This window comes from Pempheris klunzingeri, chromosome 18, assembly GCF_042242105.1.
Source record: "Pempheris klunzingeri isolate RE-2024b chromosome 18, fPemKlu1.hap1, whole genome shotgun sequence".
NCBI classification, from domain to species: domain Eukaryota; kingdom Metazoa; phylum Chordata; class Actinopteri; order Acropomatiformes; family Pempheridae; genus Pempheris; species Pempheris klunzingeri.
This window is the reverse complement of record NC_092029.1, coordinates 22,390,649-22,462,543: the sequence shown is the minus strand read 5'-3', so window position 1 is coordinate 22,462,543 and position 71,895 is coordinate 22,390,649. Positions and strand designations below refer to the sequence as shown.

The window sequence follows — 71,895 nt, the reverse complement described above, 5'->3', positions numbered from 1 at the left end:
GTGTTTTGTGGCTTACAAGAGACTGATGGAGTAAACAGTGGATTTGATTGACCAGCGCAGTGGTGTGGTAGTAGTGAATAACTGTCATGTTTAACATGAGGGGGCTGTTTGCTGTGTGTGTGCTGCTTAATCTCTCCTCAGATGGCCGGTTGAGGGTAAAAAGCTCAAGATGGTGCAGTGTCAGCCACTGGGTTTGTAATTAGCAGTACAGCTGACAGGATGCTGTCACGGGGCTATGCAACTAAAACTGTCATCAGCACGGAGATGCAGGCGAAGACCAGAGCCTGTTTACCTGAGTCATTCCAGTCACTTACTGTTGTTGTCAAGGTGCTACTAACCCAGCATTTCTCACACATGGCGGTGCTTCCTCTGTGTTCGTACACTGGCAGTAACAGCAATAGCATGTCTGTGTGTGGTTTGCCCTGACAGTTTATGTCTCAGCGATCACATATTCAGGTGTGGGTGTCTGCATGGTGGAATTATATTAGAGTTTTTATGGGCCCATTCGGATTCTGAACAACAGTTCAGCTTCCTATCAGTTGCCCAGAGGCTGGTCTCAAAGTCCCTGCCTGGCCGGCTGGGACTTGAATAACACAGCTCTTTCAGACAGACGGCTCTGGGTAAACCTAGCAGGGACAGACCTGTCAGCAGTTCTGCACTAGTGTGGAGGTTTTCTAGACATTGAGCGTCCCCGGGCACTAATGCTGACCTTGCCTGGCCCACCTCATTGTGTCCGCTGGTGGACACTGCAGTAGGATTTTACCACTCCAAAGTGTCAGCTAATGTGGGTGGTCTGGACCCTCAAAATGAAGTTTTTGAAATTGTAAAGCAAGGATGTGTACAATGTGATCAGGTGTTTAACACAAACAAACCTGGGGACAAACAAAATGGACAAAGAAGCAGGCTGATACTTTAAATTCTTTTTAAATTCAGAGTTTAGTTTAGAATGATGATTTTGGTCCACTTCCTTTTCTTAATGGATCCAAAGCAGTTTGCCTGAAAAATGATGTGGTACTTATGACTTGTGTTGTGAATGTACAGGAATCTGAAGAGCCAATTAGTCTTCACCATGGACAGCCAGCAGGGCACTTGGCTGACAAACAGAGTTTCAACCTGTGTTTGGTTTTTACACTGACAGGGTGACCTTACCCTGCTGCACCATTCATCTGCTAAGTTAGTTTCACATAGCAGCAAATAAAATGAAATGAGAGTCTCAGATTGAGCTGGCATTCCTCTGCTCTCTATATTTCAGGGGTTCCCTCAGGGGTCTTGGTGTAGTCTGTGTAGAACAGTTTATTATGCTGTCCCAGGGTTCAACACATCTCCAGTTAATTAGTGTCCACACCAGAGCAGCCCACTCTGCTCTGGTCAGCGTGTCGTGACTGTAGAGACTGGATGTACTCATCAGTATTCAAGTATTCTAGTTGGGGACTGATTTTAATTAGGTGACACTTTGCTTTATTCTGATGAACTCTTGTTGCATTTACTGGACAATAATTGTGTGTGCGTGTGTGCGTGAGATAGCTGGATGACAGATGCATAGCTGCCACAGCAGTGTGAGTGCCAAAGAGCCCACTGACATGCTGAGGTGTGACTGTAGTTGTCGGTGAGGGAGGCAGTGCCTCAGTGCACGGTATGGGAACAGACGGGGCCCAGTGCAGTGACAATGCCTGTCATTGTACCAAAGCCTCGCTCTTCCCTATACTTAGCAACAGGAAATTAAGTTTGCTCTGCACTGACAGTTGTCTGGTAAATAATTCCATGTGATGCCAGATGTATGTGGCTTTTTTAAACGTTGATATTAAAACCTCTAAAATGGAAACACCCAGCTTACACCGTTTGGATAAAAGTGGAAAAATCTTTTACAAGGATTTTGCTCAGTGCAATACATTCTAGTTTAGTTTATAGATTGGAAAGGCCTGTTCTTGAGTATTATCATCTTTAATTTGTTCTGTCCTCTCACATCTCCTGGCATGTCCTTCTCTCCAGTGTCTTCTGTCCTTCATTTTCTCTGCCTGTCTCTGTGTTCCTCCCTCCTCACTCCTGTTCTCTTGTCCTCCCATGTTGTCAGGTCAATGAAGATGCCTACTGTCAAGTATCAGAGAGGGGACATGGTGATGGGCCGCTGGCCTGGCAGCAGCCTGTATTATGTGGTCAAGGTGCTGGGCTTTGACGCCAAAAGTCAGCTTTACACCGTCATCTACAAGGATGGCACTGAGCTGGAGCTCAAGGAGCAGGACATCAAGGTAGCAGAGCCACAGAGTCTTTTCACTGTCTTGGTGTTTTCCATGTGGGTGGAATATAGACGGTGTGTTGGGACTATTCAGTGCTAAAACTATTTAATAGTTTGATGGATGCCATTGTACCACACAAGCACTGCAGGTAGCCTTTCAGCTACCTGCAGTGCTTGTGGGACCCTGTTTTCCACAAGATGAGGAAGATGGCTTTTCAGTTTTACCTGTTAAAACCATGTACAGTTGGTAATAATGTTTGCAATCTATTTTTTCCAACTTCTCTTTCCCCTCAGAGTGCTGCTGGTTTCCAGACCCGTTCTCGCTCTCGTTCCCGCTCCCGATCACCAGGGCGCCGTCGTAGCCGGTCACGCTCCCCAGCAAGGACCACACGGCGCTCGTCCTCCCGCACAGCGGCGGCCATCGCTGCCGCAGCTATAACTGAGACTGCACCGTGCTCTCGCAGGGACACAAAGCTGAAGGATACGCTAGAGGTCAGCATTAGTCCCCTGGTAAAAGCCACGGCTGCTGCCTCAGTGGCGTGGTGCTGCTGGAGAGCCTACATGGCTCAGTTGTTGGATCACTATCAGTTTACTTTCCCTGTCTTTTGTTCAACGGCTGTCTCATACTATAGAGCAGCGTGGCATAGCTGTCAAACATTTTACATCAAATTAAAATCGTGTCATCCGTTGAAGAAATGATGTGGAGTGGAAAACTGTACAGTAGCAGGACAGCAGAGTCTTTAATGAAAAGGAAGCAACACTAAGCAGAGCATCCACTCCACACAGTTGACACAGGAGCAGTCAGACTGGAGGTGTACTAACCTAGCTTCTCTCAAACAATGTAGTTATTACTGTCACTGGAAAATAACCATATTCATTCCTGTAATGATTAAGTGTTGGATTACCTCGATAGACAGAAGGAACATTGATTGGACACGGGGGTGGATAAGATAAGATAACAGGAGAAGTCAGGGAGAGACAGATGAGGGCAGAGGAAAGAGCCAAAGACAGTACTGTGAGTGCAACAGGGCACAGACACAAACTGTCCAGCAAGATTGTGGCTATCATCAAATGTCCTCATCCATCAGCACCCTGTCACTGTGGGGGAACGTGGCAGCTTGTCACTCAGCATTTTGACCATACCACTGCCCCGGTCCCTCTGCTGATTCCTCACGTTGCTCTTTTTCCTTTTTTGTGTCTCTCCATCTATCTCCCTCCATTGTTTGGGCAGCAGCAGACAAAGGCAGCTGAGAACAATAGCAACAATAAGCATGAAAAGAAAGAGGAAAAACAAAAAGAGGAGAATAACACAGCTAACAAAGTAAATGAGGTGAGTTTTGTTCATCTGTGTGGAAAACTTTGGACAATGTCCATATTTATGCAAATGAAAATTGTGCACTAAATTAGGAGTCAGTGGTCACATTATCCAGCGTGATACCACCGGCATCACACACACTCAAGATAACAAGTGCACAAACTAAACTGTTGCACTAGAGAGCGGTGACATCACTGCTGGTGTTTCTACTGCTGGACACACGTCTTTACAGTGGTACAAAAAAACAGCTGAGGTTCCAGGCGCTACTCGCTCTCTAACAGTGAATGGGCTCTGAGGTAAGGTAGAGCTGTTGGAATGTCATGACCCATGCACATCGGGGGGCTGAGTGTGTGTGTGTTTACCAGCTGAGGGAGGCTCCCTTCACAAGACCATGCTTCATTTAGCCAGTCACATGGCGTACCAACATGTGCCTTGTCTTTACTTTCTCTGCCCTTAAAGCAGCTTTGTGGCTCCTGTGTAGACCGGTAGACATCCTCCTAGACCAGGGGTGGCCAACCAGTCAGAGACTAAGAGCCACAATTTTCACTGTGTTACTGCAAAGAGCCACATCAAACACACGGGCACACACGCGCACCCGTTTCTCCTCCTATCACTGTCTCTTCTCTCTTTTGCTCTCTGCCTGTCTCCCTCTCTATATTTCACTCTCACATGCATGCAGAATGAAAATAAAAGAATAAAAAAATCACAATACTTGACACACGCATAATCACAGACATAACCTCCCAGAGACACACACTCCCTCACACCCCATCACCCCATCACCTCATCACCCCCTTACACACATACCCACATTCTCACACACCCACACAGATGCAGGCACACTCTCACAGAGACACATGCCTCCGCTCAGTCAGATTTATTGATTAATTATAAATTAAATATTAATACAACACCTCAAACTATTTTGACAGAAATTGACTTGAACCTCTGCTGGTAGACCAGGGGACAGTCAATGTGAACATTGTGTGCACCTCTCACACACGCAAACTCTAAGTTCTATCAAGTCTGCACATAAAAAAAAAAAAAAAACTTCAAAAATTCTTTCTACCACGTCGTTCAGGTATTTTTTATTATTTATTTATTTTTAAATAAACTCCCCCTCGTTATATGGCTTTTTGGCTCGTGCAATGTTCCACGCCACTTGATACAAAGCAAGTGTCACAGTCTCTGTTTGCTTGGTAAATTTCACAAACAACTGTCTGCTTTTCTGCCTGACTTTTCAAGCTTTTTAACTTGAGGTGAAATGGCGCTGCAGATTTGAAGCCTTGAAATGCGCCAGTGATGACTGGCATAAAAGGCAAAAGGGTTTGCCATTGCGTACCACAAAAAAATACAAACTCTCCCACTCTGTTTAAAAACGCCCTGTGTTCATCTTCGTACTTGCACTTGGCCACGCATTTTGGTAGCAAGCTGTTGCTATGAAACAATAGCCCCCCCCATCCTCTGAGGTGATTGGTTCATTGGTTCAATTTCCTGATTGGCTCTCAGCTCACGTCAATATTAGACGTGCTGTCGTGCTCTCACTCTGCGTGCAAGCAGGCAGCGTCACACACGCACTCACACATACTGTCCACATGGACACACACATAAAATTACATGAAAAATTCTATGAATTAAACGAGTCAAAGAGCCGCACGAGACACGGGTTGGCCAGGCCTGTCCTAAAGGATGGACAGATAAAGACCCCCTCAATAGGATGTGCTGTTTGAATCCCCTCTCATTTGCTGCCTTGTGTCTCAGTCAGAGCAGGACTGCAGACCTGAGGCTCGCTCGCACCTCTAAAGTCCTACAGAGGTATTCCCTTTGGTAGAAGCTGTCTGAGAATGAGCAGCCATAGTGTGGGATTGTTGTTTTTAGTTAACAGAGAAAGTAAAGCCTTGTATTTGGTTCATTAGATTGACATTTACAGCTTGGTTGAGTGAAGAGGAGGGGCTGATGGGACATGTCGGACACCCCAATGTTGGCTGGAGAGCTTAAAGAGTGGGAATCTTTGGGGCTTTTACCCTTACATTTGATATTTATCATTTGCTCATGATTTGATTAAGAATTCTTTCAGTACAGTAAAGCTTTTTTCCTTGATCTTTATGTTTTGTTTTTTCCTCACTTTATTGAGGACTCTTTTGTCCTCGGGCCGTCGTCAGGTTAGATCCCTATAGACAAATGTCAAACCCTCCCGCCAACAGGTTTTCTCTGTTTGAAGCACTAACGGCTTCAATCTGTCAATGAAGTGACTACAAGTGATGGTCAGTGAGAGGAATTCTTTGTTTTCTTTCCAAGTCGAGCGTATTTGATCTGCATCTGCCACAAAGCTGTAGAATGAGCCTAAATAAGCCCAAATGTGTCTCCAGGTGTCTGAGTCGAAGGCAGAGGGAGAGCCTGAGAAGAACCAAGGCCGTTACAATCTGCGCCGCAGGAAGGACGATGGAGATGCCAAACCAGCTGAGGCCAAACCAGAGCAGCTGGAGGAGAAGGAGGCCAAGCTGGCTGCAGGCCTTGCTGCCCCCCCCTCCACCCCACTTGACTTTGGAGGGAAGATGGGTAGGTGACTGGATGGTTCAGTGTCCTGTCATTACACAGCTAGTGGCCCAGGGCCCATCAAAGACTTCCTTACAAGGTGACGAGTGTTAAGTTGGTTGGTTAAGGACACTACACGTATTCAGAAACACTGGTAAAGGATATTTTAGTGTTGAGTACTGGACGGTGGATTGATCACTGAGGTTTCTACTGCCCCTACCCTGTATATTCATCACTGGACCTGTGGTTTTTGTGTGCATCTCGAGCCATTCTGTGCTTCACTAACTACGCACAGCTCTTGGGGTTACTAAAGAATGGACCAGTGCCATTCTAGATGTGATGAAGCACGTTACTGTGATCTACTTTCCTTTTGGCCGCCTTGTCTCAGCGTCACACATGGCCTATGTGCTGGGGAGCGTAACAGCTGTCGGTGTGATAACCTGAACATCATTTCCTTGTGTGTGTGTGTTGACATGATTGGCGGTGGTGTTCAGCTACACGCTGTGGTGAACTGAGGCTGATCCAGCTCAAAACACTGGTTTCCCTGCCGTGTCTGTTCCTTCCTCCAGGAGCGTACTTCTGGCTGCTCTTCCTCCCAGCCTGGGTTCTCTTTGTCATACTCCAAGTCAACCTGGAGGACCCCAGTCTGGCCAACTTCCCCCCCCCGCTGCCCCCTCTTGAAGCCTTCTGGGATGCCCAGGCCCTGGGCTTTGTCGTCCTCTGGATCCTGTTCCACGCCCTGCTCTACATCCTGCCTGTTGGGAAGGTGAGTGAGAGGAGCTAAGGAGTGTCCTCACAACTGTATGTATGAGCTGAAATGAAGTCAGTGTGGATGCACACACACATGCAGTGAGTCCCTGTGGAACTTCATCAGACATTATCCCAGTGAATGAGGACAAATGTGTATGTAAGGAGTAACACTTGAGATGAAAATGGAAGTTGTTCTTCCTCCTGCTGGATCATCTCTTGATATTTTCCACTGACTGAGATTACAGTCTGCTCACCTGAGGATACACCACATAAACATATTACTTTTTAAAATACATAGACGTTTACACTATGAGTCTTACTTGGTGTCAGAATTGAAACCTGTCGGAGAAGCAAGCTTGTGAACAGATGGTGCCCCCCCTTCCCTCCTTCACTTAGAGCGGTCAGCTGTTAATCCCATTTTCTTGTGTTTCTCTCTGCAGCTGAGCGAGGGCATGCCGCTGAGGTCTGGGGAGAGGCTGAAGTACAGAACCAATGGTGAGACTCCAGTCCACTACAGGGCCTGGATCAGTGGAACTTTTCACTGCCATCCTCCTCCTGTGGCTGCTGCCTCACTACTCACTCCCACTGCTCTCATCCATGTGGCCACTGAGGGACATGATTTTGCTCTCATTTGTGACATGCTAGACTTGCTGATCTCCCTCCGTCTTCTTTTCTTTGTAGTTCCTCTGTTCCACCTTTCATTTGTCCATCAGTAACCAAGTCTTTGTGTGCCTCCAGGTTTCTTTGCCATCCTACTGAGTTGTGTAGCGGTAGCAGCAGCGGTGCACCAGGGTGTTGACCTCACTTATATCCACAGCCACTTCCTGCAGCTGGCTGCCGCTTCCCTCCTCATCTCCGTCCTGCTCAGTGTCTACCTGTATGTCCGCTCCTACTACGCAGCCCCGGAGCAGCTGGCACTGGGGGGGAACTCTGGTGAGAGGACAGTTCTCAGTTTACCCGCCCCCTAGTCACATTCACTGCGTTTTATTCATTGATCTCTTGTCTCTTCCTCTGTTTCTCCAGGCAATGTGCTTTATGACTTTTTCAAAGGACGGGAGCTGAATCCACGCATCAAAAACTTTGATCTGAAATTCTTCTGTGAGATGCGTCCTGGTCTGATTGGCTGGGTGAGTTGTCACGGCACGCCAAACTAAACCTACATTTAGTGAGAGCACTGATGTAAGAAGATGGTGATTATTGGTGCTCGTAGCTTACCAGATACCTGACTGACGTCAAAATGACTGTTTAAAAGTGTTTGTGGACATCAGCTGACTGAGGAACAAGCTTATTCTCACACACTGCACTCTGGTGGCCACACGTGGAAGTGATGTCTAACTCAGAGTCAGTAACCTTGTGTTTGCTTGTTGTTGTGAGGTTACTGCAGACCTTCAGTGTAGATCTTAGAGCATTAAAGAAGTGCAGCTCCCTGAGTGTGGGGATTCACATGAGCAGTGAAGGTGTTGTCAGTGTGAGGACTTGAATAAACCCTAAACCCACACAGGCTGCAGGGATGCAGTGATCTGTTTCTTCCAGACCAGTTGTCTGGGTGATCAGGAAACTGATGCTGGATTGTGTCTGTGTCATTGTTCAGTGTTTGATCAACTTTGCCATGGCGCTGGCTGAGATGAAGCAGCAGGGTCTGGATGCTCCATCCTACTCCATGATCCTTGTGAACCTCTTCCAGCTTCTCTACGTGGTGGACGGCCTTTGGAACGAGGTGTGTTCTCTAAAGTATTGCCCAAAGGGGATTTGATAAAATCCTTTAATGAATAAAGAAAGTGATACATACCTGGTCAGGCAAACGGCCTCCAAACCCTTCTGTCAGAGCAGTGACTGAGTGTGTGTGTGTGTGTGTGTGTGTGTGTGTAGGAAGCAATCCTGACCACCATGGACTTGATGCACGATGGTTTTGGCTTCATGTTGGCGTTTGGTGATCTGGTGTGGGTCCCCTTCACCTACACCCTGCAGGCCTATTACCTGGTGGGCCACCCCAACCCCCTGAGCCTCCCCGCCCTCGCAGCCATCGTCACACTCAAACGTGAGTAGAAGCAGAGGAAGGATGTGTTGATCTCATAACTGTTTGTCTGTAGGTTGTGTTACTTATGGCTGCTCAGTGAAAAATGTCTGACTGATAAAAAAGTAGTGAAGTTAACGTCTCAGTGGTCATTTTCTTTTCCCAAGTCGGGCTGATGTCAGAGTTTGTTCTCGTTCTGTCTTTCAGTGGTCGGCTTCTACATCTTCAGGAAATCCAACTCTGAGAAGAACACCTTCAGGAGGAACCCGTCAGACCCCACACTGTCCCGTAAGCATTTCTTTAGAAGGTGGTGAGGTGGAGCCAGAGTTGCTGATAATATCAGCGCTCCGGTTATGTCTGCACCACACACCTGATGTGGTTCTCTAGGAGAGCAGGAAACGCCTCTAAAATGACCCCCGATGTTCAGTTTTCTCCTGTGGCTGATAGACGGGACAAGTTGTCAGTGGATCAGACTGGGTTTGAATATCACATACATTTTTTTCCCTCTCTTTCTTTGTCTGTTTCTGTGCTCCGGTGTCCCTGGGGTGTCCCTGGGGTGTCCCTGGGGTGTCTGTGTTCTCCCCAGATCTGAAGACCATTCCCACAGCGACAGGAAAGAGTCTCCTGGTGTCTGGCTGGTGGGGCGTGGTCCGCCACCCTAACTACCTGGGAGACCTTATCATGGCTCTGGCCTGGTCTTTACCCTGCGGTGAGTCGCCTCACAGCATCAGCACATCACAAACAGCTTTTTGTGCAGTGACACTGGTCGAGAAATTATCTGAGCAGAGTGAAGCCCACGAGCAGAGCTGAGAATTCACTGTTTCTTCTTCCTGTCCCGCTCACATGTGCAGGCTTCAGCCACCTCCTGCCCTGGTACTACATGATCTACTTCATCATCCTGCTCGTGCACCGAGACTCCCGCGACATGAGCGAGTGCAGGAGGAAGTATGGCTCGGCGTGGGACGAGTACTGCCGAACTGTTCGCTACCGGATCGTTCCCCGCGTCTATTGAGCAACCCAAAGCTGGACACTCCAAGCTGAGGCCTTTTTCACCCACTATTACGGCTGTGAAGGCTCACACAAACCCAGATATGAAAGGATCGATTGACTCATTTCTCTATTTAGAATCTTTTGTTTAAACCAGGAATCTTTTGACTGTGGACTGAAGGCGCTACAGTACATCCAAGTTTTAATGGAAGAAAAAAAGACACTCATTGGGATCATGGACTGTTTGAAGAATTGCCTTTTTTAATAGAAAATCCTAAAAGATATAAAAGTTTACAAACTGGGGGAGACGCCTCTGCTAGGATTGTCTTGTTAGGATGTATATTTTTGTACATACACATTTGTTTTTATACTTGAGAATAACGCAGCGCTTGCAGATTTGAAGCTAGTTTTACTCTCTGCTGCCATGTTCAACATGATCCAAATCAGCTTGGCTTTGCTGAATACTTTAGTAAGTCTGCCTTCCTGCTCTAATCCTAGTGCTCGTGTACGTGGTGAAGGACGGCCATCTTTTTAGCGGTACAGAGGAACCACAACTCATGCTCTTTCTCAGGACCCTGGATGTTGTCAGAAAGTTCAATTAGAAAAGTTTGTCTTAAAATTTGTTGTGCATCATTTTATAGAAATATTATGACTTGAGAGTGTAAATTGATTTTGGTGGTTTTGAGGAAAATGCACTAAGGCATTTTTTTGCTCTTCCATTATGGATTCCAAAGTGTATTTGATTGGCTTTGCTACCTCAGGTTCACTCACTGTGCAGTCCTTCCTCTGTGTGTGATTTATGAGTGTGTGACGTCAGTGGTAACGCTCGAGTGTGTCGTGGCCGAGTGGCACCCACCCCACGAGACGCCTTTAGAAAGGAACCCCGCCTGCTTTTATTTTGGTGGTGCTACTGAAAGAGAGCTGTGTGTGTGTGCGTGCGTGGGTGCGTGTGTGTGTGTGTGTGTGTGTGTGTGTGTGTGCGCGTGCTGTCCTGGAGCAAATTCTTCATCCATCAGCCGGGCGTTTGTCTGCCTCCCCTCCCCTGGTGTGAAGGTATTGGTATTGGTGGAGCTCTAACCTGCCAGGTCGTAGGACAGACAGGCCCATGAGGTTTATACTGTGACAGCAGCGTTAGCTTCTGTAACCTGTGCGCTGGCAAACCAAACAGTATTTGTACACAGCTGTAGGTGAGGACATCCATAGCACTCCATGAAGTAGACTAGGTAGCATTTTAATGCTGTGCTGACTGAAAACCCTGTAAATTCTGTTTGGAATTCTGTTATTTGGAATAAGAAGTAGTGGCATTTCTCAGTAGATATTTAATGTTGCTTTTTATCTGTTGTTAAGTTAACTACCTAATTTTGATCACTGTAGTGATGTTTGCAGATAGATCTGCCATGTTTTCACCTCAAATGTATTCAGACAAATGTCCTCAGGTTTACCTGCTCAGAGAGGAAACATCATGGTGGCGCCTGCTTTCTTCACACCTGTGTACTTCCCTCTCTGGTCCGACAGCCTGCTGGGGGGCGGGGGTCCATCAGAGGCCCGGAAGAAGCTCGTCTGTACAAATGTTGCAGCATAAAATAAAGACTTCCAGTATTTCCTCCTCCTGCTGTCTGTGGACTTTCATTGGTGGCTTGTTGACTGCTCAGTACAAACAGTGTTCGCGCGCGCGTGTGTGTGTTATTAGGGGATCAATCAATCATTCAATCTTCATTTATATAGCGCCAATTCACAACAGCATTATCTCCAGACTCTTTCCATAAAGAGCAGGTCTAGACCAAACTCTTTAATTAGAGAGAGACCCAACGATTCAGGAATTCAACATTAAGGATTCAAGAATCCCCACATGAGCAGCATCAGATATTATATTAGGACACAGTGGAGGAAGAACTCCCCTTTAACGGGAAGAAACCTGGAACAGAACCGGGCTCAATGTGGGCGGCTTCTGTAGGGGTCTGTGTTGGGTGGAGGTTGGACAGAGAGAGAGAGAGAGAACACAAACAGCAACCAACATACTAACAGTGACTATAGCACTAACAATAGGAGTGTGACTAAAAGATTAGCAGTATGATATTATTGAAAAACATGACGAGTGGCTGACGATCTGCAGCAGTGATTCATGAAGCAGAGAACCACATCAGCAGGACCAGGACCAGGACCAGGACCAGGATCCACAGGAACCTGAGAGATGAGAAAGCACAGAAAGGCTCCAGGGAAGATACCAAGTTAGTAACAGACATTAGGCTGACATGAGACATAACGATGGAGAGGAAGAGGAGGAGAGAGAATAGAGAGGAGCTCAGTGCACTATAGGAGTCCCCCGGCAGTCTGAACCTATAGCAGCATAATTAGGGGCTGGTCCAAGGCCTGAGCCAGCCCTGAACTATATGCCTTGTCAAAAAGGAAGGTTTTTAGTCTACTCTTAAATGTAGAGAGGGTGTCTGCCCCCCGAACCCAAACTGGAAGGAGATTCCACAGGAGAGGAGCCTGATAGCTGAAGGCTCTGCCTCCTGCACTACTTTTGGAGACTTTAGGAACCACCAGTAGACCTGCAGTCTGGGAGCACAGTGCTCTAGTGGGGTAGTACGGTACTATAAGCTCTTTAAGATATGATGGAGCCTGAACATTAAGAACCTTGTAGGTGAGGAGAAGGATTTTAAACTCTATTCTAGATTTAACTGGAAGCCAGTGAAGAGAAGCCAGTACAGGAGAAATATGATCTCTTCTCTTAGTTCTCATCAGAACAGGAGCAGCAGCGTTCTGGACCAGCTGGAGAGTCTTTAACAACTTATTGGGGGAGCCTGATAATAAAGAGTTACAATAGTCCAACCTAGAAGTGACAAATGCATGGACCAATTTTTCTGCATCATCAGTGGATATGATGGGCCTGATTTTGGCAATATTACGTAGATGGAAAAAGGCAGTTCTAGAAATGTGTTTAATGTTTGAGTTAAAGGACAAATCCTGATCAAATAAGACTCCCAGATTCCTCACAGTGGAGCTGGAGGCCAGAGTGATGCCATCCAGAGCAGTTATGCTGTTAGAAAAGGTGTCTCTGAGGTGTCTGGGGCCAATCAAAATAACTTCAGTTTTATCTGAGTTTAGCAGCAGAAAATTGCTGCTCATCCAGGACTTTATGTCCTTAAGGCAGATTTGAAGTTTAGCCAACTGATTGGGTTCATCTGGCTGTATTGATAAATATAATTGTGTATCATCTGTATAAGAGTGGAAATTAATGGAGTGCTTCCTGATAATATTACCCAGAGGAAGCATAGAGTATTGGTCCAAGCACTGAACCTTGTGGAACTCCATGTCTAACTTCAGTGTGGACAGAGGACTCATTGTTAACGTACAAACTGAAATCGATCTAATAAATAGGACTTAAACCAGCTTAACCCTTGTGTCGGAAAATAATGACGTTTCACCCTTCATGCAAAAAATGTTCTGTTCCAAAAAGTGCTATATATTATACATTAACATTTTTTTTCACTTTCAATGCATTAAATCTTTTGACCAACTTCAGCCCTGGTCATAACTATTAAGTTTTCATGTATTTATTAAATATTTTTAACCCTTTAATGCCATTTTGGGAATATAAAACCAAATTTTTCAAATGAGAAAAACACAAAATATGAAATATTTTCCATATACTAATTGCAAACTGGAATTTTTTTTTGGGGGGGGCAATTATATCCTTGGATGTGTCAATAACTGACAACAACATTGATTTGAATGCATTATTATTTTTTGAGCAGTGTGAGTTTATGTACAAAATATGCCACCTTTTATCCTTTGTGAAAAAAATGTTCTGTTCAAAAAGTGCTATAAAAATATTATACATTAATATTTTTTTTCACTTTCAATGCATTAAATCTTTTGAACAACCTCAGTCCTGATCATAACTATTAAGTTTTCATGTATTTATTAATTCATTTTAACCCTTTAATGGCATTTTGGGAATATATTGACAAATGATGAGAGAGATCACTCAGTGGAGCAGGACCTGCAGATCACTGTCATGTATACTTTGCATCCATACTGGGCACTGCCTGTGCACATTTTGCTGAGGGCCTGGCTTCTGCTGCTGGCTCTTCCCTTTCCTCTGACCTGAACCACTAGTGTGGACCAGCAGCAGCCTCCGCCTGGGTCTTCCAGGAAGACCCATTTGGATGAATTTCAGGTGAAGCCCGATGTGTCCTCAGTGCCTGTGTCTGTGCCGGACATCTCCTCCTCGTTCTCAGACGACTGAAGGACAGCAGTCAGAGCCTCCTCTAACACAAAAGTGTCTTGCCTCAGTGACAATGACCAGCCAAGCAAGCTACGTGCAGTACTAGGTTTGCAGACACAGCACCTGTATAAACATGCTGCACTGTAAACCAAAACAAAAAAAGACTGCTTTGGTCAAAAAAAAAAGCTAGAGTGCTCCTCTTAGATTCTTTGACCTTTTGACTTTGATTGCTTTTTACAAGTGCTTTAGTGTGTATGGGGGCTTCGAACAGGTGTGTGTGTGTGGGCGGGGGGGTGAGTGGGTGCATGTGGTCTGTGGGCATAAGAAAGATAGCGATAGGGATGTGCAAAATGTGATGAGCAAAAAAGACTTTCTAACTCCCTGTACACAATCACACACATACACACACACTCATCAAATAATTTCTCAATACACACATTCATACCACACTTTTACATCATTGCCAACACACTCAGACCATTTTAGTTGCAATCATGTATTCTGTTGGGGAGCAATAGTGAGAAATGCAACAGAAATAGGATTCACTGAAACAGCATATAATGGAGCCCTCAGCCATAGAGTGGTAAATGATGTCATGTGATGGATAATAAAAAAAACTACAATTTTCAAGCCAAAAGCTTAGATTGAAAAGGTAATCATATGTTAAACATTATTTTATGGTCTAATTAGAGTAGGATCAAAAAGTGATGTTTTAATGGGAGTCAATGGTGCAAAAATGTTTTAAGGGAGAAAGGTGGAACTTTCTTCTCTCCACAGTGTATTATAGTTCTGTTATTACATTCAAAGTTGAAATCTTAAAACTTGATAAAAGACTGATATCCTTGCAAAATTATGTCTCATTACCATTAACATTGGCAAAATTATTGAGTATTTTTAATTGAAAAATGCAAAAAATGTAGAAAATGTACAAGGGTTAATGCAGTTCCTTTTATGCAAATGAACTGTTTCAGTCTGTAACAGGATGTGATGGTCAATGGTGTCAAAAGCAGCACTCAGGTCTAACAAGACCAGTACAGAGAGAAGTCCTCTGTCTGATGCCATAAGGAGGTCGTTTGTAACCTTCACCAGTGCTGTCTCTGTGCTGTGGTTCGCTCTAAAACCTGACTGAAAATCCTCAAATAGGCTATTAGAGTTTAGAAAATTACACAGCTGATTAGCTACAACTTTCTCCAGGATCTTGGAGAGAAAGGGAAGGTTGGATATAGGTCTATAGTTAGCTAACACACCTGAATCAAGAGTAGGCTTTTTCAGGAGAGGTTTAATTACTGCTACTTTAAAGGACTGCGGTACATAGCCTGTTAGTAGAGACTGATTTAGACTGACGTGTTAATTAGGGGCAGGACCTCTTTAAGTAGTCCAGTAGGAATGAGGTCTAGGAGACAAGTTGATGGTCTAGATGAGGAGATTATTGAGGTCAATTCAGCAAGATCAATTGGAGAAAAACAGTCCAAGTACACATCAGGTCTAACTGCTGTTTCTATGGTTCCTAGGTTTGAGGTTGGACCAGACCCTGTTAAGGGCAGGAGGTGCTGAATTTTGTCTCTAATAGTTAGAATTTTATCATTAAAAAAGCTCATGAAGTCGTTACTGCTGAGCTCTAAGGGAACACAAGGATCAATAGAGTTCTGGCTCCTGTCAGCCTAGCTATTGTGCTAAAAAGGAATCTAGGGCTGCTTTTATTTTCCTCTATTAATGAAGAGTAGTAGGCAGCTCTGGCATTACAGAGGGCCTTTCTATAGGTTTTAAGACTATCTTGCCAGATTAAACGTGAGTCTTCCAATTTGGTGGCCCGCCATGTCCTTTCTAGTTTTCGTGAATGCTGCTTAAGTTCGCGTGTCTGGGAGTTATACCAGGGAGCTTGTCTCTTTTCTTTAATTCTCTTCTTTATTCTTCATACAGGCGTTTCTATTCTAATGTCCACCCTGCTTCTATCACTGAGGCCATAAAGTGACCATACCTCACCTCTGTACAGCTGTTCAGCAGCTGGGCCCCTCAGGGAGGACGATCTGCTGCAGTGTGTATCGCTCTCTCTGACCTCCAAATGAAGGACACGTGGACACGGCGGCGTTCGATTTATTAGAACTGCGAGCCTCACAACAATAACAGACAGCTGGTCACACAGGGGTCATGTGACCTCTGTGACCTCCCACAGCAGACTAAACAGCATCTGAAGTGTAGCAGAGGACACGGGCAGGATGCAGGCACTTCTTTATCAGAGCGGAGGAGGGGAGCTGCTCTGTGAGGACACATCGAGGCATCAGGAAGCTCACCGGCGTCACACCCAGCTCTGAGACCAGGCCTCTGACTTCTCACACACACACACAAACCTCAAACTGTGAATAGTGTGACGTGGTGACCAGGGCTCTGTCAGGGCGCTCGTTGGGGTGACGTTTCCTGCTCCTTGATGTTTTGGAACAACGGCTCTCATTCCTGATGATTCAAAGTGAGACTGGAAGAGGAACAAAGCTGACGGCAGCATCGACTATCTGCAGCCTAGTGTCCAGCCACTAGGTGCACCACATCACATGACCCCCCGCCGCCCACGTCAGGCTGAAGATAAAGTGATACTGGCAGACTTTAGTTCATTGTTCCTTTGAGAGACTCGCTGTTCAAGCATCCCCACTAACAGTGTTTCTCACTCCGTCCTTGCAGGGTGCAGCCACACCACCTGATCCTGTTCAAGCCGCTTCAGTTCAGGAGCTCGGTGCTGCTGCCTGAGGCTGGGGGGGCCGTGGTGGCTTCAGTATGTGCTGCTTGGTTTATCATGACTGTACGATACGATACGGTCCAACAAACTTTATATACTCTGTAGTCGCTGTGTGTGTGTGGGTGTCATTGACAACCACCTTCATCTCCTCCTCCTTAAAGAGATCGTTGGTGTTGGATCAGATGAAACTTTAAACTTGCTTGTTTCTGTTTGGCAAAATGATTTTTAACTCAAGGTCCACTTACTAGCTTTTATCAGAGCTTTCCAATTTGCTGTCTTCATCAGTTGTCATCACATGATAAAAGCTACGTGGAGCTCCTGTAGGAGCAGCTCAGTGGACCTGGAGTGAAGATTAGAGGAGAAACTAAATGAAGCTCAGAGCCTTCAGCACACACACACACACTGCACAGCTACACTAAAGTGTTTGTGCCCTCCTGTGACATGGACTCCATCCTGATGTGGAGACAGTGAGACGAGCGTTGGCGATCTGTTTGTCTCTTGTGTGTCTCTGGTTAAACTCACTGTTTGCCCCGGCTCTCTACAGCGCTGCCCTCAGGAGCTGAATGTAAGAAAGGGCCGTTCCAGGAGCAAACTCAGGCTAACACCACCACGAGAAGGAACGTGGCGTAATGAGGAGCTCGGGGACTCAGATGTAGCAAAACACAACTCAAACACAAATCTAAATAAATAGATGTTCAGACGTACATAGAAAAGGTTCAGTTCATTGGAGGTGAGGAGGCCTTCTCACTGATGCTCCAGTGATGTGAGCACATCACACAACAGGTGTGTGTGTGTGTGTGTGTGTGCGTGTGCGTGTGCCCCCCAGCACAGAGCGGAGGCTGTGCTCATAGACACGCTCTGTCCTCTGTGCTTTAACCAGTCGGTCTGGGCCTCTGAGCTGTTTTACAGCCCAGACCACTGCAGTGAAGAAAACATTCAAGTCATGGAAATACAGAACTCTTCACACCAAAGAGCGACAGGTTTCTCTCTATTCAAGCCTCCTGGAGGAGTCCCTGTCTTCTCCGACAGGCCACACACTCTCCTTCATTCATTCCAGAGTCTACAGGATGTAGGACCGTCTAAATCAAACGTTGTGCCCACACAGGAGTCACTGTTCCAGGGGTGTGAGGTCCCTGATGGGGGGTCTGGAGCCTCCCTGCTGCCAAATGTTCTACATAACACTAAAAACAAAGCTGCGTCTCATGGCTTTGGCCACTTGTTTTTCTTTTTATTTCCATGTTGGATAAGAACGTTTGGTGTTTTAGCACTACGGTTCCCATCATGCTTTGGGTGTATGGATAGGCAGCCACCTGCTGGATAATGGAGAAGCAGTAATTTTTAGGTTCAGAGGGTTAATAACCTGCCAGAGGTTGATAAACTATCATTATCAATAACTGCTTTATTATTTAGAATTTCTGGAACTCAAATGTTGTCTTCAATGCAAAAGTCTTGACTGTAAAAGTGCCAAGGGTGAGCGCTCGGTTGGTTATTTGATCAGTAGAAGGCTTGACAGCCCGTGTGTGTGTGTGTGTGTGTGTGTGTGTGTCTGTGTGTGTGTCTGTGTGTCTGTGTGTGTGTGTGTGTGTGTGTGTGTGTGTGTGTGTGTGTGTGTGTGTGTGTCTCTGTGTGTGTCTGTGTGTGTGTGGTGGAGACACGGCCTGCTGTCCTCTTCAGGTGTGTTGGTCCGACAGACGGGCCGGGCCAGGGGGGTGTGGGAGCATGAACACAGCGTGATGGAGGGATGAAATGTGTATGTGCCTGCGGCAGCCTCCTGCTCACACTCTGTCCAGCTGGGTGGAGTCGGCCTCCAGTCCAGCAGGACTCAGTTCACACAGGTAGAAGAGCGTCTCCTGGCTGGCCTCGGCCTCTGTCAGGGGCTCCAGGCGGATTAGGGAGCTCCGGCTCGGCTGCTTCGACTCGAGGCCGCTGTCCAGCAGCTCTGAGGGCGGAGCGGCCTCCACCGCAGCGTCGGCGGAGGAGGACGGCAGGAGGTGGCTGGTGCTGCCGCTGGTGCTCAGATCCAGCTCTGCAGGATGGGTGCAGCCATCGAGGAAGGCCAGCAGGGGGCAGGACGTGTACTGGATCAACTGCTTATCTGAACATAGGACACAGGAGGAGTTCAGGACAAAACACGTCAGCCCACCTGAGCCCAGTCAACACCGAACACACAGGAACACAACCTGATCTGTGGACAACAGCAACAGACCACCAGCATCTTCATCACCACCACCATCATCATCACCACCATCATCAATCAGTCAATCTTCATTTATAGAGCGCCAATTCACAACAGCGTTATCTCCAGACTCTTTCCATAAAGAGCAGGTCTAGACCAAACTCTTTAATTAGAGAGAGACCAACGATTCAGGAATTCAACATTAAGGATTCAAGAATCCCCACATGAGCAGCATCAGGTATTATATTAGGAAACAGTGGAGGAAGAACTCCCCTTTAACGGGAAGAAACCTGGAACAGAACCAGGCTCAATGTGGGCGGCTTCTGTAGGGGTCCATGTTGGGTGGAGGTTGGACAGAGAGAGAGAGAGAGAGACAGAGAGAGAGAGAGAGAGAGAGAACACAAACAGCACCCAGCGTACTAACAGTGACTATAGCACTAACAATAGGAGTGTGACTAAAAGATTAGCAGTATATTATTGAAAAACATGACGAGTGGCCGACGATCTGCAGCAGTGATTCATCATCACCACCACCACCACCACCACCACCACCACCACCACCACCACCACCATCATCTGTTTCAGCAGCTCTTCTCACCCTAACAGAAACGTCCATCCAGCTGAGCTGATTCTGTGCTCATGGTGATTTACAAGTTTAATTAAAACCCATTTTATTTCCTGTTTTCTTCCATCACCAGCTAATTAACAGCTGTCTAAACAGGACTGAACCATTTATGTCCCTGCAGGTGTTTGACAGTCTTTGGACAGGTATGATGGTGCAGGAGTGTGTGAGTGTGAGTGTCCTCTCTCACCTGCGTGGTCTTCCTCTGTCCTGCCTCTGTTTAGCTGTGCCAGGTTCTCTTTGGAGGAAACACTCTCCTGAGAAACACAGACAAAATGATGAACAAAAACAGCCTCGTTCTGTCAGACTAAACAGTTCCACATGTCCTGTGACAGAGTTACTGGTCACTGTAATCATCTGTCCACACAGGGCCCAGGTCACTAACAGGTGGACCGCCGTCCTGACTGGACCTGGACCTTATAGAACATTAACAGAGCGTTTCTATCTTAACCAATCAAATCTGTGCGTCCTGAAGCATCACAGCTGGAGTCGGTGAGTGAGATCCATACACGGGAGAGACGAGAGACAACAGAGAGGCCAGTCAGAGAAAGGTCATTTCACATGGCGTGCACTAGACATAGAAAAGTGCTTTTAGTCCAGACTAGACAGACACACACATGAAGTCACATGTTCGTCAGTGAGTCTTATATGTTGCCACACCGTGGCCATTATTAAAGGAGGCAAAGTGAAGCCCCACTACGAGACAAAGCACTGATGTTTTGAACAGACAAACAAACATCTATGTCTTATGGAGTTCGGTTTGTGTTGAAGCTGATTCACAGACGTGGAGATTCACCTGTGTTGTGCTTCACTATACAGTGAATAGCACATAGTGAAACCGCATGTTTCTTTGTCTGTAAAACTATTGGACTCCTTTCCCCAATGTCCCCTAGTTTCACAAATAGGTATGAAATCACCCCCGCACCCAGCTCCACAGTCGCCATTGGCCGGAGGGGACACATGATTTTACGACCTCAGGCCAACAAAACCAGTTCACCCCCACTGAACTTTCTCTTTTCCGGACGTCTCTCCTGAAGAGAAGAGACCACCAACTCTCTCTTTCTGATGCCTCTCCTGGAGGAGAGACATCTCCCCCCTCTTTTCCTGATGTCTCTCCTGCAGAGGAGAGACCAGCTCTCCTGATCTTTCCTGAAGAGGAGAGACCAGCTCTCCTGATCTCTCCTGAAGAGGAGAGAAGCTCAATTCAGCTAAGCTCTGCCTCAGTGTGGTTGTACCAGAACAGCCACCTCCTTCATGGTAGCGACACAAGGTCCTGCCTGAAGTAAGCAGATCAGCGCCAGCAGGCACGACCCAGAGTCTGCCAGCTGATAACCAACAACAAGAGCACTCCAGCAAGTTAGCACAGAGCTGCTAACTAACAAGAACAAAGGAGCGACCGGATTCCTCCAGCCTGCAACCACACAGCAACGGACAAGAACCACACCTTTCCTCCAGCAACAGGCTGAGAAAGCAGCATCCTCAAGGACACTTCGTCTCCCCTTTAAGGACTGGTAACAAACTCTAACTGGGCATAATTAGCATAGCATTACTGCATACATGGTTTACCCCTGTTAATGTATTGACTTGCTTTAATGTTCATTGAGTTTGATTACTGTGATGTGTTGTAGATTACTGTGCAGCCATTAAGTTTAGTTGATGTTAGTTTGTTCACACAGACACAGGGTCTACAAACTAACCATCCTGTCTTAACCTGGCACCTTTATCTCTCACACACACACAGTCTGCAACAGGCCACTGAGGGACAAAGCTAAGCTAACAGCACTTAGCTTCCTTTGTCTCCTTTGCCCCACACCCCAGGGGGTCTGGTCATCACCATTTGGTCTCTCTCCCCCACCTTTGTGGGACCCATCTCACATTCCTCAGCCTTATCTCACACTCACACTCACACACACACACACACACACACACACACACACACACACACACACACACACACACACACACACACACACACACACACTCTTATTATGTGTTAGTTTAGTCATAGAGACTTAGTTTGATTGATTTTGTTTCTGTCTTTAATACCTTCTCTGCTTCAGCTGTACTTACAACCAAAGTACAAGTCCTTCACCTTAATGAGTAACAAATGATGTCCCTGCGTTTTGCTCTGTTTTAATAAATGTTTTAATACCTCTCCTTTAATGTTGTACAAGGGTGAACACTGCCAACCTCTACACTATCAAGAACTCCAAAATCCTTCAGCTAGCTATCAATGTGGTAATTTTGGTAGTAATTATTAAATTAATTATAAAACATAATTCCAAATTGATAGTTTAGTACTTTTATGAGACTAAATCAATTAAAACTGATGTCTTTTCCTCGTTTTTCGAGGTGGTGCCCCAATCGAGGTGGACTTTAATCAAAGTTCATTTATTTTAATAATTATTAATTATCTTTGATAATTATTAATTATTTCTGATAGCCAAATTGAACATTACCACTTGTTAAAGCACAACACCTGTGTGCTCATTTTGGAGGATGGGACTGTACTGCTGTTGGACTGGACTGTGCTAGACTGGCAGCTGTTATTTTGTCCAGCCCACTTCTATGAATGAGGTTGGACTAATACCAGAAACACCTCTCTGTTAAACACACAGGTGAATCTACTGCTCTCTGAACCCGTCTGAACACAAAGTGACCAGTAGAGCCTTCATGAGGGATGTTAACTGAATACCACCTCTGACTAACTCACTAATGAAGCCACAGCCCTCGTGTCCTGGGTGAAAATCTATTCTCAAGTTGAGCTGAGACCAATATGAGGTGTTTGCAGTGTAGGCTACACAGTGGATATCCTCCATAGTTGCAGTGTGTCCCTACACTATGCTGTCCTTTCTACCTGCTCATGCTAGGATTTCCCCGTACATGCTACTTGATCTGGCTATCTGGGACAACGGCTTCTTTATATTCCCCCTTTGTATATTGTTTCTATTTCTATACTTCCTCTTGTCTAAAATGTACATATTTTATTTCTCCTCCTGTTTACATCCCCGTCCACTAGTTCTATTATCTATAGTTTGTGCTGTATTGTACTGGTCGCTCTGTGTTACCCACTGCTGCTGTAACGTTGTGGGACTAATAAAGGAATATCTTATCTGTCTCAGCTCTACTGACTCCATTGTCGTTGTACGTACTTCTCCCCTAAATCATGCTTCTAGAAAAACATTCAGTGTTGGTGACTGTGAGGAAGTGAAACATACTAATATTAACCCTTCGTGCTTCACCTTGTTAAAACACCTTCTGCCACCACGTGTGAAGCTGTCACCAGTATGTCAGCAGATCCACAGTGCTGACATTAAAGCCACTGGCTGTGCTGTGTGAAGTCTGTGGAAGCAGCCGTCAGGTAAATGTGTAGTGATTCAGTGTGATCATTTTACCTCTAGGACATCACAATCGATGCCAAACTGTTTTCCATAAAGCATGGCCTGGAAGTCCTCCAGACTGCAGTCAATGCTGTCCAGGTAGTCCATCAGCTCCACCCTGACGACACACACACACACACACACACACACACACACACACACACACACACACACAACACACAACACACAACACACAACACACAACACACACACACACACACACACACACACACACACACAAAAGGTTCAGGGCTGCACTACAACAGTAGCTGTGGGCTGAAGGGAAAAACAAACACTGTGGGCCAGGTTTTTGGACTCTGGGTGCTGTTCTACTCCTGCGGGTTTGAGGTAGCAGAGAGGATCACTGCCCCCCACTGCTGTGCTTCAGTGTAGAATGTCACAAAGTGAACTTCGATTGAAAACACGAAGCTGGCCAGTGATGGGTGCAATGGAACATCGCCTAAGGATCTCGAACATGAGGAGGACTGCTGGTTTTATTCATCTGACTGAAGAATGAGGGGCTTCGTGTTTGAGGCTGGATATCGTCACATTCATAGCGCTTTCACACCGGCAGGGCTCCGTGCCGGTTCCCGAAGCTAATTTTGAACCGCCCGGCGCGTTTAAACTTAAAAAAATTGGTTTGGAACCTGAAAAGTTGGTTCTCAGCTGGAACCAAAAAATAGTTGTTTCTTCTACGCGAACCGTGACACCATCAGTGGGCGTGTCAATGAAAGCTTGCCGATAATCCATGCGATTAGCCATTTTGCCGGTGTTGTGTTTACTTCCGCCTGAGTAACGCGGAGTAACGTCCTCCCACTTGGGTTCAGCTTAAACTGGTGTGAATGCGGGTGGTTCCCCAGAAAGCACCAAGGTTCTGAGACTCCAGAATGGAGCCGGAGCCGGAGCCAGAACCAGAACCGTGTCTGTCTGAAAGCGCTATCGGAGTACTATATGTTCAATCGTGGAACTGAGGTGTAATGTGCCTAATTCAGCAGCTTTGCAGGAGATGGGGGAAGAGGCTGGTAGGCCCACAGTGCATGTGTGCATGTTAACAATCTGACCTTAGCATAGCATTCTGACATCGTTGGGCTTTCTAAGGTGGCCCGAGGGGTTTTCTAATCAGAACAGTGATTCAGACTCACCATTCTCTTGGCCATTAAACATTACATATGTGTTACGAAGCCACTTGGATAAGCATTTTAAAGTAGAAGAATTCCAATTAAGGCTGACACTTACTTGCCCAGCAGGTTGATGTTCTGTGATATCACTCCGTTCTCGTTCAGTATGGAGTCCATCATCTTGACGGGGTCCTCCAGACTCAGGCCTGAGGCTTTATTGAGCTGCAGGGCGCCGCTGTCTAAAGTGCTGCTCCTCTGGCCGTCGTCTGCTGCCATGCCGGCCTCCGTCTGTTTGATGTCGTTTGTGCAGGTGGTGCTCACCTCCATCTCAGCTGGCAGCACCATGCAGCTGTCCAGCTCCACCTCCACGATTTCTACGTCGCTGAGGGAGGACATTTTCAAACGGCATGTCATTAATGACACTGCGTCACTGCTGACAACACTGCTTAGCGGCTGCTCCTACGGTCAGCTCTGTCTGTTTTGTTGGAAGGAAGATTCCCTCACGCTGCTCTTGTATTTATGTCAATATATAAACAATCCCTTCAGCCCCTACAGAACCCGTACTCTGAAGTATGAAGCTCTGTGGGAGCCAAGACGTTAGTTTGATGTACTGATTCAATCAACATCTGACCAAGTTTCTCTCATATGCAGGCGATTGTCCTGCAGGTCTTCTTCCTGCCTTCAAACATAAATGTACATTTAAGTTCAGTTAAACTGAATGGACATAATCACATACTGTGTTTTGCCTGAGGCTACTGTGCTGCGCTCTGTTCGTTCACCACAAGAACAGTGTGTGAACTTTTTCACCACACCTCGTTATACTGACTCAAACATTTGCCATCACTGAGAGTCACTTACCTTGTTCTTCAGATATGAGCAACGTTTATTCTTCTCAATCAATCTTTATTTATATAGCACCAATTCATAACAGCGTTATCTCAAGACTCTTTCCATAAAGAGCAGGTCTAGACCAAACCCAACGATTCAGGAATTCAACATTAAGGATTCAAGAATCCCCACATGAGCAGCATCAGATACTATATTAGGACACAGTGGCAGGAAGAACTCCCCTTTGACAGGAAGATTTGCTTTGCAGCTGCTAGCAGCGTAGCCTCATGTGACCATGTGGCAGCAGAGAGCTGTAGAACAGTGGGAATGTCGCTCACCGAGTCAAAGGGACAGAAACAGTCTTACCCTTGCTCGTAGGCCCGGGGTGACCCCTCCGTGACCTCAGCTGTCACCTCTGTATCAGCGTCAGTCAGATCACAGATGATAACATCGTCTGATAGCTCAGAGCCCTTCACACCATTCAGACTGTTGACGGACGACTAAATAGAACACACACAGTCAGAAAAGTTACACCTCACAACTAATCCCATAAAACCCATCACATAATTCAACATTAGCTACTTAAAAGCAAAAAATAACCAGGTATGTATGTTTAAAAAGTAAAATACGAGCAGTTACACATCAGGAAAATTGTAATTCACAGATGTTCACTATGGTCAACGGTTCCCATGTTTATTTCACTACATGCTGCTATTTACTGACCTGTTCCACACACACTTTCTCATCATAGATCTGATGGATGTATTTGGGCTTCTTTCCGTTGCTGTTCATGAGAATTGGCCTGTCAAAAACACAAACGTTTACAGTTGATACAGACTGCAGTCCACACTGAGAGAGTCCTGCAACAGTTACAGTTACTCACTGACTAGTTCTAAGCAGTGATCACTCCATCAGTGCCTCTGTGACAGGCACAGGGCCGTGGGTTTGGAGCCACAGTCATTTAAAGGACCAGGACTCACTGTAACACAGTGTGAACTCACCTTTTGCGTTTTAAATTCAGGATGCGGTTGTTCTGTACCAATGTGACGATGAAATGGATGAGCTGAAAGAGACAGTATCAGTGCTTTACTATGAACAAATTGATAGGAAATGATCCACTGTTGAATGGGTTTGAAAGGTTTTAACTCCTGTAAACACCTCCATCAGAATGAACTGTGTTTAAGAAACCTTTCCAAAATCTGAGGACACTTGCAGGTAGCCTGAACTGACGGGTCAGAGTCAGCGTAGTGCAGTGCTCACCTTTTTGATGAGCTGTTGTTGGTGGGCATGTTTCTGTCTCAGATCTGAGATCTCCCTCCACAGAGCTTCATTCTCCCTGCAGAACAGAACAAGTTAAGCTTCATTTACAGTGGAGAGAACGGACGCCAGTACCAACCCTGTTCAATGACAGTGTTCAGTGCTGAAGCAGGAATTATGGCGCATTTCCACTAGTACCTACTCAGCTCAACTCAGTGGTATACCACCTCAAAGTGGTCGTCATAGCAAGGCAGGCCGAAACTCCGGTGGCGTAATTTGTATGCGGCACAAACAAACACAACTAAGGACATGGAGGGTTTGGTTTGCGTGTATCCGTTTACCTCGTTCACAGAAATAATAAAAACGCTGTCTGTTTCCAGGGTTTTAAAAACGGCGGGTTTGATTCTTGTGAACGAGTCGCTTTCGTGACTCATCAAGTGACGCCGCTCCCTGGCCAATCAGTGGCCTGCAGTCTGGTGACGTCGCATTTTCAGCTCGACTCAGCTCGCTTGGAACCCCGGCCGAGGAAGTACTAAAATAGTACCTGGTACTAGCGCTGGTGGAAACGCAACCAAACCAGGTTGAGTCGAGCTGAGTAGGTACTAGTGGAAACGCGCCATTAGTCTCTGACATGTCATCACAAAGGTGTTTTTCAGCTCTAATGGTTATCTTAAAGCTGCACTGTTGGTTTTGGTGTTTTCTATTGCACTATATTGACAGGAGTTTCTAACACACTGACAGCTAACACACACATACAACAGCTAAAAATGATGACTGGTGTAGCTAATAGCTAGTCAGTGACTTCGTGCCAACAATCAACACCAGTAAGGCAGTAAAACTTTATTTATACAGGACTTTTAACAACCTGGGTGACAAGGTACTCCGCAGTCTCAAAATTAGACAGCATCTAAATAAACTATAACAAACACAAGCAACAACTGTTAGAAATCTGTGGAAGGAAGCATCAATACAACGACTAGAAAGGTGCTATACAAATACAGACCATTTCCAGAAATAGAGGGTTTTGAGAGTTAAAAACATTCAGTGTTTGCTGATCAAACCTCAAGGTCCTCTGACCCCCAAGCTTAAGCCTGGGTTACAAAGAATGCACAGCATTAAAATAATCCAGATGTGAGAAGACAAAATAATGGATTTGTTCAGGCTGTTAAAAAGATGAGAAAAGATGGCAAAGTTTGTCATATGAAAATCACAGGATTTAATAACTAACTTTGGGTGTTTCTAAGAGTCAAAAATGATGCCATTTCTGAAAAAGATGTCTTGGTGAAAAGCCGAGGATTCTCTGTAAAATTGGTCCCAGGATTGAACCCTGAGGAACGCCACAGGTCAGAGGGGCACAGTCAGACACTTTGTCAGCAAAGGGTACAAAATAATTCTGGTCAGATAAGTAGGAAAATTTTGCCCAAGGTGAAATCCAGACCCAGTTCCCAACACCTGGAATTTGATCTGAAGCTTAATGTTCAATAGTGGACGGAGGGCCTTTGGCAGGTTATCAGGGACCCATCGGTCACTATGAATGAGACCCATTCCTCACTCTCTGACCACCTGCTACGGAGAGTTTGCCAAAAGGCATCTAAACAGCTCTCAGGCCATGAGAAGCAAAATCCTCTGGACTGAAGCTAGAAAGACTGAACTATTTGGTCACAATACTACAGCATGTGTGGAGGAACCCAGACGCTGAGCATCACCTTCTGCAATGGGGACTGATTGAGGACAGAGGGAAAGATGGATGCAGAAAAAATATAGAGCAATCTTGACTGTCACCCATTTCCAGAGAGCTCAGGATCACAGGCTGGGGCGAACGTTCACTTTTCAACACGACAACGACCTGAAGCATAGCACCAAGAAAACACAAGTGGCTTTGGGAAAACTGTAAAAGTCCTGGATGGCCCCGAACCCAGCAGAGCATCTCTGGAGAGACCTGAAAACAGCTGTGCATTGACACTCCCCATCCAACCTGGCTGAGCTTGAACACTTCTGACAAGAATAAGGTGCTTCAACCAAGTAACTAAGTGAATATTAGCAGGCAGACAGACAGACAGACAGGCAGACAGACAGAGCAGGTCCAAACGTGGATAATGAACTATGATAAAAAAATATCCTATCAAATTACTAACTGTAATTTTAGGAGACCTTAGTAACTATAAATCAGATATCGGTAACACTGTAATCCTGTTTGCACAAAGCTTAGTATTTCAGATTTCTGGAAATACACTAGATGACAGAAAGATTAACATCTACAAAGCTTGAAAATCCATGAGGGGTGGGAACACCTCAGCCCTGGGGAAGGATGGGAACTGAATTACTACATAAATGAGATGCCATAACCGCTCTGCTGTGGGGGGCTGTGGGATGGGCGGCCATCCAATTTGGTCATGACATGTCGGTCCAATGGTGTGCCCAGAACGGTGGCCAGGGCAGCTTTGGCCATATAACGTGATAAATGTGGAGAAAATGACCTGATTCTAAAGGAGTCTAAACAACAAAAAACGGACAACTCCAAAGGCTCTGACAACTTTCCCTATGCACAAGACAGTGGAACTGGCTGTACTCTGGCTGAGCAGATAAACCATGAGAAAGAGACTGAACAGAGACCAGAAACCTGGGTTTGGGTTCTGTCTTACAGCACAGGGGTTCGCTGATATTCTCACTATTAAACTGTGACAGTGTTGTTTCTAGAACCCTAACCAAGCCTTTTCACCTGCATTTAACTTGAACCACAGCTGAACCAAACTGCACAGCATTACTTTTCTCACAAAGTGTTATTTTGTTATTTCATGGAGATACTGTTGGTAGAAGTGGCACACACGCACAAAACTCCAGTCATTTAATTTTAAAACACATTTTCAAATTCAGGGGATGTACATTTTTCAGTCCTATACTATATGTTTGTCCTTTATTGATAGAATTTGCTCCAGTGAGGTTTTCCATAACCGTTTGGTTTGGTTTGGTTAGTTGTCTTATATTTATACTTATATTCTCTGGAAGAACCTGTACAGTCTTGGACTCACCTCTTGAGTGTTGCTAGCCTGGCATCGATGTTCTCCTGTTTGCTGTGAACACTCTGAACACTCGCCAAGATCTTGGTCAGGTCTTCCTGTCGCATCTTACTGTCCTCTGGCCGAGTGTTAGAAACCTGAAGACACACATGACATGTGTTTAGCATCTTAACACTGGAAGCATGAAGGACAGCAAATCATGAGCTTTGCACAAGACTTGACATTAGCCAGCAACTGAGAAAGGGGATAGATGGGTCATGGGTCTTGATGCAGAGAGAATACTTAGTAAGAAGCTTTAAATGCGTCTTTCTGTCTCTGTATGTCTCAATACTGATTTATTTTAAACACCCTGCGTCTGATTCTTATCATGTGCGGTACCAAGGGGTGGGCAGGGCGCTATGTCAGTCATCAGCGGGGCGATGCTGTGTGACAACGGGGATTTTGACCATCATAACCACAATAAATCAGCCGTCCTCTCTCAGTGTTTAATGTTCAGTATCTCCTTCTCCTTCATTCATTGATGCTCTTTACAAAAAGCAAAAGTAAAGCAGAACGAGGGCTTCAGCAGCAAAGAGAACTCCATCTGTCTTTTGACAACTGTACCTTTACATATGATCTACTTTGCAAAGGAAATGCTGCTGTGAATTCACAATACTCTCAGTGTCTCTGTGCGATACAAATACATTGCATTTATTCTATTATCAAAATATTAATAGACACCAGTGTCTCTTTGTCAGCTTTGATAGGAGTGCACCCCAGCCAGAGTTTGTTTAAAGAGATGACATGGATCCTCCTTTGGCCAGTGGCTTCACCGTGTTTAGCAATGGCTGACACTGAGTACACATACTGTAAATATGATGGGCTTTAGATTTTCTTTGAGTCGTCCAGTTTAAGGTTAGTATTTTTGTTAAGAGAGCTTCCCGTGCTTATCAAACACTGCAGGAGTCCCTTGGAGTCATGTGGTCTTTGGCTACATCACATTTATTTGTTGCCCAGTGAAGACAGACAGACAACAGATACCACTGCACCTTCCTCTTGATGTTCTCCAGCAGGTCATCCTGTCCATGTTTGAAGTAGGGATGCTGAAACTCCACTGGACCGTCCCTCTCCTGTTTCACAATGCTTGTGTCAATGTGCATCACTTTACGGAATCCATCTGAACACACACAGGTAAAAATATGAAAAATCAACTCTCTCTCCTAATATATTTATGCAGATGTCCATGAAGATACAAATGCTTTGTGTCTGTTTGCATCTTCATGGCCATGATCAGAGGACATCATACAGTAGAGCTATTCTTAATGCTATAGTTGTACTGCGTGTTTACAGTCTACACACTGTGAGGATCTGAGATGGTGATGGGTTACGCTGTGCACTGATGCCGCTTCCCAGGAGGTTTATGTCAAAAAAGTAAATAACAGAAACAAATATGGTGCCCAAAATGACTACAGTGACACAGTGGGAACTACAACTGCAGGTATTTTCTCTAAGAGATTGAATTAAATGCTACTGTGTATAATCTTGCTAAAACCTGATACTACCGCTGGGCCGATAATTCAGCACGGTCGCTCACTGACTTACAGGATAATTAGAGTTGAACCATTAGATGATTCACACCACGTCAGTGACTGACATGATTAATATCACTGCAGCATCTCTGATTGTATTAGGCTCTTCTGGGCAACAATGGAAACCACCAAACTGGGCTGCTTCATGGCAGTGATGGATTTTTTATGAATTTTGCATCAGTGTGGTAGAGGGTACCTAACACGCTGGGTGTGTCATGCGTGGGTATATGAGTGCTGTCTTACACATATTCAGCTGCCTGATGAAACTGGCCATGTTGTTGTGCTTAAACAACTTGGGGAGAATCTCCTTGGCAAACCGCTGCTCGTCCAGCACCAGGAAGCTGTTGCCCTCCTGGAAACAATGAACACCACCATGAGAGTCAGAAGATCTCGGAGGAGGATCTACCGTCGTGGGTCATGTCACGCCCTGCCCCCAGTGCCCCCAGCTGATGGAGGCATAGCGCACACACCGGACCTGGCTCCGCTACCCAGCAGGCACACAATGAGGGAAAACGACTGCCTAGCTAGCTGGCTGGCTAGCAGCCGATGCTTAGCCTCAGCTAGCGGTGCTGCATGCCGACCAAACGTCCAGCCCAGCGGCTGTGATGCTACGCTAACTAGTGAGGCTAATCTCTCTGGCTAGCTTAGCCCGCTGGCTGTCTGACTACAGGGACACCAGTGTGTGCTTGCTGTTAGCTTATGGCTGGATGCTAACAGTAGCCAGCAGTAGCGTTAACCTAACGTTACCTGACTCCAGCAAATAAATTCATTGGTGTCTGCGTCCTCGACCAGCGTCCACAGCTTGGTGAGGAAAGCCGGGACGGTAGAGCTGTGTTTCATCCCGCCACTTCACCGACAAACACACTTAGGCTGAAAATGCGCAATGTTTGCCCTGTTCTGTGAGAAGCTGCTCCAGTCTGTCGCTTTGGGGATAATTACAACTTCCGGTTTCAGTGCGCGGCAGTTGATTGGTCGACAGGGGCTTTACGTCAGGCTCTTCACGTGGAAACAAACAGGTTGTTTTACTGCTGTTCAGACCGGAAACGTCATCATGAGCTAAGTGAGGATGTGTCTGCAGAGTGTGCAGGGTGTGAGTGATCCACAGCATGGCGGCCTTAGGCAGTAGGTCTGTGTCCCCAGAGGACAGACCCACCACATCAGACTCCTAACATTAGCCTTCCTTCATCAGGAGGCTGTAGGATCTCTGCTCACATGGAGAGCCTTCTCAGACCCTGTGATCCTTAACAGCCACCAGCAGCATGAAAAACCTCCTCTGATGCATGAAGGTCATTCACACCCCCAGCCTCCTGGAGACAGCTGGGTAGGGGGACCATGATAGGGGAAGGCCCCTGCACACTGTCCCGTTGCTACCTCAGGGTATTATAATGTATTGTAATGTTTAATCTGGGAATAACCCCCAGTATGCCTCATCGCTCCAGATGAAATGAGGCAGTTCTCTTCTATTTTAACCAGAGGCACTTCCTCAGCTCCGGCTGCCACAAACCCACATGTGTATGACCTGATCAGTGTTATCCCAAGTGGCTCTCCCTTTACGCCTCATTTCTGTGGGGAGAGACAGATACAGTGGATATAAAAAGTTTACACAGCCCTGTTAATGCCAGGTTTTTGTGATGTAAAAAAATGAGACCAAGATAAATAATTTCAGAACTTTTTCCACCTTTAATGTGAAAACCCCTTAAAAAGTAATACTTTGTTGAAGCACCTTCTGATTTTATTCCAGCACTCAGTCTTTTTGGGTAGGAGTCTATCAGCATGGCACATCTTGACTTGGCAATATTTGCCCACTCTTCTTTGCAAAACCCAAAATCAAATCTGTCAGATTGTGAGGGCATCTCCTGTGCTCAGCCCTCTTCAGATCACCCCACAGATTTTCTGGCTGAGCCAGTCCAAAACGTTAATCTTCTTCTGGTGAAGCCGTTCTTTTGTTGATTTGGATATATGCTTTGGGTCGTTGTCATGCTGAAAGATGAAATTCCTCTTCATCTTCAGCTTTCTAGCAGAAGCCTGAAGGTTGTGTGCCAACACTGACTGGTATTTGGAACTGTTCATGATTCCCTCCACCTTGGCTAAGGCCCCAGTTCCAGCTGAAGAAAACCAGCCCCAAAGCCTGATGCTGCCTCCACCATGCTTCACTGTGGGTATGGTGTCCTTTTGGTGATGTGCAGTGTTGTTTTTGCACCAAATTTATGGCCAAAAAGTTCAACCTTGGTTCCATCACACCAGAACACATTTCCCCACATGCTTTTGGGAGACTTCAAATGTGTTTTTGCTAAATGTAGCTGGGCTTGGATGTTTTTCTTCGTAAGAAAAGGCTTCCGTCTTGCCACCCTACCCCACAACCCAGACGTACGAAGACCACGGGAGGTTGTTGTCACATGTACTAAACAGCCAGTACTTTAATGTTGCTGTAGGCCTCTTGGCAGCCTCCCTGACCAGTTTTCTTCTCGTCTTTTCATCAATTTTGGAGGGACGTACTTGGTAATGTCACTGTTGCACCATATTTTCTCCACTTGATGACGACTGTCTTCACTGTGTTCCATGGTATATCTAATGCCTTGGAAAGTCTTTTGTACCCTTCTCCTGACTGCTAACAGTGAGATCCCTCTGATACTTTGGAAGCTCTCCGCGGACCGTGGCTTTTGCTGTAAGATGCGACTAAGAAAATGTGAGAAAAAGCTACTAGAAGAGCTGAACTGTGTTTGGGGTTATTCAGAGGCACTTTAAATGATGGCAGGTCTGTACTGACTCCTATTAACATGATTCTGAACACAGCCACATCCCCAGTTATAAGAGGGTGTGCACACTTATGCAACCACATTATTTTGTGGACTTTCCCCCCTAAAAGATTTCAGTTTGCTTTTCAATTTGCGTTACAAGGTTATAGGTCACAATAAAGGTGGAAAAAGTCCTGACATGATTTATCTTGGTCTCATTTTTTGACATCACAAAAACCTGGCATTTTAACAGGGGTGTGTAGACTTTTTATATCCACTGTAGATAAAAGCTTTCATCATATTTCTGGGGAGAACACCCGACAGCAGGGGCATCAAACTGCAGTGATAAGTACTGCAGAGAGGCCTGGGGAGGAGACGGCACTGAGCCACACATGTTCACATCTGTATGTGGAGAAAACCACCTGGAAGCAGAGACAGTAGAGCAAGAGACTAATGTCTCTTTTCTTTTTCTGTTTTTTTGTTTTCAATTTGGGTGAATATTGAATATTAATAGATGTTAATAATAAAAGTTAAAGGGGGTCCTGTTCTCTAAAGATTTACCCTCCAGTGGGCAAACGTACACCACAGTTTAGGAGAGGAGTTCCTAATTTGGGACTCCTGAGAGGGTCCCAAGAAAACAGTTTCCTTTTTCTCAAAACTACACTTATTTCTCTCTGATAACACCCTGAAGCACCCTGAGAGGACTATATCACTCTTGAGGGTGTGCTGGTGTGGAGCAGACATGAGGGGACCAGGGACCAGCTCAGGAAGACGGTACAGTGAAAAGGGGCCTGTGGATGACGTGTATGAGACTCTGACCAGGTCTACTGGACATTACATTCATTTACTATTAATCCACAGCAAACCAGGTGAGTTTCTCTGCTACAGACTGGGAGTGACGGCCACGGTCTGGAGATGTTCCTCAGGCGGGACAAAGCAGACTTGGTGATAGATTCTACGTATCGGTCAGCTGAAAGGTCGAGGACAACGTCCACGCTGTGGACTGTGGGCTGTGGGCACACGGAGCAGCCATGTATGGACGAACTGCATAATGACCTAGATGAGGGCCACAAGCCGAAACACGTTGGTCTGATGCTACGTGGCAGCCCATCACTCCACCATCACTCCCCACTTTCTGTACCCGTAGGTCCTGTGTGTGTGTGTGTGTGTGTTAAATTTCCCTAACAAAGCCGTTCTTCTTCCTCTTTTCTGAAAATGCATGTCATCACTTGGACTCCACTAGATGGAGTCCTTGATTCCTGGAAAACGTGACTGCAGTCGTCTCCGTCAGTGTGCTGAAGGTGTCTGTCGTCACACAGCTGTCTGCCTGTCCTGCTGCTCCCACTACCACTAAATCTGTTAGCTAGCTTTCTGTTCCACAATAAGAGTTGTGTGTCTGGTCAGTGGGCATGATTATTGTCCATATATCTTTAGAATCACGCTCTTTTGGGCCTGGCCTTTATTTGGGGCTCTACAGTACACAGAATCCTTGAGGACAGAAGTAGGTGAGAGTGAGCCCTGAAAAAAGTAACAGCGCACCATTAAAAGCCGACGTCTGATGATGAAAGTAGTTTGAAATGTTGCCAGCTGTCTGTGTGACCTGTAAAGGCCACAGCCTGATCAACCACCCAGCATCACATAGACGAGTCACAGCCCCCGTGGCTCTGTTGGCTGTGTGCTCAGGCTCTGGGTCCTCAGCACATGGTGGGCACAAAAACTGATATCAGCCTTTTCAGAGAACCTCATTCACACGTAAATAAAATGCAAGCAGACAGATAGAGTGTAACTGGTGTAGTTACTGTATTTGAAGGCATCCCATGGTGAGTTTGACAGAGCCGGTAAGTGTCTGGGCCTAACTTTCAGGCTAGTAGCCATGACTGCTGAGTGAGGCTGACAAGTGTTGGGCTAATTGGATTGGTGGGTAATATTACATCAAAAGACGTCACCCGCTCCTTTAAAATGGCTGTAATTAGGACATTCTTTAACTCGGACATGGGGGAGATTATGGAGGAGCAGGAATCAGAGCGCATTACAGCCACCCAGGTGACACACGCTGATGCAAGTGTTGGGGAGATTTCAAACAAGAAGTATGTGTGAAAATTTGTTTGAAAAGAGAATTCATGCTTATGTGGATACTTGATCAGGATTCACTGTTCTTCACATCCAAAAGATAAGTTTGCTTTTTTTACAAGCTGGATCTTTTGTGTCACGTTTAGATCATCGTTCTGGTTGGTTGTACAAACATTTTACTTTGCAGACACCAGATGACCATATCCATTTTTAATTACATGTGTATGACACTGTTCACAATCCAGTGGCAGTCACGTGGCAGGGACGTTTTGTGGGAAGCAAACGACGAGCCAAAGGTTTGTTCATCAGTGACTGCAGCAGACAGTAAGCGTGTGGTTGGCCTGCGGATGGGCGTTTGCTTTTAACACTCGCAGTCTGGATTCATGTTTTTCCCATAAGCCAGCATTTAAAACGGTCGTTATTTAAAGCCATTAAGTGTAGAATTTCAACATATTTGCCTTTGGTGCACACTCAGTGGTGGTAGGGCGTCGTCCAGCCCAACAAGGCCTCCAAATCAGACCGCAGGTCTTATTGCCTTTACAAACTAGCCATGTTTCTGCCCTTGTTGTTTGTCAGTGCTTTATGAAAATGATTCAGTCTGACACATCCATGCTTCAGACTTGGTTAGGTTTTGGTAAATAAGACTTTATGGTGGATGTTGGGGTCACAGTTAAAAATAAGCAGCAGTGACGGGTAGAAACACCAGTGTCAAAGTCACACGTGCCACCGGGCTGCACCTCCTCACACACACATCACATGGCCACCAGAGGTCCTTGTCAGGGGAAATGTGAAGATGAAATTTGAACTGGAATCAGCTCTGCATGTGCACACAAGGACTCTGACTCCAGTGTGAAGTCAGTCTCAGTGCTCACGGTGATCCTACAGCACAGGCTCACACACAGTTTGTAGTCCCATTATGCTCCACACAGAAAACTCCAGAAACATCTTTCATGTTGGAGTGAGGAGGACTAGTTGAGGAGTCTGACAGCCTGAGAACAGAAGCTGCTCTGTAGTCTGGTGCTGCCACAGACGGACGGCAGCAGAGGGACCAGGCTTTTAGAAACAGAAAGTTTTTAGAATTCATAAACAATTCCAGAAAAAGAAAAAAGACACAACACACAGGCTCATTTCACTACGAACATCTACTTAATTTCATAGATGCTATATTCATTTAGACATCCCTCACCTGTGGTTCACCGTACCTACCAGAGGTGAATAACTGCGTGAGAGACGGTGAGGAAAGGTATTGGTATGGTTGGCCACAGGAATGTGGGGTTACTACTCGTCACTACACTTCAGTGAAACCACAGAACGAACCACCAGACTGACACAACATATTATCTGGAGTAAGAGCAAAGGGAAACGCAGCGACACTGCCTTCACACACAACTTTGTTCACCTGTTCAGTGGTGATGGGTGCATGTCAGTTGTAAAAGTCGAGGTTGTTTTCTCCAACATGTTTAAGAACTGAAATAAAATGAAACATGATGTAGAGCGTTAACATACTTTCTATTGATTTAGTAATTTCTGTCCCATTGTTGCAGAGAAGCCGCTGTGGTCTGGGGGCACCTCAGCCCCTGATGCTGCTCACCTTCACAGCCACATCAGGTCCTCACAGGGTGTACGATCAGTGGACGGTCCTTTCCTCCTGTAACAGACACTAATACTAAACAGGAAGAGTCTCAGAGAACAAGAGTCAGTCAGTGGAGCTGCTCTGTGTTAGCATGAGAAGGTAGAACCAAAGTGACCCTGACTCATACCAGACCTGCTCTGTCTGTCTGTCTGTCTGTCTGTCTGTCTGTCTGTCTGTCTGTCTATCTGACTGTGTGTCTGTGTCTGTCTGTCCTCTGTCTCAATCAATCAATCAATCAGTCAATCACTCTTTATTTATAGAGCGCCAATTCACAACAGTGTTATCTCCAGACTCTTTCCATAAAGAGCAGGTCCAGACCAAACTCTTTAATTAGAGAGAGACCAACGATTCAGGAATTCAACATTAAGGATTCAAGAATCCCCACATGAGCAGCATCAGTTATTATATTAGGAAACAGTGGAGGAAGAACTCCCCTTTAACAGGAAGAAACCTCAAATAGAAGCAGGCTCGGGGGGGGCTTTCTGTCAGGGTCCATGTTGGGTGGAGGTTCGAGAGAGAGAGAGAGAGAGAGAGAGAGACAGAAAGCAAACAGCAACCAAAATACTAACAGCAACTACAGCACTAACAATAGGAATGTGGCTAATAATTAGCAATATGGTAACACTGAAAAACATGATGAGTGGCTGACGATCCTCAGCAGTGATTCATGAAGCAGAGAACCACAGAAGGAGAACCAGGACCAGGATCCACAGGAACCTGAGAACCACAGCAGGAGAACCAGGACCAGGATCCACAGGAACCAGAGAACCACAGCAGGAGAACCAGGACCAGGATCCACAGGAACCAGAGAGATGAGAGAAGCACAGAAAGGCTCCGGGACATTAAAGAGACATGAAGCAGAAGGATGGAGAGGAAGAGGAGGAGAGAGGAGCCCAGTGCATCATGGGAGTCCCCCGGCAGTCTGAGCCTATAGCAGCATAACTAGGGGCTGGTCCAAGGCCTGATCCAGCCCTAAACTATAGGCTTTATCACTAAGGAAGGTTTTTAGTCTACTCTTAAATGTAGAGAGGGTGTCTGCCCCCCGAACCTAAATGGAAGGAGGATCCACAGGAGAGGAGCCTGATAGCTGAAAGCTCTGCCTCCTGCACTACTTTTGGAGACTTTAGGAACCACCAGTAGGCCTGCATTCTGGGAGCACAGTGCTCTAGTGGGGTAGTACGGTACTATAAGCTCTTTAAGATATGATGGAGCCTGAACATTAAAAACCTTGTAGGTGAGGAGAAGGATTTTAAACTCTATTCTAGATTTAACTGGAAGCCAATGAAGAGAAGCCAGTACAGGAGAAATATGGTCTCTTCTCTTAGTTCTCATCAGAACAGGAGCAGCAGCGTTCTGGACCAGCTGGAGAGTCTTTAAGGACTTATTGGGGCAGCCTGATAATAAAGAGTTACAATAGTCCAACCTAGAAATGACAAACGTGTGGGCTTATTTTTTCTGCATCATCTATAAACAGGATGGGCCTGATTTTAGCAATATTACGTAGATGGAAAAAGGCAGTTCTGGAAATCTGTTTAATGTGGGAGTTAAAGGACAAATCTTGATCAAAGATAACTCCCAGATTCCTCACAGTGGAGCTGGAGGCCAGAGTAATGCCATCCAGAGCAGTTATGTTGTTAGAGAACGTGTCTCTGAGGTGTCTGGGGCCAAACTGAAGTTATTCTGTTTGGTCTGAGTTTAGCAGCAGAAAATTCCATCCGTCCGTTCGTCTGACTGACTGTCTGTCTGTCTGTCTGTCTGTCTGTCTGACTGTGTCTGTCTGCCTTTCTGTCTGTCTGTCTGTCCCCCCCCCCCCCCCCACCTCTCCCTCTCCCTCCCTCCCTCTCCCTCCCTCTCTCTCCCTGTCCCTCCCTCCCTCCCCCCCTGTGTCTCCCCCTGAGCAGGTAAGGGGAATGCAGTGGACCTGGATCACAGAGTGGTTGGAATGAGCAGACATTTTCCATTGGATGGAGAACTTGGACATTGGTTTTATAGTTGTTGTTCTCTCTCATTACTTGATGAATCTTGAAGTGCAGCAGGACAAAAAAGACCCTGCAGAGAAAAAGCAGCGTTCCTGCTGCCCTCAGCACATTTATTCTTTAGCCTAATGAATAAATATGTTTCGGTGGAGGCCAAACAGGTCTTAAGCCTCCTGGACTGCCAAAGCAGGAATTTTACTGCTCTTTCAATCAGTGTTTGATTAAGTGTAACTCAATAGGCATGCCTCTTTATGTTAACTCGTGCTGTATTTCTTTGCCCCCCCTCCTAACACAGAATTGAAAATAAATGATCTCACCAAAAAAGTGGTTATTTGTAAGGCCTTTATATTGTAGTGCAACAATAAAACACACCTCCCCAGTCCAGTCTGCTTCTCTGCTCCCCTTCAGGAAGTTCTTTGTCAACAGTTTAAACCAGTTTCTCTTTGTCTTTGTTTCTCTCCACTCACAGTTCTTTTTTCAAAGAGCATAAAGATCATTTCTTTGGGGATTAAGAAATAATTTGACTCTACCTGCAGTGTTTTAGTATCAGAGTGAGTCCTGGCTACAACCCAACAGTTACCACCGGCCACGGAGAGCAATGCAGGACTAGTCAGAGTCCAGTCACTTTTCACTAATTACATGGGGGGGTTAAAGCACGTGACACCCCCTGTCCTTGTACCCTGGATTCAAAAAGCACACAGGATAGATTTGACTCCAGAGCTCTCTGCCAGAAAGCCTGAGGGTAAGCCTAACCCCTGACCCTGGAGGACAGCGGTGCCATTTCTGTCTGGCAGAGAGCTCTGGAGGCAAAGAAAAAAAGGCAAAAAATGGAGGAGCAACAGAGGAGGGGTCCCTCTCCCAGGACAGACAGAGCACATATGCAAGTTTATGCAAATTCTGATGACTCAATTACAGATAAATATATGCATTGTGTGTCTTAAGATAAGATAAGATAAACTTTATTAATCCCAAAGGTAATCATTTTTTATATTCATTCATTATATTATTTATTATATTCCAGAATTTCCCCCCGGCGATCAATAAAGTATTTCTATCTATCTATCTATCTATCTATCTATCTATCTATCTATCTATCTATCTATCTATCTATCTATCTATCTATCTATCTATCTATCTATCTATCTATTCAGACCAAGACGACCTTTAGTCCATTTTTAACCCCATTTAGTGACTGTTTCCTGATCCAGAGATGCAAGCAGGAACCGACAGATGCCTCTGCTTAGTTTGTACACTGTAAACACAAATATAGAAATATCACCATCATTTCATATTGCTCTGTGAAAGGGTTTATGTCATTCCCCACTGCCTGGATCAGGAAATACAGCTGAAACCTGAGAAGCAGGTTAAAAATCTGACACTGATTTGGCCCTCCATGGATCCCCGAGGGCCCCGGCACGTGTGACAGTCTTAAACAGAGCTGGTCTCAGGTGTGTAACTTTATAAACATTGTGTGTTACTTTGAGGCACAGGATCATTCCACAGTACAATGTGAAAGGCACTGAGCTGTAACGGTCTGATCCTGCACTGTATTTAACTGGGATGACAGAAAGACTGACATGTGCAGGATCATCCTGCCCAGTGTGGCTGGGATGGTTTGCTGGCTGTACTGACAAACTCATCACAGAGCACTCCCAGTGAGGTCATCTAGAATTGATCTGACAGTTTGAATGAAGTTTTCTGACATCTCACTTCATGGCTACCAAAGGAACAACAAGCAATTAAGACTGAAGACTGCAGCAGGAGCCCATAACATGAACCGAAAAGGATGATCAGCGCAGTAATTTGGTCATTAATACTCACACAGCATAGTCATATCCCTTCATAATCATGTGGTGGGCTTTGAACATGTGGGCACGAAGTATATCCTACAAGGAAATTAACATATAAGTATCGTGTAGGTCGTACTGCTCCGACATGACTGACGCAGCGTACTGTATGTCTCCATGTTGGCGCCTTTCCTCACCCCTGATTTTGAGTTGTAGCAAATGGTAAATGGTCTGTATTTGAATAGCGCCTTTCTAGTCATTTAAACTCAAAGCGCTTTACATGACATCCTCATTCACCCATTCACACATCATTCATTCAGGAGGAATATAAGTTGGAGAAGACTATTCTTTCATACTCATTCACACACTGAAGCTGCTTCAGGAGCAACTTGGGGTTCAGTGTCTTGCCCAAGGACACTTCGACATGTTGACCCATAGGAGCTGGGGATCGAAACCCCAACCTTCTGATTGAGGGACGACCAACTCTACCACTGAGCCACAGCCGGTGTGTGCTGGGTCATGTGAATTGTGAGACTCTTTACCAGTTCAAACCATCCTTATAAACCTGCTCCAGACTGAGCACTAAATACAAAAAGTCATAGCCATAAAATGTTGATGTGATTGCTTTAAAACCTCAGCTCCAGCTGCCTTGCACTTTTTATTGTATGCATGTTCATTTTGTTTTTACCAATGTTTTCAGCAATGCACAAGGCCCAAGGAGGCTGAGACACACAGTGCACAGTTGCTTTTATTATGAACCCCAGGTGGCCAATCAGTGAGAGGGTTACATTTTTACACATATAGCTCATCAACTGGACATGATATCAGTCTTCTTTTTAGGACACAGAGGTGTGAAGGTTATATAATTGCTTATAATTTCATCATGTGGAAGTGTATGCATGTGTCTTTGATTGTGTGGATGTACATATGTGTGTGTTGGGCTGGGGGGGTGAAAGTAGCAGAGCGAAACCATATGGAAGCACCCAAATGTACCATTCTCTCATCTGCCAATTGAAAGTAAGCTCAGTCAGGTGGGGAACTACAAAGACAGGATATCATTAGTGAGGGCTGAAGTCACAGCTATGGTATCAACACTACATGGAATGAGGTCAGTCCTGTAAGCAGCTGGTGGGAGCGGAGAGCAATTAGATACAAATCTAACCCAGAAAAAATAACCATCAAAGAATGTGTCCAAACCACATGCTACACTTTGACACTGGACCATTCTGCAAACCTCACATTATATTCAGTGATGAACAATCATCCCCACTGTTTTTTCATTAAATATTCTTCCACTATCTGTGCATGGCATCCACCCATATGGTTATGTTTTATAAATCTTAATCATTGTGGGGTGTGTGCACATTCACAAGACTAATGAACTTTCCCAGTTAAGCATGAATGAGGTGAAATACAGAGATCATAAGCGGGAATAAAACGATGCCTCCATTGTAAATAAAATCACATGAACAATCAATCAATCAGTCAATCAATCTTTATTTATATAGCGCCAATTCACAACAGTGTTATCTCCAGACTCTTTCCATAAAGAGCAGGTCTAGATCAAACTCTTTAATTAGAGAGAGACCCAACGATTCAGGAATTCAACATTAAGGATTCAAGAATCCCCACATGAGCAGCATCAGAGATTAGATTAGGAAACAGTGGCAGGAAGAACTCCCCTTTAACAGGAAGAAACCTGGAACAGAACCAGGCTCGGGGGGGTGGGGGGGTGGGGGGGCTTTCTGTCAGGAGGCCGTGATAAAATGATCACACAAAAGTTATCCATCGAGATTAAGTTAACGTGTCTTTCCTCAACAGCAGACATGGAAGAGCTGTGACCACTGTCTGACCACAGACAGAGACCATAAAAGACTTTACTACAAAAGATGTAGATTCTTTGAACCTTTAAGCTGAAACTTTAGCTCAGTACACACTGTTTGATTTTTATGTATGTGTACTTGAATTCCACTAATGTTTTCAGAAATTATCTAAATGTAGCTACTCCATGCAGAAGGTATAATCAGAGGGGACAGAGGCATTTGTGTGTGGGTATGCATGTTTCAGTAGAATAATCAGCCTTCACACTCTCACAAGCACACGCAAGCACACACACACACACACACACACACACACACACACTCATGCACAGACACTGTATGCAGCAGAGATGGAGCTAACAGTAAAGCTTTTCATATTGCGACCTTCAGCTCCCTGTTTGTGTCATGAGCAGGAAGTGGGAGCTGCCCGTTATAATCATATCTCATGTTTGCTTCCCCGAGGCCCCCACCAACTGGTACTAGGTTTCAGGGGCACAATTTCCAGTGTGCTTTGTTCAGTTTGCGTCCATCTTTGCCTGCAATGAGTCCAGTCTTGAAACTCCAAGTTTGAACGTGACGAACCAGGATTTAAGAAGCACAAATGGCGTATCAGCCAATCAGCACGCAGCTTTTAACATGCTTGACATGAAACAGCTTTATTAGATCCAATTTCTCTCCTAACCTGTTAAGCTTAAGGTTAGGTTGAGGTAACTCTGTGGTTCACACGTGCTTTGCTGGGGGGCCCAGTGATTCCTGTTGCTATGGACACCATTCAGTACAACAGCCGCCTGTGGAGAGGTCTGAGAAGGAGTGGTCTGAGGAGGCCAGTGCCAGGCTCAGGGACTGGGAAGCACTCTGGAGCCCTCATGGGGAGTACATTGACTACATGAGAGACTCACGACATTAAAGCCCTGCTGAACGAGAAGAAGAGGGTTTTTAGGTTGGAAAGGACAGCCACAGGAGCCAACCTCCTCAAGCTGCCTGCCCCTCCACCCTCCAGCTTGTTTTCTTCCTCATCAACACCGGACCATCAACAGCCCACATCTCCCCCCCAGTCAGCCCCCACCCTCCTCTCCTTAACAGCTGTCCAGGTGAGAAGGGAGCTCAGGAACATCTAGGTGAGAAAGGCCTTAGGCCCGGATGGCATCAGCCCCAGACTACTCAGGGACTGTGCAGTGCAGCTCTGTGGGGGGGTCATGCTCATGTTCAACCTGTGCCCTGTGGAAGACTTCCTGCGTGGTCCTGGTACCAAAAACAGTGTGTCCCAGGGATCCCAAACATTACAGGCCTGTCACCTGATGAAGACCATGGAGAGGATCATCCTCAAACATCTGTGACTTCTCCAGTGCCTTTAACACCATCCAGCTAGGTGGGAGTTGACAGTCTCCTGACATCATGGACAAATGACTATCTCACCAACAGACCACAGCATGTGAGGCTCCAGGACTGTGTGTCTGATGTGGTGGTCTGCAGCATGGGCCCCCCCCAGGCAACAGTTCTCTCTCCCTTTCTCCTCTCTCTCTACACCTTGGACTTCAGACACAACACTGTAAACTGTCACATCCAGAAGTTCTCTGATGATACAGCCATTGTTGGATGTGTATGTGGGGGGAACAAACTAGAATACAAGGAGGTCATCAACGACTTTGTCAGCTGGTGTGAGCTCAACCAGCTTCACATCAGTCATTTCTGTTTTTGTTTTCTTACTACTGTGCAATACACACAGGTACAGTGCTGTGAAAAAGTATTTGCCCCCTTACAGATTTCTTCTGTTTTTGCTTTTTTGTCACACTTACATGTTTCAGATCATCAAACAAATTTTAATATCAGACAAAGACAACCTGAGTAAACACAAAAAGCAGTTTTTAAATGATGATTTTATTTATTAAGGGACAAAAGCTATCCAAACCAACCTGTCCCAATGTGAAAAAGTAATTGCCTCCTAAACCTAATAACTGGTTGTGCCACAACAACAGGCAACAACTGCAATCAAGCGTTTGCAATAACTGGCAATGAGTCTTTCACATCGCTGTGGAGGAATTTTGGCCCACTCTTCTTTGCAGAATTGTTTTAATCCAGCCACATTGGAGGGTTTACGCCAGATGTAACGGGATGCACACCTTCCAAAAAGTTCCACTTTTGACTCGTCAGTCCACAGAATATTTTCCCAAACGTCTTGGGGATCATCCATCCATCCATCGTCTATACCACTTATCCATCAGGGTCGCGGGGGAACTGGAGCCAATCCCAGCTGACTCCTGGCAAGAGGCGGGGTCACCCTGGGCTGGTCGCCATCCAACCACAGGGCCACATACAGAGACAGACAAACACTCACGCTCACACCGCAGTGCTTTAGATGTTGTTCGGGGTTCTTTTGTGACCTTCTGGATGAGACGTCCATACGTCATTTTGGTTGGCCTGCCACTCCTGGGAATGTTCACCACTGTTCCATGTTTTCTCCATTCGTGGATAATGGCTCTCACTGTGGTTCGCTGGAGTCCCAAAGCCTTAGAAATGACTTTGTAACCCTTTCCAGACGTGATGTCAATGACTTTGTTTCTCATCTGTTGCATGATGAATTGCTTTTTGAGATCTTTCAGCCTTCTTCATATTGTCAGACAGGTTCTATTTTAGTGATTTCTTGATTCTACAGCTCCGGCAGTAATCAGGCCTGGGTGTGGCTAGTGAAATTGAATTCAGCTTTCCAAAATCACAGTTAATTCATGATTTAACACGGGGGGGGCAATTACTTTTTCACATTGGGACAGGTTGGTTTGGATAGCCTTTTTCCCTTAATAAATGAAATCATCATTTAAAAACTGCTTTTTGTGTTTACTCAGGTTATCTTTGTCTGATATTAAAATTTGTTTGATGATCTGAAACAAGTGTGACAAAAAAGCGGAAACAGAAGAAATCTGTAAGGGGTGTTTTTATATTTGTATTTATTTTTATTTATATCCCTTGCTTTTACACTACTTTTGTTATTGACACTTTGTTACTGTAACAAGTCTTATCTTATCTTATCTTATAACAAACAGCCTTGTAGAATTACCCTGTCAGCTTGTTGCTAATGACGTCACTGTGGTGCTTTTTCATGCAGGCTGTAGTGAATGATGAGGAGGCAGGACCCAGTGCTGTAACAGTATTTTCCGTAACAGTCACCAGCTGCAAGGTTCAAGTGAGTTAATACAACACACTTAGGCACTTCCAACCAAAGTTCTCAGTTCATATCAACATAAATACTGACTTGCTTCATATCATAGCTGCATCTTCAACTACAAACTAGTTACTAGTACAATGGTTCTGACCTTGTGTGAAGAATTCCTGTCTGTTCTTAACAGCCGCACTTGGAAGGCAGGTGTTATGCCTCCTGCCATATCATCCTCCTGGCTCGATCTCACTGCCTTCTCAATCCCTCCCCAACAATGGTGTTTTGCATGGTTGCTGCCATCAGTTAGTACTAATGGGGATAACCATGGGGGCCATTCTAGTTAAAAGTGATGATTAGTGATCATCCTGAAAATTTCCTTTCATGAAACCCTGAAAGAGCTTTACTACTGACCAGTAAAGCAAGAATAATAAAATGTCCCTTTTTCATTGAGTCCTGTCCTAGTTTCAGCAATGTGACCAATTAAATGTTGTCTCAGAGTGACATAATGCAGATTTTACACTAATTGTAAAGCTACTTAACTCATGGACATATTTCGAATCAGCACCAAGCTTTTGTTGTGTTTGTGACCTGATTCAGCACCATGTGCATTTCACTCTCTAATCCACAACAAAAGTGGAAAGTAACCCTAAAAAACAGTAGCCTAATCCTTACCCCCATTCACACAGTGTGTGTGTGTGTGTGTGTGTGTGTGTGTGTGTGTGTGTGTGTGTGTGTGTGTGTAAAAGTGTACCATCAATGTTGTAAAAGTTGACATGGGACATGATGTCCTATCTCTGTCCCATTCACCCACTGCGGCCTCACACATTCACACATTGTCGGACATTCTACCACATCTGAGTCTTTGTAGCAGAAATCCCTGAAGTCACACATCTTCCAGGCTCAGTGTCTAAAACAGACAGCCACACAGACATTCAGGGCGTAGTAGTTTGTTTGTTAGCATATCTTCGTCGTTTTATCTGGACCACACTGGTGTAGTTCTGACTGGGCCTGAACACTCTGCTGTGAAGCAGCGCTAGTAGGAGAGAGCAGTTCTTGAGATTTCTCGTAAAATGAAAGCAGTTTTGTTTCTGGTTTCTGGTAAATGCTTAAAAACACTCAATTCTTTAGCATCATGTCCTGCCTCCTGCAGCCATGGGCTAAACCAGATGGAGTATTTCAGTAGGTGATAACAGTCTGACAGACAGTCTCCTGGTGTGCGTATAGACTGTGTGGTTGTGGCTACATGTGTGAAATAGCGACTCCGGGTGATTCTCCAAGAACTGTCTGGAGTTTATATGAGAAAAGTGCTTTGGAAAGGATAGTGAAGAGTCAGGAGCTGCTGCTGGAGTCCACGCGCTGACTGTCTGTCACAAGAATAACGTCTCTGCATGATGGCTGCATACAGACCCATATTTCCATCAAAGCAAGAGAAAGGGAACGTCACACATTCACAATCCAGAGCAGTCTTTTAAATGACTGGGTTTATGAATCAAGTCTGCCAATTGTCTGCCCTTTACCTTCTGTTCTTTAAGGTACCCATAAACACTGCAGTCAACACAGGCTCTCCACCACCACCCCCACCCCCACCCGTGGGTGCACTTCAGTGGGCCAGGTTCCCTCTTTATCTTGGCTCTGCTCTGGCCTTTTCACAGGGCAACCCCCTATTGTGTGGAGTTACTTAGACATTCTTGATACATCCCCCAAATCACACACACGCACGCACGCACACACACACACACACACACACACGCACGCACGCACACGCACACGCACACACACACACACACACACACACACACACACACACACACACACTCTAACCCCAGGAGATGTTAACCTCTGTGAGTTAATCACTGCATTTCACTGAGCTGGACGTTTACAGGCAGACTTATGCGGCTGAAGCATGATGGGACAGTGGAAGCTGCTGTGGGGCCTCAGATCAAGAATAATTCAACAATGGACTCTTCTTCTGTGGCCCCATGAAGGCCTCTCCAGCAGAACAGTGACTTCTAATGAAGCAGATTGAGTTATTGAGGCTATAAATAGTCAGATTGTCTCTGGAATAACATTTGCAGAGTGGTTAAGGGAGGGTCTGTTCTCAGTGCGTGTGGGAGGGGGAGCAGGTTGCTGCCTTCCTCAATTGGTACTTTGTTAACATGCATAGAGGGCTGTGAGGAAGCAGAGAGATAATCAAGCTGTTTTTACAAATGCAGTTGTTGCAGTGGTAGAGGCCTAGAGCGTGCTGAACAGTCACTGCTGTAACTTTTATTCTCACTGTTGTTTCCATTTTGGGCACTAATTGCTCAGTGATGTCAGTTTTCAGTTAGTGAATACTGTGACATTACTGTGTTTTTTCCCATCACTAGGAATGGCGACATGTGTTAGTAAGTATGTAATGTCCTATTGTCATGTGGCTGGGTAAATATGTTAGTTAGTTACCACTCTTGAGGGATGGAGGAAAATTTCTCTCATTCATTCTCTACATTCTTAAAATACTTCAATGACTGACAATCTTGTATATTGTCTAAATTACTGTCCCTCCATTCCATTCATCCATTGGGTATACCCTCTTATTCTTTGGATCTGATTCCAGTGGACACTGGGCAAGAGATGGGGTACACCCTGACCAGGGATGACACATATAGAGGCAGGCAATGATTCATGCTCACATTCACACCTCATCCCCTGCCACATACCAACAATGGCTTCTCTTCCACTCTTTTGTGCTTAGGTCTTAGGACCAAGCCTCAGCCCCAGGTCCCCATCCACCAACACTCTAGCTTTCAGCCTCCACCCCAGCCTCAGGTTTGTGAGTCTGCAACCTCCTGTTCCTGTGGAGCTGCAGCACCCTCCTGTCCCTCTTCCTGCTGGGGTGCAGTAAACTTCTGTTCCTCTTCCTGCAGAGCAGCTGCAGTTGCCTTTGCAACTTCTTGCCTTCTGGTCAATCAGCAGTTGTCTGCTGAAGGTCTGAAGGTCTTCTGCTCCGACTCTGTCCAGCCCCCAGGTTGTTACCCTTGATTATGGTCTGGTGTTCACAGACAGCCGATGTTGTCTGATTCACTTGTTCAGGGCTGTTGCTGTCTTGCTGTTGTGTTCCACCTTTAAGATGTGACGCCATATTTTACTTTGTTATTTGTTGGTCATAATATCAGTATGCTAAAACCAGCTTTGATCCGTGCTGCTTTCTCTGTTAAAGGCAATGAGTTTGTCAGTCGGTTCACCACTTTGGTCCAGAAATATCTGAAGATGGATGAACACAAAATTTTGTACACACATTCATGTTTCCCATAAGATAACCTACACTGACTATAGTGAGGCCTTAATCATAACCATAAAAACCATACTAAATCATACGTTATTTGCTGGGAGCCAATAATGTGGGAAAATTAATGAAATACATTATGAGGTAGAATGTTTGCAGAATGTTTCATTGGGGCAATAGTTTCATGGGAGAGATTGTGTTGAAACTGAAACTGACTGAATGTGTGTGTGAATCTTAATTAATTAAGATATCTTAAAATTGAATGTGATTTTTGCTTTGACATTAAATGCTGTTTGAGCAGTAAAACTTGCAAGGACAAATCTTTGTATGTAAGTTTGCACCGTCCAGGGTAAACTAGTGTCCACTCTTATAGATAACTATGTATGCCTCCTCTTCAGTCACTCCAGAAAAACCAGAGACACTCCCTGAGTACCAGCGAGTTTCTCAGAAAAGATATTTGTCCCTGGGTATGTAGTAACAACAGCTTGCAGATCCTTGACTCAATGGCTATTACATCTTAAGGATCAGTGATGAACATTTATTCATGTGAAAACTGTGAGGGAACACTAAAACATCTCAGTACAACGATCCATTTTTGTTGCACAAATGTTCCATTCTCTGCAGCAATGATTAAAGGACTAAGGCAAATAAATTGGGATTTACAAGTCTGGCAATCACATCTCAAACTTGCATTACATGTGTAACGTGGCTAAATCTGCATCAATAAATGAAGCAAGAACTTCATGGGGACTAGTTAAAGGACTCATGGTTTTGTTTCACACCATAACTGTTTCTATTTTTAAGTGAAGTGAAGTAATTGCCCCCAATTTAGCTTCCTGTTAAGTGGCAGCATATGTGTTGAGTTGTTAATCCAATTAGAGCAGCAAATACTACTGAGAATGTCGCATTAGGGTCTAGTTTGGGGCTCAGCACTAATAGTATAAAGTGATTGCATATTATTGCTGATCTGGTTTGGCAAGTAGCAGGTTTCAGTTGTGTGTCAGTAATCTGATGTTATCCTCTCTGCTTCCTTTCTCCTCCTACTGATCTAACAGTTGTTAAAACTCAACATAGCCAGCGTGGTGCCCTTTGGGTTACTGTAACTGTGGTGCTGCTGATGTGTGTTTTGGTGGACATACATGCTGCCTCTGTCTCTCTGGGTGAAACCAGGGTTGGTTTGACATTTCATTGCTCATTATTTCTGATTCAGTTGAAGGAATGTAAGGACAGCAAGACAACTTCTCTCAACTCACTTTATCACCGTCATGCTGTTCAGTCTGAGATATACATTTTTCCCCCCAGATGTGTTTATTTAGTTCTGTGGACAAAGGGGGGGCACTGTGGGCTGGAGCAGAGGAGGTCCAACACTGTTGTGTCACTTTGTGCTTCTATGAAGAAAACCTTGTTAATGAAAAAACATCATTAGTGTGGTACAGTGCTAGTGTGATGGATCAGCCCGCTGAATGTTATAAATTTGAAACTTGAAGCTTGTTTTATGTACTCATAAAAGCAATATTTCTAAAGTAAACTCAATAGCAGAGAACTCATGTGTTTCCTACGTCTGCCTTAGACGTGTTAGAAACTGCAATAAGCTCCCTAAATGTTGTCGCAGTGGTAAATGCTCTGTATTTGTATCACACCTTTCTAGTCATTTCAACTACTCAAAGCACTTTTACATCACATCCACAGTCATTCATTCAGAAGGAATCGGAGGAGACTGTTCTTTCACACACATTCACATACTGAAACTATGCTTCAGGAGTAAGTCGGGGCTCTCTCTGCTGTTTTAATGTGCTGAGACATTCCATCCATCCATCCATCCATTGTCTATACCGCTTATCCGTCAGGGTCGCGGGGGAGCTGGAGCCAATCCCAGCTGACTTCGGGCAAGAGGTGGCCAGCCAATCACAGGGCCAACATATAGTGACAGACAAACACTCACTCTCACACCTACGGGCAATTTAGAGTCACCAATTAACCTAATGTGCATGTCTTTGGATTGTGGGAGGAAGCCGGAGTACCTGGAGAGAACCCACGCTAGCATGGGGAGAACATGCAAACTCCACACAGAAAGACCACCACCATGCTGTTGTGCTCAGACTTTGTTACTGGTTAAGAATTTATTTATTTATTTCATTTTTTGTTTCAAAAAAAAAAAGCAAAAAATGAAATAAAAAAGGCAGGAAAGGCAGAGGACGGCGAAGACGAAGACGGACCAAGACGACAAAGGAGAAGAGACACTGGATCAAGTTTAAGCTTCTTTCCCAATATGTTTTGAAACTGGCACACATATCTTTTCCTTTTTTTTGTAGCTTGGGGACACAAAAAATTATGAATGAGAGGCTACCAGTATTTGTGTTGCATTTAAAGGAGAATGGAGAAGCTGCAAGCTTAAATTTGGACAATTGGGAGATAATTGTACTCTTTGTAATATTTAACATTGCAATACCTTTAATTAACTCCTATAAATCGTCTGTAATCTCTACACCCAGTGGTTGGTCCATCAGAGAGGGTTGGAGGAAACAGTGGATGAAACTTCATAAACGAGTGCAAACCCCAAGAAAAAGAAACAAATCTGATGTTCAGATTAATACAAAGTCAAAACTGTCAGCGAGGATGTTGTTTGATTCGCTGTTAGAAGGAGGTCCAAAAACACAACTGCAGTTACCGCCTGTTGCAATAGATGTCGTCAAAGAGACAAAATGGAGATCTTCAAGCCTATTACTTTAAGACATGACTGCAGTAATGGTGCGTCTACACACCAGGCATTTTAACTGCGTTTTTCAGTGATCTTCGCAAATCTTTGGCTCTCAGATCTTCCCAGAGGCGCTGACGTGCGTTACAGTAATATCATTACTTTCCCCAGTATGGAGTAACAAATTGCTAATACAAGTAGCAAATTGAAATCTGGCCGTCATGCTCGATGACTCTCACTGAGCATGTTTGATCTGTTGCTTTGTACAATATAACATCAAAAGCAGGTCCTGTCTGACAAGCAATGCAGCTTAAGTCTTTGTAATAGCACTGGTCATCTCACACCGTGACTACTGTAACATCCTTTGGGCATGCGCTGTCAAACACAACAGCACAACACCAACCCATCTGATTCTGCTTATTCAGGTTTATGAGCCCTCTTGTTCACTAGGATGTGATAAAGAACAATGACTAGTCCTGTCATCACTGTGAGGTAGGAAATCTCTTCTGCACAGTTCCTCTGTGGTGCAGTGAGGTCCAGAATTTGTTTGGGAGAGAAGAAACCCTTTCTGTCTTCAAAAAGAGCTTGAATCCATCTATTCCAAAAGTACTCACTCACCTAATATACCCCTCTCTTTCGCAACCTCTTCCTCAAAAAATTTGCTAGGTACTTACATGTAACTTCATGCAGCTGCAAGCCCTGTGGCACTTGTGTCAGGCGAAATGTGGAGCTGAGTGTGGAGGCATTCATTCTCGAAGGCTTCTCCTCAGCAAAGGTCTATTTTTTCCTTTGTATGTGCACAAATACATTGTTGGGCTCGGAGCCTTGCCAAAACGTGGATGACCTACACACGGCACTGTGCCTGAACACACCCTTTGTAGGCACTGATGGAGTGCTGAAGCTGCTGTTGCTGTCTTACTGTGTTACATGGTGTTACAGTGGATGTTTTGGATCTGCCTTCAATATATCATATAGTCTCTATCTGACTTATTAACGTGGGTATGAGAACCTTCCTCCGTTTGTTACTGTTCACCCCAGACTTTCACTAAGTTGTAAGCTGCTCCTTCACAGTCACCAGAGCAAACCGTCAGGAATGTTAATGTCTCGATGTATATCCTCCCTCATGGCGTCTCCTCAGCCACATGCCTCACAGCCTGTGGTCATACAGAAGAACCGACAGGAAGAGAAAAAAAGGGAGAATGTGTAAAAAAGGAAGTAGGAGCATCTGAGAACGAGGTGTAATTACATGTTTGCTTGGCAGTGGCAGGGCTACATGCTTGTTTAGTGGTGGGAGGGTTTGGATGAGTGTGCATCTCAGTGTGTCTGTGTGCCCTGTGAGTATGTCTGTATGTATGCATGTGTGTGGGCAGGGAAGCAGTTTTATATCAAACCAGCGGATATGCACAATGACCCTGTAACGTGCATGCACTTATCAAACTGACAAGAGACGGGTGTATATGGGCTTTAAATGCTAAAAAGCTCAGCACTGCACCCCACATCTCACAGCTGGCCTGAGCACATTGTCACCAGCTGCGATGCTCTGAACCACCACACTTAACGGGTCACTTTCTCCTTCTGCTTTTGCTCAGATAATTTTTCAGGATTAGTGGATATCATGCAGAAGAGTACTTAACTTACAGACTTTTGAAATGGCTTCATCTTTTGAGCAAAGATCCTTTTGCTGGGGATTCCTTTCCCCTAGAGAGAGGATTTGCTCCCTCTGTGTCAGTGTTAGAGTAATGAATAGCTCCCACAGAAAGCCACTGTGTTGAATAATTGACTGTAAACACTCAGGGAATGTTAATTAAGCCTCTCACACAACCAAACAGATTCAGTGGGTAATTTTGTGCTCTGGGGACAGGGAAATCTCATGCAGTTCTGTACGTGTAAAGCTGCAACTTCAATTAAAATTTGTTGAAAGTAAACCAGGTCTTTAGGCTTCCAGCAGTGTTGACTGCATATGGTCCGTGGAGCATTCATAGGCTGAATAAGAGTCATCAGCTGAGAGTAAAGCAAAGACAGCAGCCACAGCAACATTAGCGACACAAACTAATTACATTTACATGCATGACTGATATTTTCAACACCGGAAGTAAAATAATGAAAGTATAAAACCATCGTTGTGGCTCCTAGAGGCTGCAGACATGAAGAAACAGGAGAGAGACTGGAAGAATGTACCAGAAAAAACTGGAAGTTCTGAAAATATGTGAATATGTTACTAGCTACAAGTAGAGGCTGGGGTTAGCTTGAACTGAGCTTGTGTGAACAACATGTTGTCTGACCACATCTGAAGGCAAAGGGTTTTATAAGTGTTATGAACTGACACATTTAAAGGCAGGGTGACAAGCCTACCATCATAAAGACTTCATCATTGAAATGGGTGAGGGCACACTCTTAGACAGTCAGTCCTTGAAGGCATGTGTGATGTTGTACTTGGTTGTTCACACAGAAAGTGACTTAAGTAATTGAGTGAGAAAAGGAGAGCTATAGGGAGAACACCTCTGATCAGCTGGCCAATCACTGTGTGAAGGGGGCTCGATAGTCTGACACCTCATTCAGATGTGGATCAAACCTGACCACGTTTTGAATGAATGTGTTTTAAAAATGTACTAACAATCTACGATATACTAATCGACCCTCTAGCATGAGAGTGGCAGCAGAGTAAAGCTCAGTGAATGTCCACAATCGAAAAGCATCATCCTTCGTGTAACAGGTATGAGGTAGATACATTTTAATAGTAAGTGCCCACTGTGTCTTGTGTAATGAATAACCACAGTAAAGTTCATGTCGATCTGGCCAACAGGTGTTGAAATGTCTTGCTGCAGCAGGATGCTTCATGTCTCTTTAATGTCTGTTACTAACTTGGTATCTTCCCCGGAGCCTTTCTGTGCTTTTCTCATCCCTCTGGCTCCTGTGGATCCTGGTCCTGGTTCTCCTGCTGTGGTTCTCTGGTTCCTGTGGATCCTGGTCCTGGTTCTCCTGCTGTGGTTCTCTGGTTCCTGTGGATCCTGGTCCTGGTTCTCCTTCTGTGGTTCTCTGGCTTCATGAATCATTGCTGAGGATCGTCGACCACTCATGCAGCTGCTCATGTGGGGATTCTTGAATCCTTAATGTTGAATTCCTGAATCGTTGGTCTCTCTCTAATTAAAGAGTTTGGTCTGGACTGCTCTTTATGGAAAGAGTCTGGAGATAACGCTGTTGTGAATTGGCGCTATATAAATAAAGATTGATTGATTAATCAATCAATCAATCTGATTGATAGCTGAAAGTTCTGGCTCCATCACTACTTTAGAGGACTTTAGGAACCACCAGTAGGCCTGCATTCTGGGAGTGCAGTGTTCTAGTGGGGTAGTACGGTACTATGAGTTCTTTAAGATATGATGGAGCCTGACCCTTAAGAACCTTGTAGGTGAGGAGAAGGATTTTAAACTCTATTCTGGATTTTACTGGAAGCCAGTGAAGAGAAACTAGTACAGGAGATACGTGATACGTTCTCGTCAGTATAAGAGCAGTAGTAAGATGGAGGCAAGCCAATAAGGCTGCACCACTCACAGCAGCAGAGGTGCTTGTAAGAAAAGATTTGTGGATATACAGTCAGACCGTGGAGGCCAGACAGGAGGATAAATCATCTTTCACCAGTTTGACCAAACCAGATTGAGTCTGGGCTTCAGAAGGGTTACTCAGAGACTGAAAACTGAGGCTGTGAGTAAGGCAGTAAGCCCTGGCCTTACTGAGACCTTTGTTGGAAATGAGGTGACACTGAGAGGACATTATACAGTGGACTCACCATCTGACCTGCTCCACAGACGCATGAACATATTTCAAGAACCAAAAGAATCTGTTCAAGGCTTTTTTGTTGAAGGCAACAGAGCTCAAAGAGAAACTGCCCTGGAAGTGTGGTGATGAGGACAAGGGGGAACAGTTAGCCCAGACTTAATCCACTATAAATTCCTATGCTCATTAGAGACGTGTCTGCTTAGTGAGGTAGTAAAGGTTCACCTTAGTAACTCCAGGGTTACAGAGGAGGCTCTAATAGAAAAGATAAATAAGGCTGCCAATCTTGACTTGGAGCGACAAAGCAAGTCTAGGAGAAATGGTCAAGCCACCACGGCTAAATGAGACACACACATTCCCAGGATCCAGGATATGCTAGACCCCGTGCATGGCACCTCCTGGTTTTTAGTCCTTGATCAAGGCAAAGCATGTCACCATGGGTTCATAGACCCTCAGCTGAGTGCAAGACACCACATCACTGTGTGGTGGAAAGTCTCTCTCACAAGAGGAGTCAGGAGCAAGATGGTCTGACAGTTGGTTTACTCCATACAAAGCCAAAGACGCTCAAGCTGTGCCCTGAAAGCAGAACACCTGATGTCAGAATTTATGAATTTTGGAGCAGAGAGTGGAGTAGACTGTCTGTCTGACTGAACTGACTGTAAGTAAATCATGATGGAGTCTTCTGCAGAACAGAACAGAAGGATAGGCCACAAGGCCAGCACGAAGGGTCACCATCTTTGAAAAGAGTGTGAACACTCTGAAGCTGGAGTAGGGCTTCCATGCTCTTCCTAATGTGCTCACATTGCAACACTGTTTGCATGTGGATAAGCTGCACAACAGAGCTGGGTGAGTTACACTCACTAGAGTGCCAAACAGGTGCCATCTTTAATGAAACTTTTCATCTGGTAATCATTTTAATCTTGTTTTCTTTTAAAGTTAGTCAAGTGTGGGTGTTTGTTTCCGACCTGTCTCATTGTCTGACTGGTCACATTTCCTGACCCATCTTTTTGGTGATGTCACCGTGAACCCTGATCTCAGCTACGTACTTGATAAGGAGAATGTGCAGTGATGGCGATGATCAGAATTACAAACATAAGACCTGTTTCTCTAACACATGGGAATCATTTAAGCAACAAAATGAAAGTTCTTAAATGTAGCAGCTGTGTATGTGTTGCACCAAACGAGCACTGCTGCTCCATTGGATCACTCCATTTGGCTGTGGCTCAATCAGAAGGTCGGGGGTTCAATCCCTAGCTATGAGTCAGCATGTCGAAGTGTCCTTGGGCAAGACACTGAACCCCAAGTTGCTCCTGAAGCAGCTTCAGTGTGTGAATGTGTGTGAAAGAATAGTCTCTTCCAACTTAGATTCCTCCTGAATGAATGATGTGTGAATGAGGATGTGATGTAAAAGTGCTATGAGTAGTTGAAATGACTAAAAAGGTGCTGTACAGATACAGACCATTTACCATTTACCATCACCCTTAGTGCGTGCCTGTGTGTGTGTATGTCTGTACATGTTTGTGTGTATATATATGTGTGTGTACGTATGTGCGTGTGTGTGCATGTGTGTGTGCTCACACACACATAACCAGGGTTTGACAAAGACAGTCTCCAGCAGAGGGCCTTCTTTTATCATCTTCTAACTCATGGACTTACTAACAGAGCTCAAGGCAGTGATTTTGTGCATGCCAACAGACAAACACACACACACACACACACATGCAAACCACTGGGGGTCTGAGTTAAATGTCAGTTAAATGTGACTTTCTGTTATGTTGAAGCCAACAACAAAATAAAGGGCTTGAATAAATCTGTCCACATGAGACGTTAATAAAACACTTTACAAAACATAACGCAACCTCTGAGGAGCTACAATTGTAGAGTGAGCATGTAACTTAGGACTGCCTCAACTGGCTGACCTCCTGGCTTTTTTTTTACTGAGTAAATTTGAATTAGTTACTTTTCATATTCGCAAATGTGCTGGGGTCTCTACTATTGATCTCTTCAGAGCTTTCTCGTATTTGGCATGTAATCAGAGATGGACAGTATTTCAATGAAATGTTTTTATCCCCAGCTATAAACTTCAGAAAAAAACTATTAGCCTAACCACAGTCTTTGGCTAAATGCAAGTGAATCACATGACATGTCCTGTTGGGTCCATCAACGTGAACATTGTGAACATCTGCAGAACTTCATCTGTGTTCCTCCTGAGCAGCAGCTCAAGGAAAGAAGCTGCTTTGGTGTTTGGAGCAGATTTCCTCTGAGATAAAGGTATGAAATCCAAATAATCTGATGCTGCAGCTGAGGCAAGCTGACTGAATGACACTAAAATACAACAGAAGAAAAGAGCCTGTGCTAAACATGTGCTGGAGAACTGGCAGATATACTTACTAGCTCATAACGTTAGCACAGTAGCTAAGTGACAGACAGCAGCATCTAGTGGTCAATCATCACACGGGAATAAAATAAATGAGGTCAGCTGCCATAGACAGCTTGCTGAAATACTTCACTGCGAACCTTCATCACTACAACATGTAGTGCCTCCGCTGGTAACGTTTCACCAACACAAAGTCACATAACGTTAAGAAAAGAAAACATTCTGCAATCAGTCATGTGATCCACTTCCTCAGTACATACATGCTTGTTTTGCAAAGCGTTTGTTACTCGGCAAGGCACAACTCCAGATCTGCTGCTCCGAGGTGAAAGGAGACCTCTGGTTTTAGGTTATCTTATCTGATTCTCTTTCTCTGCTGAGGCAGCAACCACTAAACCCTAGCCTTTCAGTTATCCTGCACCGTGGACTTATCCTGACACTTTGGCTGAGTTTCGTCACTCGAAGATCTCATAGATGCCTGTTTTGTTCTCTTTGGCAATACGCGGTAACTTGCAGGTGTGTTTTTGGACTTCATTGTAGTCCACAGAGATCCAAACAACTAAACAACAACCAAACAACAGTTTGGATGTTGTGTCTTTTTTTTGGATTTGCTCTTGTTTATGAAGTTTCATTGTCTGTAGTCATCAATCATCTTTGTTTGGCCATGAGAGCTGTCTCCTCACGTCGACCACACTGAACAGAACGCTTTTTCCTCACTGCTGGGTGATGGACTCTGCTTGTGATTTTTCCCTGAAATGTAGATTCTACACCCAGTTCACCAAAGAATACTGCAAATGAAAGGGTTTTCATCCGTGGGCCACAGCCTCAGCGGTAAATAGAGAATGGTCTGTACTTCTGTACTTCACTCGAAGCACCGACCTCAGTGTTGCACCGACCTCAGTGATGGAGAAACACATCCCTTACAGATCTGATACAGGGAACAAACTCATATATGTAGCCTCAACACTCTAATGATGATAAAGCTGCTGTGTGTGTGTGTGCGTATAAGGGGGAGTGACAGGAAGAGAAGATGGAAGCTGGACTATTGCACGCAATGTTTCTGTTAAGTAATAAATAACCTACATGAAATGCTGCTTTGTCACGTTTGAGCCACCAATATTAAAGTTTCAATAAGAGAAGGAGGGGACTGGGGTGGTGGATGGAGTTGCAGATTGGATAGTCAGCTGCTAGCTGAACAGATGATAGATCACGGATAATAGTGTGGATGAGTCTACTGATGGTGTGAGTGCCGCAATTAAAGCAGGGCTCCAGTCCTTTTTGTTACTTGCCCTAGTTACACTTCTTTTTGTCTTATCTCTGAATGTTAAGTTAAAGTAACAAGTAAAAGTACGTAAAGTATCTCATACGAAGCACAATATGAAATGTTGCATTCACTGATGTATTCACACCTTAAATCCCACTGCTGAGAACAAATGCTGCTCAACTTAAATCTTTGCATTGACTAAAATTTGCAAATTGTGATGGCTGACTATGGGGACCCAGGGGTCATAGTGGGTGCGTCGGGGCATGTCTCAGTTTAAAAAGGAACAAGAAACAAATAATTCTGGTATCACTTTTGATAACATTTTTTCATTTCAAATCTAATGTGTCATTTGACTGTAAACATGTCTGCACTGGTAGCAAGTTGCTGCTCAGACTCCAGATTCCAGACAAAGTCTTCGAGCTCTCCAGAGCTCCTCTCAGAAATACTACCTTCATAACAGTGCTTTCATTTCCTGGGGCCTTAAAGCATCTGAGTTACCAGACAACTTCAATAAAAACAAACAAATCCCCTGTAGATTTGACACAAAGCATTTGACCCCCTGGGAAGAAACAGGAATTGCAGAGTACAGAAAATTCATTGCTTGCAAAAACCAAACAATAAGAAATATATGAAGCAGATGTGACATAAAGTTCTAACTCTATGAAATGAGATGAGAGCAGAAAACAAGCCATGACAGCACCTTGATACTGTGATGAAAGTTTATATTTATTCACTTCATCTTGCCTTTGCTTACAGGCCACAGAGACTCAGATTAGCAGTATGTGAATGAGAGTTTGGCAACAAGAAGCAAAGTGTTAAGGTGAAAGGAAGGGAGAAACAGATTGGGGTTGAACAGATAGACACATACCGTAGGGGGCAGGCCTGTCACTATGGTAATGGTACAACTACCAACTCCCTTTTTGTCAGTTATAGTGCCATAACAATGTTTTCTTCATATCCTTATTCCATCATTCGCAGGGTGTCAAACACAAATGCTTTGTCACCCCCTTGATGTCTAATGACGCCCCTCTCTTTGTCAATACTAGACACTCAGAGAAACAGTTCTGGCCATGCCCTCGTTTCTAATGGTTCTCATTTCCAGTCATGCCCACAACCCATATCTAACCAAGAACCCAAGAGCACGACACAGAGAGCAGTTCAGGTTTAGTAAAAGTTCAGCTTTAATGAACAAGCTAGCAAAGGTCAAACCATGAAGTCAGTGGTGGCACACAAATCTGACATGGGGTGGCAGAGGGGAACCCAAGGTCCAAAGGTAGTGAAAAGCTGGAACAGGCAGATCAGCAAAACAGGAACACTTGCTGGGAGGCTTGACAAAACACACAGTCTTGTACTGAACAATGGAAATGGGCCAGTACATACTGACTGATGGGAAACAGGTGAGTATGGGGCAGGTACTCTGACCTGGACTAACATACATTGCAGGAAATTGCTGGATGCATACTCTCACTGGCCAACTTATGATTTAAATTCTGCTCAAGTTTCCACTGCATTACTATACTCAACTGTGTGGATTTCCCTAAAAGCTCAGTGACAGCAGAATACTGTGGTATCATAAAATTATTGTAGGGCAGAGATAATTCTGTATCTCTAGCCAGAGGGCAACAGGGTGAACTGGCTGTTGCTGGAGTGGGTTTGGTCTTTTAATGCCCTTTGGGTTATTGGTGAGGTGAGACACATCACCAATAAGCTGACGCTCAGCAGATGGGTACCAATGATGTTCTGGGCGTTATAGGTCACCAGCTGCAAAGCCCCCTGTGAGCTTCCTGTGAGGATGCTTTCTATTGCTCCTCTGTAACAGCTACCAAGAACTAATGGAGATGAATGGACACCATTGGTCAAAACTGAGCAGAGGCTGACTCAAAGACAGAAAGACCCTGACTTTTAGTGTGTTGTATGGGTAACTCTCCATAAACACATAAACACAGGATCCTACACTTCCTGTAATGCATTTTTTGTTTTTCATTGTCAACATTTTGTTAATGCTGACAGTGAAATGAGGAACGCGCTGGGTCAGGTGTGGTACACTGAACAGCTGAATGAGATATGGTCAAAATCAATCCTTAGAGCCTTTTTTCTCTGACTGCTGCAGCAGATTTCAGTTCTATGGAAGGGCTTTTCATCCATCCTAAGAGATGGTGTTATGTAACACCCCCATGTCTCCCTTAGATGTCTTCAGCTCTGAGTGTTCCTGCATGTTTTATACATGAAAAGCCTATCATTGAGAGTATGGATAATGTGTGTGTGTTTCTTGTGCATCTGTGCATGTGTGTGTTTGTGCTGTTTGAGTTTGGCCAACAGGATAGAGACAAAGCTGTTGCTAAGCTGGATCTTTCACTGCTGAAGAAATGCAGTGTTTGTGCTGGGTTTGGGTGCCACCTCCCTGGTGATGCCCTGGGCACTGGCACCCTGAGCAGGCCTCTCTTGGCTGGGTGCTGCCTAAATCAGTCGATGCTCTAGTAACTGAGTCCTGTTTTTCTGCAGGTTCAGTCTTCAGACTTGGGCTAAGATTAAAATATGAATCAAATGAAGATCAGTTGTAGTTTAGGACTGGTCTCTGGTTTGACTTCAAACTAGAATCCATAAACGTGGAGATGTATGTGTGTGTATGTGTGTCCGGAGCATAATGGCAGTCAAGGCTCATAATGAGGCTGGGAGGCCCTCTGACCAGGCCTTTGAAACACTGGGCAGACACTTGGCACCCATGGGATACTACATCATTTGGACAAAGGGGTATTCATGGGCACATATGTGCAGAGCCCGAGACTCACATCAACACAGGCACACACACACACACACACACACACACACACACACACACACACACACACACACACACACACACACACACACACACACTAATGAGCTTCACTCATGGTTTATGTGCAAAAACACTTGCAACCTCTCCCTATTGTGCATTTTTCATCACAAGCGTAAAATCACAACAAGGTGACATCGATGATTTATTGTTGACTCATTGCCGACTCAACATGTCTCTGTTCACTGTGATCTGTGAGCACCAGGCAGCACTTGCTTGTTTATTATCTATTGTTGTCATCAGAAGTACGATGGTCTACATTTGCAAGTTCTGACCTACTGTCCTCTGTCCAATTTGAGTCTATTGCAACAAATTAAAATGAAACTTGCATAAAACTGATACTGACAGCTAACATCTCACACCACAACTACTAGCTGACCTAAAGCTATCGACCATATTATGTTTCTTATGATTTATCACACTGGGCTTGCTCTTGTTGCCTTGCATTCATTCATTCAAGTTAGAAATGGAAATGTAGATTTTCATAGATTCCACAATTCTGAGCACGTCTAAAGTTTCTTGTGCTTGAACTTGAAAACAAAGTTTCTGAGTTGTTCTCACAAGTGTTAGACATCCTAGTCAGAAATTCATGAAACAGTGTCTGATGTTCAGCTTGTTTGTCTGTCTCGCAGCAGCACAGCACTACAGTGTTTTTCAGGGAACTTAGTGTAAATAGTAATGATACATAATGATCAGCTGCTCAGATGTATCCAGCAGTGTAACTCTGACTGACACAGATACACTGGGAGACAGTGTGCTTTCCCCGTATGCTGCATGTGTGCAACTGCTGACATGGAACAACGTCTTGCCTTGCAGCTCCTTTGTCTGCATTTAAACAGACCTCTCAATACATACAGCACACACACACACACACACACACACACACACACACACACACACACACAAATACAAGAAATACATAACATAAAACACAGTAACATTGATATACACGTATAATAATAATGCAGCCTGCAATATAGAGCTACTCAGAGCGTTTCCATGAGCACAACAGCAAACAAACATGGCATCTGTGAAAGGAACGTGCACTGCTGTGCTTCCTGCACAGGAGGGAGAGAAAAACAGTTGAATGAAGACACAAGTATGCCGATGCATACAGACAGGTTCAGCTAGAGCTTCTAAGCTCCAACTCGTGGTCTTTTTGAGTGGAGACAATAGGAAACAGCCCTGCAGCCTTTCTAACTCTGGGGACAGACTGGCTCTGAACACTGAGAGTGGAGAGCAGGCGAACCTCCATCCCTTTCTTGAATGACAACCAGGGTATTCATTCATTCTAATAGTACTTGTGTCCTGACCATTATCAGCAGTAACCACCAAACCTTTTTAAACCTATTCTTGTTACTGTGTATTCTTTGAAAGCCTATCTTATCTGTGTTGCATGAGCAGGTGACTCATGAGCAGGCGACTCAGGGCGGGGTGCAAAAAAGCTCCCCAGCTGGAATGAAACTAGGATGTTAATGTTACGTGGTATTCAACTGATAACACAAGAGCATCAGCGGCAGGTCAGCCTGGGTAAAACATGGCGTGGCTGTTTTCAGAGCACCTGTTAGCATGTTCATCATAAACAGCACCTGTTAGAAATGCAGATGATAGTTTTGATATTTTGCTGTACATCATGCTTCACGGAAATTCAACATTAATGCAGTCAAGATGCTGCTCTGCAGAGAGAGCTCAGCTTTTTTGAATTATAATCATATGAAAACAAAAGATGCAAGCAGAACCCATCTGCTGTCCAATCACAGCTCATTGTATTCAGTCCATGTGTGTGACTTGGAATACACTCTGTGGTGAAAAGACAACACCCAGACACAAGTGGAGATGGTTGAGAACCACTGTGGTTGGATTAATATGACCTTAAATGATGCACATGTGCTCACATATGTGCACACACACACACACACACACACACACACACACACACACACACACACACACACACAGCCACACACTGCAGTTTAGATGAGTAACACTGATAGGCTGGGGTGTGTTATGTTGTGATTGGTCTGTAGTGTAGCTAGCTTATATGGCACAGAGCAGACGTGTCCAATGTCCGGCCCACAGGCCAATCATAGCACGAGGGGAGACTTTACAGGGCTTGCTTCTTAAAATGTATTATTTATGGCCCCCTAGGACTTCCAAACAGAATTAATTTGGAGTTCAAGTTGCAATTTCTCTCTTGCCCTCAGGGTGGCAGCACCATTCAGTCGCTCTGTCTGGACAAGTTCGTGAACCCTTTCAGCTATATAGTTGTGGTCATGGCTACAGCTGCCAAAACGACTAGCTAAAACTTGATCAAGATGGACTTCGCTTTCAGAAACGATAGATATTACAATATTTCAAGCATGGTCCGAGTCTGAACCCAGACACCGTCCTATCTGGACCCGAACCTGGAGTTCAGTTTGTATTGAAGCTGCTTCAGTGACGTGGAGATTCACCTCTGTGCTCACTCTAGTCTAGAGGATGGAGTCTGTGCTGCTGTTGGACTGGACTGTGTTATACAGGACAAAATCTACTTCTCTGAACCAGTCTGAACACAAACTGAAGAGTAGAACCGTGATGAAGAAGATTCACTGACACACTGACTTGGTTTTAAACAGGTGTCCCTAATAAACTGGATGCTGAGTATATATGTTCCTGAATCATAACGCCAGACAGATCATAAAAGACATTATGATGATCTGGACCTTTGCCTGAGGAACTAATATCTGCTCTGTGCAGCTTGATCCTGCTTCTGTAAAAATTAGATTGCTGCATATTTTAAGTGGAGCAAGATGGAGAGCCACTTCTGAAAAGTGCTGTGGCACATCTGGTGGAATCACAAGAATAGTCAAGAGTGGATGCTGTCTGCTTTGGCGGCTGTGACAGAGATCGGACAGAACGCAGTCAGGGTAGCTAGCCTATGCTTGTGCTGATGTGTTATAGTTTACTGTACAGATGGTTGCTTTATTCAGATTAGATTTTTACTGGCTTAGTTTCATTACTTTCACGTTTGCATTTTTAGTTTTTGTGTAACTACTATTTTGTTTGGGATCTGGGTAGCACTGTGGGCACCTGAAGTTGTATAGCTTATATAGCTAGGTAGGCAGGTGTAAGACCAGCATGCCCTTGGGTGGGCATTTGTTTTTGTTTAAAAAAAAATCTGAACAAGAGAGGCAGCAGGAACAATGATTTGTTTGTTCTTTCATTTGCTTGCTTGTTTTCGAGAAAATAAAGATTAAGAACGACAGACCCTTTGCATGGACAATAAACTTGTTTTGCCTAAGAACACCACACACCCATGGAGTGTCAGTGGCCTTTTCATTCTAAGTTTGATTTGAGTTTGATTTAGAGTTTTTTGACAAATAGCTACAACATAAAGTAGAAATCCCAGCTTTGCACTCAAAGGCAGGATCAGTCATCACTGCCTTGGTTGGATCCTCTTGGATTTTGGAGGGATGATCAGCATGAACTCTTTCATTCTGGCCCACATCAACAAAATGCTCAACTGCCTCTGACAAACTGATATGTGATATGACTGCAAAAGCTTTGTTGGAAAACAGCCAAACTAGGGGAGTTTTAGAGTCACTAATTAGCATGAGTGGATGGAACTCTACCCCAATGTCTCATCTAGCTGGTGAGAGACGTTACAGAAGCCAGACCCACAAGCACAGGGCAATTGTGTTCGGGTGCCAAATCGGCCTGTTTGCCTCTTACAAAAGGTCTGCTCGGGATGGAGACCACAGTCCGCCTGGCCAGCAAGGAGCGTCCAGAACCCAATAAGGATCCTTCCTTACCCTTCGCAGGACCTGAGGAATCAAACAGAGGGGGGAAGGCATCTTACAAGCCTGTCTGTCATTTGTGTGATGGAGTATGTAGGTCCAAATTGGTACCCTGACCTATGAGGGAGTAGTATTCCAAGCAATGGGTCCCTGTCCTGAACAGAATGACAATAACCTCTTTGCTGCACCTGGGATGTGGCCTCACCTAAGTAAAGATTGTCAGCGCCAGTGACGGGGTAAATGGCAAAACCTCAAACAGGTACACTTGGGTCTTCTGGACAAACGTGCAAATCTGGAACGTGTAAATGTGCATCCTTTAAGTAGAGGAATGTAAACCACTCTGCTGCATAGATGGACTGCATTACTATTTTCATCTGAATCATTTTGAATGGGAGTAGCTTCACATATTGGTTGAAATGCCTGAGGTCAAGTATGGGCTGATGGCTGCCATCTTTTTTGTAATTTATCTTAAGTAAAACCCAGTCTGTTGTGCTCTGGGGGCAGCTTTGAAACAAATGCTTTTTGCAGCAGACCCTGCATATCCTAAACCAATATAGACTCTACGATACTGATAGTGTGTATTTGATTGTGTGAAGTCCTTGGTGTAGACAAAGTAATTATGGTAGATGACTTTAATATTCATGTGGACAATTACAATGATGGTCTCAGCACTGCTTTCATATCACTATGGACTGGCTTCCCTCAGAGTGTAAATGAACCCACTCACTGTTTTAACCACACTCTTGACCTTGTTCTGGCTTATGGTGTTGAAATTGAACAGTTAACAGCCTTTCCACATAACTCTATTCTATTGGACCATTACCTGATAACTTTTGATTTCCTGTTACTGGACTATGCACCATATGACAAAAATGTCCTCACTAGATGCTTATCCGATTTTGCTGTTGCCAAATTTGAGGAAGCGATTCCTTCAGTATTTCAGCCAGTGTGTCCCTGTGCTATGGAAGACCACTATGCTGCGAATGACACTAGACTCCAGTGCCCCTCTAAAAAAGAAGATATTCAAAGAAAAGAGACAAGCTCCCTGGTATAATTCCCAGACTCGTGAACTTAAGCAATATTAGCAAAAACTTAGGATATGGCGTGCCACCAAATTGGAAGACTCCCGCTTAATCTGGCAAGACAGTCTGAAAACCTATAGAAAGGCCCTCTGTAATGCCAGAGCCTCCTATTACTCCTCACTGATAGAAGAAAATAAAAACCCTAGATTTCTGTTCAGCACATTAGCCAGGCTGACAAAGAACCAGAACTCCACTGATCCTTGTGTTCCTTTAGAGCTCAGTAGCAACAACTTCATGAGCTTCTTTAATGATAAAAATCACCTTCTGCCCTCAAAAGGCTCTGATTTGACCTCAAACTTAGGAATCATGGAAACAGCTGTTGGGCTTAATGTGCATTTGGACTGTTTTTCTCCAATTGATCTTCCTGAATTGGCTTCAACAATTTCCTCATCCAAACCGTCAACATGTCTCCTAGACCCTGTTCCTACTGGGCTGCTTAAGGAAGTCCTGCCCTTAATTAACACGTCCTTACTGAATATGAATAATCAGTCTTGTCTAACAGGGTATGTACCACAGTCCTTTAAAGTAGCAGTAATAAAACCTCTCCTGAAAAACTTGATTCAGGTGTATTAGCCAATTATAGACCTTTACCAACCTTCCCTTTCTCTCAAAGATCCTGGAGAAAGTAGTAGCCAATCAGCTGTGTCATCTTCTAAATTCCAATAGCCTATTTGAGGATTTTCAGTCAGGTTTTAGAGTGAACCACAGCACAGAGTTACAAACGACCTCCTTATGGCATCAGACAGAGGACTTATCTCTGTACTGGTCTTGTTAGATCTGACGGCTGCATTTGATACCATTGACCATCACATCCTACTGACACTTCATTGGCATAAAAGGAACCACATTAACCTGATTTAAGTCCTATTTCTCAGATCGATTTCAGTTTGTACACGTTAACAATGAGTCCTCTGTCCACACTAAAGTTAGACATGGAGTTCCATAAGGTTCGGTGCTTGGACCGATGTTATTTACCTTATATATGCTTCCTCTGGGTAATATTATCAGGAAGTACTCCATTAATTTCCACTGTTATGCAGATGATACCCAATTATACTTATCAATAAAGCCAGATGAATCCAATCAGTTGGCTAAACTTCAAGTCTGCCTTAAGGACATAAAGTCCTGGATGAGCAGCAATTTTCTGCTGCTAAACTCAGATAAAACTGAAGTTATTCTGCTCGGCCCCAAACACCTTAAAGACACATTTTCTAACAACATAACAACTCTGGATGGCATTACTGATCAGGATTTGTCCTTTAACTCCCACATTAAACAGATTTCCTGGACTGCCTTTTTCCATCTACGTAATATTGCTAAAGTCAGGTCCATCTTGTCTATGAATGATGCAGAAAAATGAGTCCACACATTTGTCATTTCTAGGTTGGACTATTGCAACTCATTATTATCAGGCTGCCCCAATAAGTCCTTAAAGACTCTCCAGCTGGTCCAGAACGCTGCTGCTCATGTTCTGATGAGAACTAAGAGAAGAGACCATATTTCTCCTGTACTGGCTTCTCTTCACTGGCTTCCAGTTAAATCTAGAATAGAGTTTAAAATCCTTCTCCTCACCTACAAGGTTCTTAAGGGTCAGGCTCCATCATATCTTAAAGAGCTCATAGTACCGTACTACCCCACTAGAGCACTGTGCTCCCAGAATGCAGGCCTACTGGTGGTTCCTTAAGTCTTCAAAAGTAGTGCAGGAGCCAGAGCTTTCAGCTATCAGGCTCCTCTCCTGTGGAATCTCCTTCCAGTTTGGGTTTGGGGGCAGACACCCTCTCTACATTTAAGAGTAGACTAAAAACCTTCCTTTTTGATAAAGCTTATAGTTTAGAGCTGGCTCAGGCCTTAGACCAGCCCCTAGTTATGCTGCTATAGGTTTAGACTGCCGGGGGGACTCCCATGATGCACTGGGCTCCTCTCTCCTCCTCTTCCTCTCCATCATTATGTCTTATGTCCACTTAATGTCTGTTACTAACTTGGTATCTTCCCCGGAGCCTTTCTGTGCTTTTCTCATCTCTCTGGTTCCTGTGGATCCTGGTCCTGGTTCTCCTGCTGTGTTTCTCAGGTTCCTGTGGATCCTGGTCCTGGTTCTCCTGCTGTGGTTCTCTGGTTCCTGTGGATCCTGGTCCTGGTTCTCCTGCTGTGGTTCTCTGGCTTCATGAATCACTACTGCGGATCGTCAGCCACTTTTTTTTTTCAATGCTACCATATTGCTAATTTATTAGTCACATTCCTATTGTCAGTGCTATAGTTGCTGTTAGTATATTGGTTGCTATTTGTTCTCTCTTTCTCTCTCTGTCCAACCTCCACCCAACACAGACCCTGACAGAAAGCCGCCCACATTTGAGCCTGGTACTGTTCGAGGTTTCTTCCTGTTAAAGGGGAGTTCTTCCTGCCACTGTTTCCTAATATAATATCTGATGCTGCTCATGTGGGGATTCTTGAATCCATAATGTCGAATTCCTGAATCGTTGGGTGTCTCTCTAATTAAAGAGTTTGGTCTAGACCTGCTCTTTATGGAAAGAGTCTTGAGATAACGCTGTCATGAATTGGCGCTATATAAATAAAGATTGACTGATTGATTGATTGATTGAACCTGGTGTGCTGTATTCCTCCAAGTGTAGCATCCAGCATATCAGTGACATCTTTAGTGTATTAGGGTTGCCACAGTGGTTGAGTGGTTTGTACTGTCCTGGGTTTGAACATGGCAGCTGGGACTTCCTGTGTGGATTGTGCATGTTCTCCATGTGCATGTTTCTTCTGGCTGTCAGGTTTCCTTCCACTGTCCAAAGACATGCAGGCTACAGTAAATTGCTCATAGGCGTGAATAGTTGCATATATGTATGTGTCAGCCCTGTGGTAGACTAGAGAACTAGTCAAGGTGTTCGTCACCTCTGGCTGTGAGCGAGCATAGGCCACAGCCCCTGGACGGGATAAGCAGGCACTGTGCCGAATCACTGTCTCAAAAGGTATTATACTTTTGGATTTTATTGATCCTTTAGGCACTGTGTTGTTCTATCCTGGCCAGAATGTTTGCTGCATCTGTGCTGTTGGCAGTAGGCTGAGTGCATTCCCTGTCACTAATTGTGATTTTCATGGACAGAATTCAAAGATGAAGCCAACAAGTGCACCGTCCACTTTGGTGGTCTCAGAATTGCATCTGTGCTCTTTGCAGTGTGTCTTTGAAGTGGGAATTTACTAAACTATAGCAGTATGTGAGATTAGGATTAGGCCTCAAAAGTGGAAATATTTGGGACTGTCGTTGGAGTCTTAAAGAGGAGGATTAAATTTTTTCAGTTTCTCTGTTCCTTCATATTGATAGTTTCAGCTAAAAACAATGTTTGAGACTAGACGAATTATACTTGCATTAAAACCTTTAGATATTCAGTCTTATCCAGTCCAGTATTCTTGTCAAGGTGGAAAAGTCTAACAGCTCACCAGCTCAGCATTCCTTCCAGTTTAAAAAGAAGTGTCCTGTTTCTGATTTTCAGCCTATGGGAGAGTGTGGCCACAAATGTACAAAACCAGCATGTTTGGCCCTTAATGAAAAAAGTAAAACTGCAATGAATGGTCCAATAAAACGAACCAGGTATTCTCAGCCCAATCTGAGTACCGCTCTGTGAATCAATTTTATTACACCCAACAGTTTTATGATGCAGTTCACCGGTATGTGCAATGAAAGCACAGCAAAGCAACTCTTGTCTTACGTGGTGTTTGAAAATGGAGATTTAGTTGCAGGACAATTCATAGCACCAGTTCCAGAAACAAATGGTCTCAGAAATTTGGTGAAAAAAAAAAAAAAATCCTTCTGGCCAGCAGATGTTTGTAGGTTGAACCAATGAGTCAACACTGGCTGTAATGAAAAAAGCAAGCCTGTCCAACAATTAATTTAAGAACTGGAAGAAACACATTCGTTAATCATCCATTTTAATTTCAAGTTTTCATGTACTGTCTTTAAAGAAACATGAAACAAGGACGTTGCCAGAATGTGAAAAGGAAAGTATCATCCTGACATGCTTGGAACATCTTCCTACAGATTCACTCTTATCCACATGTCTTCTGTGTTTGGATAGCTTCTCTCATACAGTAATAGTTCCAAAGATTGAATTTCTCAGCAAAATCATCAAGTGCTTGCACAGACAGGGAATGGGAAACCGCCTGACTGGGTGTTGATAAAGACAAAGGTACGATGAAGTAGTTAATCAATCAACCAATCAATCAATCTTTATATCGTGCCAATTCATACCAGTGTTATCTCAAGACGCTTTTCATAAAGAGCAGGTCCAGACCAAACTCTTTGATTAAGAGAGAGACCCAAGTTGTTGGGGGTAGGGGGGTTAAGAGCATACATTTATGGGTGGAAACATCTCAAGAAAGAAACACCCCTTCATGCCCAGGGTGCATTATTAGCTGTCTACACAAGTCTGGCAAATCAGCCAACTGTCATTAGCCTATTTTAATTTGAAAAACTTCACTGCTTCAGTAATGTGTTTCCATGTGACACATTTCTAAAATAACTTGTGTGTAATTAAACTTTGACATAGAAAACCTGGGTAGAGGCAGTACTTGAATGACCATAAAGATGCGCAGAGAGGAAGGAATAGGCTATGTGGCTATTTTTGCCATAGCAGGTTAGTACAGCCAAGTATCTGATTCTGGCTCTTAAAGAGTAAGGACACCCTCAAACAGTGCTAAGTCTCTCCCTCCCAGAGTATTTAAAAAATGAAAGAGAGTAAGAAGTGGATGAATGGTGGAAATGTGGCTGTAACAGGTACAGCTACGTAGAATGTGACGATACAGGAGGTGTGTGGGGACACGGGACGCTGACCAGCACACAGTGTAGATACTGAGCTGGAGAAAGACAAACAAATCACGCACCTTATTGCTGTGTTTTTGTT

At 44.6% G+C, this 71,895-nt stretch overlaps 2 protein-coding genes across 6 annotated transcripts in view; one reads left to right on the top strand and one right to left on the bottom strand.

Annotated features, from left to right (window-relative positions):
• lbr (lamin B receptor) overlaps positions 1–11,440 on the top strand; it is a 12,745-nt gene extending 1,305 nt beyond the window's left edge. For 2 of the 4 annotated variants that reach the window (XM_070849392.1, XM_070849394.1), the window contains exons 2-14: positions 2,072–2,246; positions 2,528–2,725; positions 3,465–3,563; positions 5,918–6,107; positions 6,653–6,849; positions 7,274–7,328; positions 7,572–7,766; positions 7,857–7,960; positions 8,425–8,550; positions 8,703–8,871; positions 9,055–9,135; positions 9,434–9,556; positions 9,699–11,440. In XM_070849392.1, coding sequence (XP_070705493.1) covers positions 2,076–2,246; positions 2,528–2,725; positions 3,465–3,563; positions 5,918–6,107; positions 6,653–6,849; positions 7,274–7,328; positions 7,572–7,766; positions 7,857–7,960; positions 8,425–8,550; positions 8,703–8,871; positions 9,055–9,135; positions 9,434–9,556; positions 9,699–9,859 — 1,869 coding nt within the window. In that variant the 5' untranslated portion in view covers positions 2,072–2,075 and the 3' untranslated portion in view covers positions 9,860–11,440. The remainder of the gene's footprint in view (positions 1–2,071; positions 2,247–2,527; positions 2,726–3,464; positions 3,564–5,917; positions 6,108–6,652; positions 6,850–7,273; positions 7,329–7,571; positions 7,767–7,856; positions 7,961–8,424; positions 8,551–8,702; positions 8,872–9,054; positions 9,136–9,433; positions 9,557–9,698) is intronic. The other 2 variants (XR_011585637.1, XM_070849395.1) reach the window with 2 other exon arrangements.
• Positions 11,441–16,143: 4,703 nt separating this feature from the next.
• hsf2 (heat shock transcription factor 2) lies at positions 16,144–31,681 on the bottom strand. Of its 2 annotated transcripts, XM_070849742.1 has the most exons (12): positions 31,507–31,681; positions 31,003–31,111; positions 30,220–30,347; positions 29,204–29,328; positions 26,178–26,253; positions 25,919–25,980; positions 25,641–25,719; positions 25,284–25,417; positions 24,208–24,471; positions 22,987–23,089; positions 19,782–19,848; positions 16,144–18,888 (listed from the first exon to the last, which is right to left on the bottom strand). In XM_070849742.1, exons 1-12 carry the CDS (start codon positions 31,597–31,599, stop codon positions 18,569–18,571), a joined length of 1,560 nt encoding a protein of 519 aa, XP_070705843.1. In that variant the 5' UTR covers positions 31,600–31,681; the 3' UTR covers positions 16,144–18,568. The 2 variants fall into 2 exon arrangements, with proteins under 2 accessions (XP_070705843.1, XP_070705844.1); XM_070849743.1 differs by lacking the exon at positions 31,003–31,111 and having other exon boundaries at positions 31,507–31,644.
• Positions 31,682–71,895: the final 40,214 nt, after the last annotated feature.

What these genes read in the sequence shown, in the direction of transcription:
- hsf2 (XM_070849742.1), bottom strand. Translation starts at nt 31,599, where the DNA reads ATGAAACACAGCTCTACCGTCCCGGCTTTCCTCACCAAGCTGTGGACG. An exon ending in AACAACAGCTCATCAAAAAG is followed by an intron (nt 25,981 to 26,177) that starts GTGAGCACTGCA and finishes TGTCTCTTTCAG; the next exon opens with CTCATCCATTTCATCGTCAC. An exon ending in GACAGAGGAAGACCACGCAG is followed by an intron (nt 18,889 to 19,781) that starts GTGAGAGAGGAC and finishes TCCTATGTTCAG; the next exon opens with ATAAGCAGTTGATCCAGTAC.